This window comes from Balaenoptera acutorostrata, chromosome X (genome assembly GCF_949987535.1).
Source record: "Balaenoptera acutorostrata chromosome X, mBalAcu1.1, whole genome shotgun sequence".
Taxonomy (NCBI): domain Eukaryota; kingdom Metazoa; phylum Chordata; class Mammalia; order Artiodactyla; family Balaenopteridae; genus Balaenoptera; species Balaenoptera acutorostrata.
The window spans coordinates 9,853,632-9,925,720 of record NC_080085.1 but is presented as its reverse complement, the minus strand read 5'-3'; positions in this window follow the sequence as shown (position 1 = coordinate 9,925,720).

Genomic DNA, 72,089 nt, shown 5'->3' with positions numbered 1-72,089 from the left:
CAGACCAGAAAGGATCTGAGCTGGCAAAGGCATCTCTTGAAAAAACAGGACAGCTGCGCTGAGCTAATTACTGGAGGGAAGATTGGCCCATCCGGATGAAGAGAGGATTCCGAGTGGACACAAAGGGCATTGTACAGCCAAGCCTCTACAAAGAGAGGCTTGTGAGGTCAATCAACAAACATTCACTGAGCATGGACTCCTCTCTGCAAGGTTCTGGGGTCGGCCTTGCGTATGATGTCACAACCCTAGAGTACAGTTCTTACTCTCTGCGCTATAATGTAGTCTGAGCACTCTTTTTCTTTTCCAAGCACCAAGTGCCCTCATGACACTACATTCACTCATTCAATTAATCATTCAAAACATGTTTTTGAGGACTTTTGTGCCAGTCCTGGTGCAGAGCTAGAGCTGTGACAAGCAGATAGGAGTTGGTAACATCGATGAGGAAGGCTGGCCTCGTGGCTCACCCTGCCCAGGCATGGTCTGGACACTGGGATTTGCCCTGAGCTTTCATCGAAACTCCTCAGGTAGGAGTCCCACGTTGGGAAATTCAGGCATCAGGAAATAGGGAAGTCTTCCTTACACCTCTCTATTTAGCCCACATGGACAACCATTTCATCCATACTGACCATTAAATACATTTCCTACTTCACCTCGGGCCCGGTCTTTCGCTCTGAGCTGTAATATGGAACCCGAACACACTCTCAGGACCCAGCAAATGCATCATGTCATCGAACTGAACAGTGATTATAGGAGTAATGAAACCCAGCATTGGCTGCACCTGCCAAATGGCCTAATCTAATTTTCAAATGTGTTGTGAAAACGCTTTTGCAAACACATCATTTTGAGAGGCAGCATTCATGTTCATATTTGACTTATTTTATAGATGACTCATGACCTAATACTGCTACTCACCAAGCTCAGCCAGGTCCAACTGGCTTCCCAGGGAACATCCTCATGAACCATATACGAACAATTCAAACACTTTCTGAGTTAGCTCTCCATTGTGAAAATTATATTTGCACTGTCTGTTGGGGACATGCACATATATTCTGATCATTTTTAAATTTTTATGGATTAACATATAAAGTATGTACTCATATGGACTGTAGTTTTCTTAATCTTCTTAGTCTTGCTTAATGACTTTAGAATCCTATGTTAAAAGTGTACCTAAGAGCTATCTCTCATTCCATTAAGTTTTTTTTTTCATTCTGAGTAAGATAATTAAATATTACTTAAAAATTATCCTCAATTAGGTACCAGCAGAAATAAAAGGAAAGAGATTATAAAAGTGAAGAGAGAGAAGAAGAAAGTGCATTGACTATATATGTACCCTTTGCGAACTAAAAGTAAAAAAGAATACAGAAGAACACTGGCCTGGAAGGCATGAGAATAAGTTCTAAGTCTACCATTTATAGCAGGGATCAGCAAACATTTCCTATAAAGAATCGATAGTAAATATCTTCAGCTTCAAGGGTCATGTGGTCTCAGCGGTATTTACTCAACTCTACCGCTGGATCTTTAGTAGCCATGGACAATGTGTAAACTAATGGGCACAGCTGTGTTCCAAGAAAACGTTATTCACCCCCTGCCCACCAAAATTTGTATTTGGCTCATCGGCCAGTTTGCTGACCCCTCTTTTACAGTGGCACCTTGGAAAAGTCATTTATATTTCTGTCCCTCGAAATTCTGATCTGTAGAATGAAGGCGCTGGACTAGATGATTTCTGAGGTCCCTTCAAGCTCCAAAATGTTCACCTCCATCAACTAAACAGGTCTCTTTCTAAAAGGCCATAATCTTTAACAGGATGGAAAGAAACCCAGATACACAAATTCCGCAGAATTCCTAGTTTTCACAGCATTTGACCCAAAGGTAGAACATTATAGTTCAATCCATCACATAGTTGAGTATTTATGGCGAGTTTTAAACCTCTGAACCATTGATCTTGTCTTATAAATAGGGCCACTATCTGGATGAGTAGTGTTTCAAATATGTAATATGTAGGCAGTCTAAAACCGTAATGAAAAACTTGCTATAGTGGCTGCTTTCCAAAATTCAAATCAAGATTTTGGGGGACTTGTAGAAAGAGTATCACGAGCTGATTTTTTTTAGGGTTTTCAAATGTGATGCTATAAGAGGGTTTTAATATCAAGATGTACGATGCCTAATAATATCTACCACTGTTTTAGCCTTATTCACGTTTTTAAACCACCAAAGGCCATTCATTTTCCAAGCTAAAATGTGTCTATTTTCCATTGAAAATACGCTTGAGTTTGGTGTGCTATTTCAGTGTCTGCTGGAGACTTCCTCCTTTACTGCTGATTTATAATCCTTAAAGAACAGATGTTTAGACTACACCTGCTGACACCCTTCACACGGGAAGCCAGAGAGTTACAGCACACTCTGGCACACCTAAGCACGCTGGAATGCGAAAATGTGTTGTCTGCTCCCTTCCCCAGAGTTAGACTGCGTGTGTGATATTTTTAATGGGTTATTTATAATATCAACAAAACACATCGTCTTAGTGTGCTTTTTTTTTTTTTTTTTTTTTTGCCATGTCGCACAGCTTGTGGGATCTTAGTTCCCCAACCAGGGATGGAACCCGGGCCCTTGCCAGTGAAAGTGCAGAGTCCTAACCACTGGACCGCCAAGGAATTCCCTAGTATGCTTTATTTTTCTCTAATTCTAGGAAGATTTCTGGTGGCTTTTCATTTAGCGCTATTTCATACAGAGACGCATGGCTTTGTTCCTGCATTTACATGACCATCGCCTCGCCCTGTCACAAGTCTGAACGCATCATGCAGTTTCATGGCTTCTCTTCATTTTCCTCAGTGATTAATACAAAAGCAACAAATGTGTGTACATGATGCAAACTGCAGAAATTTAAATTTTTAAAATACTCCCTGCCCAGATATCAAAGGGGAATTCATTATTTCCCTAGATTTCTCAATATCTACATATTTTCAAGGGCATCCAAAATGTGTAACGGTGGAGAACACAAGAACCCTCATAGAGGACATGAACAGATACACTTGAAAAGATATATCTGCCACTCAGCACCACCCTACTACTGTTTTTTGGTCTTGAAACAACTGTGAAGATCCGAAGGAGAAAACATATTCTAAATGGTACCGAGTAACACTACTAGGGTTGCTTAGTTTTTGCCCAGCTTCCCCAGCTTCCATTTGGAGTTCATTCATATTTTTCATTCCCTCTGCTCCAAAGGTACGCATGTTATCACTGAAGACAGAGAAAGATCCAGAAATTCCTTGCCTAACTCAAATAATGGCCACATGTAAGCTCTGCTACATGTTTATGTCCAAACACAATCATTTTATAAAGTGGGACAAAGACCATCATGTATTTCCCAAGATGCGTCATAGAGAAGAAGTGAGCTGAAAATACTGGGCAGACAGTAAGCGCTCAGTATTTCTACATCTTGGAGTAATTATTTCCACAACAAGGAAGACATTTATTTACAAAGCATGCAGACTGGCAAGTGGGAAAGATCTATACTGTAACCATGTCGGACATGCTAAGTTTTTATGAGACAAGTCTTAAAAATCTGTTCCTCTGACAATGATAATAAATACTACAACTGTTACTATTTCCAGGAAAGAGATTTTAGCAACTAAATGATACATCTATTAGAACGGTGCTGAAAAGCCTTTTATGATGAAAAGTGCCTCTTACAAAACAGCTTCTCCAACTTGAAGATGCACACGAATTAGCTGAGCATTTTGTTACACTTCGGGTTCAGATTCAGCAAGCCTAGGGTGGGGCTCAAGAGTCTATATTTCTAATGAGCTGCCAGGGAGTACTGATGCTGCTGGTCCTAGGAGCACACTTTGAGTACTGAGCCTTAGCGTGTTTTTGAAACAGGAAGTAAACCATCTCTGTTGGAGGTTTCAACTTGGGGCTCCTAGATGGATAGCAGTTGACAGGTGTCTGTGACGCCACTGAGGTCAGTCTGGCAGGGATTTGCCAGGATGGACATCAGAACCTACTCCTTATCTGACACTGACCTTGGGAGACCCAGATCAAGGCAAAAGAGTCCATGCGAACTGGTTTGAGTGAGGAAAATATAACAAAGTATGTCCCCTGAACAAAGGTGGCACCTCACATTCAAGGTCATCTCCATTAAATGGAGCTCTAACTCTTTTCCTTTCAAAATGAGCAGAGAGCCTCCCTTACGATCTGGAATCAAAGGGCTCCCTTCTCTGGGCAGTATCCTGGGGTCAGTGTCTATCTTAGAAGCCATATCAGCAGCCACAACTCCAGACAAGGTACACAAGCCATGGCTTGGCCCTAATCTTTGCCTGAGATAGTGATTCTTTAGCAGAGCAGAGTTTGAAAGCTCTGGGAAACTTTCCTCGAAGCCTCTACCCTACTTCCCTCCAAAAGGATTTATTGAGCACATATTGTGCCTTAGAACTCACCTAAACTTTGTAAGAACACAAAACGATCACTTGGTCATGGTTCTCCAGGAACATGTACAAAAGCTGATGATAGGAAACTTATCCATAAAATAATCTGAAAGCAACCAAGAACAAACTAGATTGAAAATAGGTATCCCTATGGAAATCGTATCCATCCTGTTAGAACCGTTTCCTGTGCTGCCTCCTTCCCAAAGGAGGCTGGACTCTTCACAGCCAGCGGTGCTGTCTCCTCCCTCTATTCCCCACATCAGTGGTCAGCAAACCACAGCTCATGGGCTCGGCCCACTGCCTGTTTTGTAATTGAAATTTTAGTGGAACATGGCCATGCCCATTGATTGAAGTATTGTCTATGGCTGCTTTGGTGCGAAAACGGCAGAGTTGAATAATTTGACAGAGACTATGTGGCCTGCAAAGTCTAAAATATTTACTATCTGGATCTTTACAGAAAAAGCGTGCCAACCTCTGCTCCAGAGTAATGAGCACCTTCCGGACATCACTTCTATTGCTCCTGTATTACAGTGCACTCTAGATGGGGGATGGGGGCGTGGGGAGGCTGGGAGGGCGGTGAGAGAGAGAGAAAGAGAGAGAGATCTTCAGGGTCTCTCTGGAGACCCTACTTGTACGAAGAGTAGTACAAGTCCAGGTGATGTCATTCACTTTCTGGCATAAGTGACCCTGTATCCTACAGGGATACAGTTCTCTCGCAGGATCCAAACTTTCTTATATCCGAGTAAGTCATGGACCACCAGCATAAGGATTTGCCTAAACTTGGAGCTCAATGAACAGAGTTGAATGAAACTCAACTCTGGAGTTTTTCTAGGGCACAATTGAAGCTGTGGTATTTAGGACAGCGAAATTACCGAGAGCAATAAGCAAACATCTGATTATACCTGTAACGAAATTAGCAGAAACCAAATGGTCCTTTTGGTTTCAGCAAAAAGAAAAGTGGCTCTTACAGCCATTTTGTTTGATGGGGATTTTATAAGAGGCTCCATAATGAATTGCAGCCATAAAATACATGATATTAGCACTACCAATCCTTGGTGAATCTTTACTTCCAAGCCATAGCAGAGATAGAGAGCACAGTCCGTGCCCTTTCCAATGCAAACAACCCAGAAACACAGCCATTGGCGCGCAGGTTTATGGGCTGTGTATTTCTCCTTCTGCTCCAGCAGCCCCATTCATCTGGTATTTTACAGTCTTAGCTGGGCTCCAAGGACCCAGCAGGAAGAAGAGGCAGTAATTGCCTTTTGTAAGCAATTAACTTTTTTCTTTCTCTTAAAATTTCCTCCTTTATGTTCATCAATTTTTAAGAATGGAATAAAAATATACACCTTCTGTCATTGCCTCTGGAAAGGAGACTAAGTCAAATCCTTTCCAAACTATCATATTTGTCCACCGTAAGTTCTGACGCTCAGCATTACATTCATTTACTATCATTCTACTGGAGCAACAAATTCCATACTTTTGCAATTGTGAGTCCATACCACTCCTACTAGTTGCTAAGATCATAGCAGAAAGGAGTTTCCAAGATGCTGGTGAGTCATTGGCCCTTTCAAATAAATGTATTTAATTTTTATGGGTATAGCATGCTATTTACTCCCCCCCCCACTAAAAAAAAATCAAAAAATTGTACTTTTGCCCATAACCAGATTCTATATCAGAAGTTTATATGTAAATTTAGAGGATTTAAAAAAAAAACTTAGAAACAATTTGGGTGAAAAAGACTAATAAGTGTGATGCTTAAATTCAGTATACTTGACTTAGGCATGGACCACAAAACTACACGGTAAAAATTGTGCATTTCAGTGAATGTTCTTTCCTAAAAATTTAAAATTCACACAATTCCTCTAAAGCACAGGGGAATTGACTTTCATTTCATGAAACATGAGAATATAAGTATTCCAATAAAAGCTCTGGTATCTTACATCCAAATGCCATTCCAGCAAAACAAGGAGCCGTACTTTGTTTATGGAAGATAATGAGGTGTGAAGGAAACATACAGGCTGAATTGGTGTGCCTAAACTCGTGATGGATCTAATAATGAAGTTGGTTGTGTCTGTTCCTCTGTGTTGAATGACAAAAGCTGAGAACTCCAACTCGGTGGAACCTATACCCCATGTGGGGTACAAGGCATTGACTCTAGCCATCCTTTAAAATGCTGGTTAAATTCTCACCTCCTTCTGGAAGCTTCTGCACTCTAGTCCAGTCCACAGTGAGGTCTCTGAATTCCTTACCATCTCACACCTCCACTTGGTCGTCCACAGGCAACTCAAATTCAGCACATCCAAAACTGAACTCATGTTCATTCTCTCCAACCTACTCCTGTGCCTAACTTCTGAATCCCTATACACGGCAATCCTTGTACTCCAAGAGAGGCTGCAATGAATTCCACACATTTCCTGAAAGATATCTGCCTTCTCTTATCTTGGAGGGTTTAAGATTTTTGGCCCCTGAAGCCTAGAAGCCTTCTCCAGCTCTCCATTCATTCTCCCAGCTGACTTATTATCCTTCTGGCTTAATGGGTCATCCTCCGAGAAACAGTCTATCAACCTGCTCTGTCCAATACGGTAGCTACTCACCACATATAGCTATTGAACACTGGAAATGCGGCGAGTCTGAATTGAGGTGTGCTGTAAGTGTAAAATACACATCAGTTTTCGAACACTGAATAGGAGAAATATATAAAATGTTTCATCAATAATTTTTAAAAATTGATTACATATTGAAATGATACTACTTTGGATATATTGGGTTAAGCAGAATATACTATTAAATTTCACAATTTCTTTTTTATTTTTAAAATATGGCTATCAGGCGAACTAAAATAACATATGTAGCTCGCATTATAGTTTTTTGTTGGACTGCTCTAGACCCTTGGGACAGGGTCAGGTATTCCTCTCAGATTTCTTTATATCCCCCATTCTTTTTGTTAATTTGCCTGGTGACTTGTCTATATGTTCTGGGCTCCGTTGGCTGCCTGAAGCACGAAATTTGTGGTCTTATTCACTATTATACACATAACTGATGCCCAGTAGGTACTCACATGTTTGCTGAACAAACACAAGAACTACACTAAGAATCAAGAGGCCAGAGCTGCAGTCCCTGGGCCATGGTTACTGTGGGAATTAAACCAGGTTGTCTCTACTGGCCCTTCTACATTCACTGACTGCAAATATCTAGCATGGATATTTAAATGAGTCTCTTCCTCCTCATCAGATTTTTAGCTCTTTTGAAAAAAATGTCTTATATGTTCCTTATTATCATCCACAGGACTCAGTAAATACTATTACCTTAAAAGTCATTATCAACTCAAACAATAATAAGCTAAAAATACTTGCTTAAGAGTTTTATAGGTTGGGCCTGATGTGGGAGAGTAAGTATTCCACTAAGTTGGACTCTGCTTAAATCAGGCACAGATGCGGAACCTCTTTCCCGGGAGGGGAGAGGCTTAGGGCAAGGCCTGGGGGTGTAGGTGGGAGGGTGAGGGGAGCAGCAGACATAGCTACAGCGGGGCTGGCAAGCTCCCTAAAGCAGCCGGGCAAATTCACCACACGCCACACCACTGGGAAGCTCCCAAAGAAGCCAGTATTCAGGAATGGCTGTTTCCAGAGACACCCTCTTTTCTCTCTCACCTCCAGATAGTAAGGAGTAAGCAAGCAACACTGCCCCCAAAGTACTGGCTATTGCTACCTGAGTTGACCATCTAACTCCATAACAGTGTCTCAGGACCCCCAAATCACCCCCAAATCTGTGATCTCAAGATGCTTCTTATAGAAAAACAGAAACTTAATTTATACCCACAACAAAAAAGTGCATAAATGATCAACTGCTCAGTTTATTTAATGAAAACATCCACATCAAAACATATGTTTTGTTCATAGGCTTTTAAAAAAAATTTAACTGGAAACCCAGTTGTCCAATTCATCATCACTTGCAAGTTCAAAGTCTAAGTTAGCTTCATGCTGTGATACATGTTTCTGATGTGAACTCTTGAAGTCATTAAGATCATAGGCTTTATTCACAGAAAGGATGCCAGCCATCAATCATGACACACAAGACAACCTGACACAGGCCACTCTCATTTTAGTGAAAAGAAGGAGCGAGCTGAAAGTAGCTTTGTCTAGAGCACACATGAATGAGTTGAAAAGGAAGAGGCACTGCATACAAGAACAAGACACAACCACTGAAGCCCGTGCGCCTAGAGCCTGGGCTCCGCAACAAGAGAAGCCACCACGATGAGAAGCCCGCGCACCGCAATGAAGAGTAGCCCCTGATCGCCACAACTAGAGAAAGCCCGTGTGCAGCAACGAAGACCCAATGCAGCCAAAAATAAAAAATAATTAATTTTTTTAAAAAAAGGTTCTTCAGGGTTCTTCTTAAAAAAAGAAAAAGAAACATAATAAACTTCTTTAGTGGGCTGCAAAATCCATAATTACTATTTATATTCTATTTATGCCATTATATTGCATGTGTATTACTCTCCCATTGATATCCAATATCTTATGGCTAAAAACTCTTTTCTGGGAGATACAGTCAAAAATGCAAAGGCATATTGGGAATTTTGCTTTTCCATTTTCATTTTTTTTTTCTTTTCTTTAAATGTAGCCTGCCTAAAGCTTCTATTCTGGAACCTCTCCAATCGCCCCTGGAGAATATGCCATTCTAACTCTCAGAGGGTTTTGTTGTGTTTTTCTTCTTACCCACTGCCTGCCTTCCTCTGAGTCTGGGATTTTAGCCATGTGTCCTTGAAACCAATCTCTGTTTATATAATTGTTCTAATTTCTTTCTTGCAATTACTTTTCTTTCTCCTTCTTCTTCTTTTTTTAAAAATCTTACCCTTTGTTCCATTTCTTTTTCATCTCTTGCCCTAAGAAATTTCTCTTTCTGGCAGGCTCCTCTTGTTCTCTTTGGCAGTATTTCATAGAGGCACAAATAGTCATGATGAGGAAAATATGCACTTGCAAAGGGGGCCTCTCCCAAGGAGATAAAGCCACTCTGCAGACATAATCTCATCAATCTCCCCTAAACTCTGCAAGGAGGAACTCATTTCCTAGTAGAGACATGAGAGGGTAAAACAGCTGCATCCTGAGCCTTAAAGAACCAGGAACACCAGAACACCCAAAGCAACCTACATATTCAATGCAAGCCCGACCAAAATTACAATGGCATTTTTCATAGAACTATAGTTCTATTTAGAAAACTAGCTCTGAAGTTTGTATGGAACCACAAAAGACCCTGAATAGCCAAAGAAATCTTGAGAAAGAACAGAGCTGAAGGTATCACACTACCTAATTTCAAACTGTACTACAAAGTTATGGTACTCAAAGCAGTATGGTAGTGGTATAGAAACAAACCCATCAGTGGAACAGAACTGAGAGCACAGAAATGAACCTACACACTTGTAGACAATTAATTTACAAAAAAGGAGCCAAGAATATACAACGGAGAAAGAACAGTTTCTTCAACAAATGGTGCTGGGAAAACTGGACACCCACATGCAAATGAATGAATCTAGACCACTATCTTACACCATACACAAAAATCAACTCAAAATGGATTAAAGACTTGAATGTAAGACCTGAAACCATAAAAACTCTAGAAGAAAACACTACCTCCTTGACATCAGTCTTAGCAATGCTTTTGTGGCTCTTACTCCAAAGGCAAGGGAAACAAAGGCAAAAATAAACAAATGGGACCACATCAAACTAAAAAGCTTCCACACAGCGAAGGAAATGAAAAGGCAACCTACTAAATGGGAGAAGATATTTGCAAATCATGTGTCTGATAAGGGGCTAATATCTAAAATATACAAGGAACTCATACAACTCAACAACAAACAAACAAACAAACAAACAACCAGATTACAAAATGAGCAGAGGATCTGAAGAGACATTTTTCCAAAGACATACAGATGGCCAACAGGCACATGAAAAGATGTTCAACATCACTAATTATTAGCAAAATGCAATTTAAAGCCACAATGAGATATCACCTGACACCTGTCAGAATGGCTATTATCAAAAAGATAAGGAACAACAAGTGTTACCAAGAATGTGGAGAAAAGGGAACCCTTGTGCACTGTTGGTGGAAGAATTTTTATATTTAATGATCTAAACAACCCTATAAGATTGTTCCTATACCCATTTCACAATGGGTGAAATGAGGAAACTGCTAGATCTCTTGCCCAAAGTAATCTAGCTACTAAGTGGACAGAGCCAGCATTTCAAGCCAGGTTTGTCTAATTCATATCCTGGATCTACACTTTTTTTCTTTTAAACTGTTTCTTTCTTGACACTAAAGAAAAGGATTAGCACCTCCCCCTGCTCCCTCGCCCCCTTCACCCAGCCTGTCCCCCTGCAAGCACCTGACCTTGGAAGGCTCCCTCCATGGGAATTAAGAGCTTCGCCTACTGGAGACCTTCTTCCTGTGAGCAGGAAATGCCCGCCAAGGGACATGCCATGCACACCATTTTGCTTGAAACTTGAAATGCATGTTCCCAAGAGGCACGATGGTACTGCCAGCACATCCTCTCTGGGCCTGGTGTTGCCAAGGGCACATGGGAAGCCAAGAGCCTGGGGACATTTTCCTGCGCCACCTGTCCCTACCCTGCCACAGGCTGTTGAGTGCTTCAATTTTTCAGGAGGTTCCCTAGGGCAGGAACTCTTTTAGCATTCTACTGGGAATGCAAATGTGTAGTTCTTTAGGTTTCTGCTTGGAGACAGGAAAAACAAAACAAAGAAAACACTACAAGTCCCCAAAGACCCTTTTTGGCCCCTTTAATCTGTAAACAAGGCCCCTTATGCACACACATTAGTTCATATAAAGAAGATTAACCACTGTGCCGCTATAAATAAGAGATGGGCAATAATTATTAACAATGCAGTAAAAAGGGAAGTGTGTAAATATGAAAAGTTTTCATATAATCTTTAAGAGAGAAGGAGAAAGAAGAAATTTTGCTTCCCTACTGATCTAATTATCTCATCATCCAGCCTCCCCTGGAATTATCTACAAGGGCAGTATTCCCTGAAAGATGTAATAGCTCAATAATTAGTTATGGGCAGGTTATCTGCAAGAAAGAACTGCAGAAAATTAAGTCCTTTTAAACACACGTCCTCGGCCAGCATTCTAAGCCTGGGTGTTCATGACATTGCCAAAGGGAGCCCAGGCCCGGTATTTTAGTGGACGTTGTAACCAAGTGGATGAAACCAATCCCAACACACAACTACTACTATTTTCTAGTTTACAAATGAGGACTCTGAGATATGACCAGAAGTAGACTCAAACCTAAGAAATATGCCATATTTTCGAGATCTACGTTCTGAAGCACCATCACCACCATCTTCTAATTACCCCTTGCTGATGAGGGGAAACACGTTAAAGTGACAAGTTTAATGAGGTATTTTCATATTAAAAGTGTGCTCTGACACCTTATACATTTTATGGTTCAAGCCCCTTATTTTATCCATCACCAAGGGCTGACATACAGGACCGTTCTCCTGCTGGGCATGTTTCAGGTGTGATCGGAGTGACGGTGCCGGTCCACTTTGGTTACCACATGTGGCACATTCCATGTAGCAGGAGTTGGGTTGGATGAGACTGGGGCAACATTCTAGGACTGCCTCCTTAATTATTTTGTTTTAACCTGAAAAGACTTTACAAACTCTGTTTATTCTATAACCATGAAAGCAAAATCAAAAGGCTTTGTGGCTAAGTAATCAAATAATCGTAACGTTGAACAGGAATATCCACACCCATTGGACTATTATACCTGTAGGCGGGAGCACTGAATAAATCGCTGTCAACAGAGGACCGCAACACTGACTCATTGATTGCTAATGATGCGCTGTGCTTCTAAATCACCCCCCCCCCCCGTGTCTAACATATGGTCCCTAATCACAAGGAGCTTTCAGTAATCAGAATTTGCCTCTGTATTCAGCAAGGTAGCCGGAAACAACTCAGCTGAAAAGACTGATGCCTGCCCAGAGGGTCTTCTTACACGCCCAGCAAGGAGGGGCTTACAAATCATTTACGGCTAAAGCAGCAGCTTCTTCAGCTCTATGAAGGAAGACCCCAGGAGAAGCCTGTGCCTGGCTCTGCTCTGTGACTTGAGTTCTCAGGCTCCACGCTGACCTCATAACAGATATTTTACATGCAGCAACTCTTCTTTTAAGAGCACCTCCAAGTTATCATGATTAGGTTTGGGGAAAAAAGTTGAGTGATGGTCTTAAGAATTTTGAGTTGTACAAACTTAGCTTTCACACTGGTTTCCACGTTCTCTTTTGCACTTCTGAGTGTGGCGAAAAGTGGAAGAGAATAAAAGTTCACATAAAAATTTTCAAAACTCTTAACAATACCCTAGAGCAGCGGTTCTTAATTACGGATGGTTTTGCTTGTCCCTACCTCCACTCCCATCCGAGGGACATTTGGCAATTTCTGGAGACATTTTTGGTTGTCACAAGTGTGCGCGGGGTGCTGCCATTGGCACCTAGTGGGTAGAGAGGCCAGAGATGCCGCTAAACACCCTACAGGGCACAGGACAGCCCCCAACACAAAGAACGATCCAGCCACCCATGCCAAGTGTGCCAAGACCGAGAAGCCCTGCTCTAGAGAGAGGGTACAGAAAAGTAGACAGAGGGGAGTTGGGAGTCCAAAAGACTGGAGGTTGAGTCTGGGCTCTGTCTTTGGCATGTAACTGAGCTTCAGTTTCTCGTTGCAAAATGAAAAGTCCCTTCTCCTTTGGTTGTGGTTGAATTAAATGAGATGAACAACGCCAAGTACAGAGACAGGTGTTCTTCCCTCACTTTCAGGGTAAACCACCTTGGTAGTCAATGAAACCACAGCAATGGGTCCTCAACTATGTGCACTGCCATCTCCAACCTCCCAGGGTTCTGGTGATAGCAAATAAGGGATGAGCACGATTCCCCTGAATACAAGTCCAACAGCGAGCACCACAAACTCACCCTCCTCAGATGTCGTTGCTCCCTGGCCTATACACCAGCCAAGCAAAGCTGCTGCTCACGCGTGCTTTGGGCTTTGCTTCAATTCTCATCTGTGCTTAGGAACCGCCAAATCCAATGTGCCCTTTCCCCTACCATTCTAAACCCTGCTTGCATCACCCCTCCTGTACGGAGTCTTTTTCCATCAGCCCTGATATCCAGTCGCCTAACTTTATGACAGAACCCATCTTGTGTGCTTTACTAAAGTTCTTTAAAATTGTATTAGTTTCACTTCAGGTGTCCTTGTTGAGTATGTGTTTCTCATTGTATTTATCCTTGCTCCATTAGTTATAAACTCCTTAAAAGCAGGCTTTGTGTTTCTTAATTCTTGAGCATCTTTCCTTAGGGCGGCATGTGATTTGTTGCAGAGAGAGGCTTCTGCTCAGGCACTGACAAGCCTGCTTCTGCTAAGCTCTTTTCACAGTCAGGAAGGTCGGCTTCACTCGGGTCCTGAAATATCTTTCTACCCACAGAAACGTGGAAAGAAAAGTTGAGGAGAATGTTTGTGAGGGTCCACATGCTGAGTTAATTGGGAGACTGGCAGCTTCCTTAATGGAACACACAGGGGAGAACAGTTTCTATGAGGAAAATATGAACAAGAGAAGGAGGCCTTGAACTAGGGTCTTTGAAAGTATCTAGCAGAACACATCAGATGCTCAATAAATATTTGTTGCTTAAATGGATGGATGGATGAACACACATGAGAGGGGTAACCAATGAAGGTCTTAGAAGCCTAAAGCTAGGTTTCTGAATTTGTTCTCAGTAGTAACAGAGAGCTATGGAAACATTCTGATGAGGAAGAAGACCTATCTAACGTGACAGACGTAGAAGAGACATTTAACATCTTCAGGGAGGAATATCTGAGTGGTAGACCTTATTAACTCAGCTTCATCTTCTCATACTGGGTCTCAAGAAAATATAACGGTACTTTCCTAAAGAAATTTTGGAGAAAATTTTCTATCTCATTGGTTTTATTATATTTGAAATAAACACAAATTATTACAACAAAACTATGATTAAAGTGACATGTTTATGTTCATTCACGGATATAATTAATTCATGTTTAACATGTGTGAGCCTGGGACTTTCCTGGTGGCACAGTGGTTGAGAATCTGCCTGCCAATGCAGGGGACGCGGGTTCAAGCCCTGGTCTGGGGGGATCCCACATGCCGCGGAGTGGCTGGGCCCGTGCGCCACGGCTGCTGAGCCTGCGCGCTAGAGCCCACGAGCCACAGCTACTGAGCCCACATGCCACAACTGCTGAGGCCTGCATGCCTAGAGCCTGTGCTCCGGGACAGGAGAGGCCACCGCAATGGGAGGCCCGTGCACTGCGGCGAGGAGTGGCCCCCGCTCATTGCAACTGGAGAGGGCCGGCACGCAGCAGTGAGGACCCAACGCAGCCCAAAAATTAAATAAATAAATAAATAAATAAATAAATAAATAAATAAATAACATGTGTGAGCCTAGCCACAAAGACTTCAGGCCATTCTATCCTTTTTGCTGGAAGAAAAACATCATAGTTATTGTAGTCAGTGAACAATATTAATGAATAATTCATTTTTTTCTCTATGTAACTGCAGTTGAATGGATGGGGTAATACCGAGGTAAAAATTGGGTCTTAAGCACTCCTGAACATGGGCCCATTAATGGTTGAAACTGCACATATTTACTATTAAAAAAGGCATACTGATCACTAGTTAGATGGTTATCACATAGGGGTAAACAAATAAAGAATATATAGATGTTACCACAATTTCCAATTATGTTGAAACAGAAAGACAGAGAATTCTACCTACTCAAAGATGTTGATCTTTACTAGTCATCAAACAGCTCAGCAGGGAGGGCTTTAGTCTCACTGGTTTTAATTGTGGCTCCACTGTGACTGGCTCTTTATTGGATTTCACAATAACGGCATCTTTGTAGATAGTAAAACTATAGCACCGATATTTGTAATATTGGCATCCTGGATCACAGATTTCTCTTTAAAAAGTGTTTCATCTGCCCCTAACCATCAGGCCAAGGAGGGTAAATCAGCATTTCCATTTCAGAGATGTTGAACTGACTGGTCCCATGTTAAATGGCTGATAGTTTTTGTCTCGAAGTGCAGCAGAGTTCCCAATATTCCATGTCAACTACCTGAGAGAATGGACTCCCAATAATAGGTGAGACATTTTTGGATATTTTTACCTGATGGATGACTTTATATTTCTCTGCTTAGGGTATCCAATTATAAGGCAACTATGGATAATTTATTTGAAATAACTTCAAAGTTTTGTTTTCTTCTCCTCATTAGCTTATTTTAAGGCTGCCTTTGAAATACTCATCACCTTGCTTCATCCTGAATGTTTGCCAGTGCTTAGCTTCAAGAAGGTAATTATAAAAGCCAGTCTACCTCAACCTGAAAAATCATGACCTCTAGGAATAAGATTTTTCTCCTGGAGAGATAGTTGGCCAAGAAAATTTTTTTTAGAAAGCAAGAAAGAAAAGGAAGGATTGAAGAAGGGAAAAATAAATCTATGCTAATTCCAAATATCCAAACTATTAAGCTGTACTTTCTTTCTTCTTATTTTATAATTTATTTATTTATTTATTTATGGCTGCGTTGAGTGTTGCTGCGCACGAGCTTTCCCTAGTTGTGGCAAGTGGGGGCTATTCTTCGCTGCAGCACGCGGGCTTCTCACTGCGGTGGCTTCTCTTGTTGCGCAGCACGGGCTCTAGGCGTGTGGGCTTCAGTAGTTGTGGCACGTGGGCTCAGTAGTTGTGGCGCATGGGCTTAGTTGCTCTGCGGCATGTGGGATTCCTGGACCAGGGCTCAAACCCATGTCTCCTGCACTGGCAGGCGGATTCTTAACCAATGCACCACCAGGGAAGCACCTTAAGCTGTACTTCCTTATTTCTTGGAGATTACCAAAATTTTAGGTCTGGAACACTGTACCCAATGTCCAGGTCATTCTAAGCGAATGACACAACTCAATTTAATTTTAAAGTAGAAAAAAACATGCTTATTAAAAAATCCTTTTCAAAATTAACATTTTCTTAAGGAATCAAGGCACTGCCTTCCCCCCCAGTTTTGGTTGCAGTCTATCATCAGGGTGTATCAAATATTAAAGGACTTAGATTTGATCATGCTCACATTCTATGTTCCCTATACAGGCAGTGTGAAAGCAGCAGGGTCAAACACATATTTATAACGCACCTTTCCTTGTAAGATCAACAAGGGCTCTTAGGACATTTCCTCCTCTATGAACGTCTGTCCATAAATTTCTATACTCCTATCATGGGAGTGAAAGAGCAGATGTCTGCCTGGTCCAGGGTATTAAGGTGACTCATGCTTGGGATCCCATGGTAAGAGGGTGATAATAGGACTTCACTTGGGCCCCATTTAGGGCACATCTGTCACCTGTCAACCTCAAGTCATGCATGTGCCACAGTAGATGAGCAGTTTCTGAAAGTTAAGTAACTTCACCGAAATGAACAGTTTCCTTTCTGCAAGAACTTCCATCACGCTGATTCTACATAGAGCCTGAACACAGATACACAATATGCTCTGAGCATCAGGCGACTTAATCCTCCCTTCAGCACAGGCATAATGACGGGAGCATCATCTTACAAGATGACACCTTCCTACCAGCTCCTTTGTTACGTCTCCATTTTATGCAATCTTGATGTTAGTTTTTCCTGCCTCTGCATGCTATCTCTTTTGTGTTCTGTTCAAAAATACTTCCTTTTTAAAAGTATAATTTGTTCTAGCGCTTTGATACCATCTCAAGTAGATACAGCTGGAGCCAAACCACTTATTTATTCCTGACAAAAACAATTTACACACATTTGCTGAAAATGAAGGGAGGCAAATGCTTCTTCAATTCACTCAGTCCACTGAGATTAAATTCATACACATCCGCAAAGGCAAACATGATGTGTGGACGTAACTCTAGTAAATGGAATTTCTGACTAGTTCACCAAAATTCACTCATTCTTATGAATTCACTGATTCACATCTCCACTCATTTATTTTGACCATTCAATTTCAAATGTGATTGTCATTACACAAATGGACCTTTTCATAAAGAAATGGGAGAGTACATCAGTGCTTTTTAGTACCTTAGTGCAAAAGTAAATAGAAATTGTATCATGCAACTGTGATGAAAACAAGGGACTCACCTGTCCTAATTTTGATCTTGGTTTTTTTTTGTTTGTTTGTTTCTTTGTTTTTTGGTAGCTCAGATTTAGTGTCAGTTTAAACCATTCACTCGGTATAAAATCAGATCCCTCCATTAGACACTACCCATGGAAAGGACCTTATGTAGAATAGCATGCATGTTTTCCTTCCCCCTTGTTTGCATTACATTGGAATAGATTCACTTAATGTTGCATGAAAACCTGTGAGGTGTCAACTTAAAACATAGTAGTGCTAGACTTTTGGCTGAAACTCAACACACAGTCTCCATTTCTTAAAAGTAAACAGATAATTTTTCCCGATGGCTCATAAACTAGAATTTTATCTTAATCTATTTTGATAAGTCAGACTGGGTCCACGTGAGCTGTGGACCAGCTACTTCTCGTGTGAGAATGAAGCCCTAACATTTGGACAATTTCCCAGCACGGAGGCTGGTCCAACAGGAAAAAGCAGTTAAAATGTCAGTCGGAGTGGTCTTCTGCTACTAAAATGTGAAGGAACAATTGTCAGGAGATAAACAGTTTTTTAGGAGACACCACATAAAGCTATACAAAGCTATACAAAGCTATACAAAATGTGAGTTTCATTCGTTGAGCCCTTCAGCCTGAGATGAAATGCAGTCTTCAGCCGTAAAGGGATACCATGTTGGAAATCTGATTAACAAGCTATATTGCACGGCACAAGTTGGCCAGGGACAATGGACTGTGTGTTGGAGGTAAAACTCTCGTAGATACTTGAACTGGCCAAGGTCTGTGGGTACTGCTTTCTCTTTACCCCCCAGAACATACTGCTGGTAAGACTAGAAGTCTGCACACTGATATTTCCAACTGCCTTAGGGCTGCATCATGAATATTTCTGAGCGAGTAAGCAATCAAGCATGCATCCCTGTAGCAGGCGCACGTAAAAGTTTCCATAGCAACACACACACACAGATGCACACACATAATTCTCCCCATTTTTGGAGACAAATACAGGAAGAGAGAGAAGATGGAACTAACTAGAACCCTCCAGAAATGAGGTGGTTCAAATACATCCACACTTCTAAAAAACATTTCGATGCTCCTTAAATGGACCCTACCTTCCCCCAAATGCCAACCAAGTCATCTCTTGCTCAACTCCAGCCATTCTTTCCCATCTATTCCTTTAGGAAGAAGGCAACAGCTCTGCACATTGATTTAGCCTTCATGGTCCATTCCCCTAAGCATGGTCCTCAGGCACTCGCAAAAGTCTGTGTTCGCTGTGTCCCTCGCTAACAGGGGTTTTTGCTCTTTTCTTGCCTCCTTCCTCTGTGATATGAAGACTGCAGGGATTCAGAAATGCAAGTTCTCTTGACTCTTGTGAAGTTCTAAACAAACCAACGTGTTTTCAGAGATCACGGAAGAGGGGTGGAAGAACAGATCATAGGAAGAAAACTTTTGGGAGAGATGGAAATCAGAAAGAAAAATGGGAAGATCTCAGTTAGCCCTGCTGAGTGAAGACCAGGGCTGCATTTGGAGAGACAAAAGAGGTTCTAATCACATGCTGTAGAAGTATGATCCTTATCATTTTTTCATTTTTCATTGCAGGCACTTCTAAGGGGAACAAAAGCAATCCTGAGAAATACATTAACACTGTTTTTTTCCTGGCATAACATTTTGTTTGCCTGTTTAGTCTCACAGGCATTTCTGAGAACACAAACCCAAAAGCCTTATTCTCAGGGGAAAAAAGGGTTATATTCTCACTCCTAATTCTCCACTTGTATGAATGAGATTTATATTGATAAATCCCCAAATATTCAGCCTGGAAGTAGGCTTTTACCATTCTTGCTTCCCTGACATCCACTTCTTCCAACTGGGACCACCATCTCTTTCAGGAATAAAAAGTCAAAAAGTCCCACAGAAAATCTAATTTCAAAATGTTTTATAGATTCCTAAAACCTTTTAGGAAGAAAATGCAACTGTCTACTGGCCTTTCTCCAGGGAAAGCATGAGGGCAGGGAAGCTGATGGCTCAACCCAGGCATGGAACCCAGGGTTTCCATCTAACAGCAAAAGATATCCATACTCTGTATGCTTTTTGTCTTTTCAAATAGATGTGGCAGGAATGATTTATTGTCAGAAGTTGTTCTTTACATTAAATATCCCTGTCTTTATTTTGGCTTGTTCTCAACAGTTACACAACCCACCATAATCACGCATTCTAGGCATGCATTTATTACTCAGTCTATCCCTTCATTTAATCTTAAAGCTCACAACTCTGCCAAGCAAATGCTTATTAAAACTTAGGTCTTCAAATATCAGAAGTACAGCATCAAAGATGATTCAAGTGAACTTAGAAAACCTAACTGAAATCCAACAGAACATTTGTTTCAAGGCACAGAGGGCATTGAAAAGCTGTGTGTTGGGACATTCATTTTAGGGTTTGGGAAGGCTTCTTTCTCGAGTGCCTTACAATAAAATCCAACCTCCCCTCTGTTTTCTGTCACCAAGACTTTCAACCCTCAGTACAGCTGAGCTGGGAGCCATGTGGCCATTAGGACACTTACCCACCACGCAAAATACAATCAGGGACCATTTCACTACATCTTTCCCTTCAATCATCAATTCTAAGAGTAGAAATGCTTCCAAGCTTGGAATTACATAATTTTTCCAAATCAACCACATTTTGCTACTCCTTTGCTCATCCATTAGAGTTGGTGGATGAACGAAAGCTGGAAAACTTTAGAAAGGCAGAAAGAAAGTTAGAGTATGTGACAGAGTCCTTCTAACCCTAGATTCCTTAGGTTCTGTCTTCTGTTTTATTCAGAGGCAATCACTTAAAAGAAATGCTGTCCATATAGACTCAAAATACTAACTACTGGGAAATAGACAGTACACTTAATGACGTAAGTGGTTATGACTTACAGTTGAGGATGTGGTAAAGAGATCATTGGCGGGAGACTCTCATCTGGGGTGATGTTAGAGGAGGGAGCTCCATTTCCGGAATTTCATTTTCACTTTCCGTTTTGGCCCCATTGCTTTGCAATGACAACCTCTATTTTAGTCCCGGTACAGCACTGTGGCCCCAACCCACCTGTCATTCTTTTTTTTTTTTTAATTCTTAATTTTATTAAATCTTAAGTACACATCTTTTTTTTTTTGGCTGTGTTGGGTCTTTGTTGCTGTGCGCGGGCTTTCTCTAGTTGCGGCGAGCAGGGGCCACTCTTCGTTGCGGTGCGCAGGCTTCTCATTGCAGTGGCTTCTCCTGTTGTGGAGTACGGGTTCTAGGCAAGCGGGCTTCAGTAGTTGCAGCACGCGGGCTCAGTAGTTGTGGCTCGCGGGCTCTAGAGTGCAGACTCAGTAGTTGTGGCGCACGGGCTTAGTTGCTGTGGCATGTGGGATCTTCCTGGACCAGGGCTCGAACCCGTGTCCCCTGCATTGGCAGGAGGATTCTTAACCACTGCGCCACCAGGGAAGCCCACACCTGTCATTCTTATACAATTCAATTCTAAAATGTCTCTTAATTAGATTATGGAAATAGTTACAGTTTTGTACATAATTACTGATCAGGAACATCTAAAGTAACATCAAATGGCAAATGGTTCCCTCAGTTCAGCTCCATGGAGCTTGCCCTTGCTGCCAGGTACAGACATTATTTACAAGACATTGGCTGGAGGGAGGCCCCTGTGAGCTCTGTCCCTTTGTGTCTACTGGGGGTTCCTACTGGGTTAAATTCTCTGTCGACTGTTGGGGCACAGTTGTACACATGTACACACACACACACACACACACACACCCCTAACTTTTGAAATTGAAATGTCTGGGATAAACAGAACTTTCTGGATGATGGGAAAGGGACAATAGCAAAGCTTTCTTGTTGATCAAAGGAAAACAAATATTGGTGGGTGAGAAGAAGCTAATCCTTGCGGGGTACCAGAACTGTAGCAGCTGCTTTTGATACGTCCTCGTTGGCCAATCTGTGCTTGTGGTGTAGTTATAGCGGAGTTCGATGTCCACCAGTGGTCTCACTTCAAGGGTCCTGGTTGAGGGGTCTCCCAGTTTTCTTTCTATATCAGAGGTTTCTTTTAAGTTGCTTAGATGCAGTCCAGGTGGTGCAGGGGCAAACCCTTCACCTATAGGAAGGGGTCAGTGAATAAATATTCCAGCTTCCATCCATCAGGACAAGGTGGGGCTAAGTTCTACACCAGGCATAAGCACACTCTGTCAGTACTGAGCTAGATATTGTTAGGTACTTTTAGCTCTTTTAGGCTGTGTGGTCTCTGTCACGAATACTCAACTCTGCCCTTGTAGCACAAAAGCAGCCATAGTTAATAAGTAAACAAATAAGTGGGGCTGTGTGCCCATAAGACTTTATTTACAAAAACAGGCCAGGTCTGGCCCACAGGATATAATTTGTTGACCTCTGTTCTACAAGAAGTTTTAGAAATTCACCAGTGTGTTTGAGCCCCAGATGCCCACACTGCTAACCTAACGCTGTGTTTTGTTTGCTTTTCTCATTCTTCCCACTTCCTCCAAACACCTCCCAAATAAACGACCTGCCCTCACATCCTTATCTGATGTAGCAGGCCCAGGCACTGCTCAACATCTTTTGACAAGTCATGAAGGAAGCACGCGTGATAAAATGTGATCGTTGTACTGTGGTTGCGGTGCCTGGGAAGAAACGGGTGCTTACTGGACGATGCAATAAAGATAAGGCAGCAAGTTCAGGGCGTGTGTTTACTCTAGTATTAGAATAAATTGTATCATCTTTATATTCTGTGTCTCATCATCATCATTTATTTAAGCAAAAAAAAAAAAACCCAAAAAGGTATGGCAAAGGAACATATTTGGCTCATGAAGGGCTACAGACTAGTAAGTAGAGTGCTAGCAGGTAAATCAGTGTTGGCGAAAGAGTCCTCGAGCTGACTGCAGGCTGTGTGCTTGTCAAGCAGTCCTTCTAGAAAACTCTGCTAAGAGCTGGTCTATACACACTCTCAGGATTTAGTGAGCAGTAATGAGAGGGGGCTGAAAACAAGGAAGTCAGGACACAGCAGCCTCAGGAGGCCTCTTAATGGCTTCTCTGATCTTTTTCTCAGTTCATCAAATTCTTAGAATTCATTTTTTTTTTGCCTGTTGATTATGGATGGAGGGTGCTTTGGGGTTTGGCACTACCTAACCTCTTTTGGCTTACAATAATAGCAAAAGAGAAAATACACTACTCTTCCTTTGAGAACTGTTAGATATGATCTCAATTTCAATTTGATTTTCTAATACATGTATACTTAAGTAAAATGTTTCACTCACTGAAACCTAGATATGACAGTGCACTGAGCAAAGAGAGTGCCTTTGTCTATTTAGGTTTATTGAATGATAGGAATATGGAAAGTGGGCAAACATTTGACTATGTTCCCAAACGGCATTAAAGGATCTGTAACTGTAGCAAGTTGGTCATGATGAGTTTAATCCTATGGTCAAATATAAGGATCTCGACCAGAGCAAGGTCCATAAATTCCCTAAAGGTTCAGTATTTCAGTTTCTGCATGAAACAATAAAAAAAATATGATATCCATTCTCATCGCTTCTTCTCTATGAAAAGAACCACCTGGTTCAAATTTGATGGCTGATAGGCCTATATTGCTTTGAATTTACTTCTAATTCTTCCTGTTTCTTCCTTGCATTTATTCATTCATTCTTAAACAGATTATCTATTATCTACGAAATATGGGGGAGTGGTTTGGAACATTGTATTCCTTATCCTTCTCTATGGGCAGATTTATCTCCTTGCCCCAGTGGAGTCAGGCTTGGACAAATGACTTGCTCTGGTCAATGAAATATAAGTGCAAGTGACAAAACACTTCCTAGTAAAAATGTGTAACCATCATCAGGTGGTTCTACCTTCCTTCTGTTTTCTTTTAGCTGATTCCCAAAATGAAGGTAGCACGGTAGAAAGCCAGAGATGATCCACAATGGCTTGGATGTGAGTGAGAAACAATCTTTGTTTTTATAAGTCAATGAGACTTTGGGTTTTTTTTGTTACCATGGCATAATTTCACAAAAGATGACAGTTACAGGGTTTCAAAGATGAAAGAGACATGCATCTTATATACAAAATGGTTTAGTAAAAGTTATACAATAAAGAGATCTCTTGTATGTGGTGAGAGTTAAGGGCACAAGTTTTGGAGTCAGACAGCCCAGGTTGGAAATATACCTCTCCCATACAAGTTGGGCTAACTTCCACGAGTTATTTCACCTCTCGCAGCCTCAAAAATGTAGTTCTTAATTTGCTGGGTTGTATGAGGAAGGGCTGAGATAATATACCACATGTACAGCACAAGACACAATAGTTTGCACAGGGGAAGTGCTCCATCCAAGTTATGAACCATTCAAAGCTATTTAAGGGAACCCATCATGGTCTTGCGTCCTTTCATGAGATAAATTTTACCGCTTATTACTTTCAGTAAATGACCTTGTATTAAGTGTTAATCAAATAATAAGACAATGTGTAGAATGTTACAGAGTTTATAAATACTTTTCACTTCACAAACTTCTCCTGTGGCCTTGCATCAACCCAGTGAGATGGGTAGGTTAATGATACTTCACTGAAAAGATAGGGGAATTGTGGCTTCTTGAAGTTTGGTCCAATAGGCAGAGCTGACAGGAAAACCTGACATCTTAACTCCAAATCCTATGCTTTCTTTCATCTCACTGAATCTTACTGTCTCTGAAAAAGGAGGTCTCCCATTATACTGGATGGATCAACTCAGAGTGAGGGATAAGAATGTATCCCCCATAATCAGCAGCAAAGCTCAACATCTAACTTCTATTAGAAACCCTCACTGATGTGTCTAAAAAATAACTCCTCATGTGGGCTTGCTTCTCTCTTTTTTGTTGTAAACCTATGTTGGCAGAACTGGTCTTGATAATCAAAAGGTCATTTTCCTTTGCAAAATCTCCCTCCAGCCATTCTTTGACATTTAGTTTGCTGTAGTCCATGATCATGTGATTATTCTTAATTGCAATGTGGAATCTTACAGTATTGTGGAGTTTGTCCAGAAATCTCATTGTTTTCAATACACACATGACTTTTAGAAGAGATTAGAGCAAGAAATGTCTTCTTAAGCTTAGAAAATAGGAATTTGTCATGCAGGTGTTTTTCTCTAAAAATATATTATCCTAACTCTCCAAGGTCTTACTGGGTTCTGAAAAATCAAAGCTTACAGATACATCACTGAAATCGTAGAGACAAGAGAAGCTTGTTGATGGATTCACATCTGTAAGCACAACTTGTCTAGAATGTTAGTATTCACACAGAAATGTATGCATCTAAAACCGAACTTTTATTGGGTTGGCCAAAAAGTTCCTTCAGTTTTTAAAAAAATATTATTTATTTATATTTATTTATTTATTTTGGCTGTGCCAGGTCTTAGTTGCGGCACGCGGGATCTTCACTGCGGCATGCATGCGGGATCTAGTTCCCCAACCAGGGATTGAACCTGGGCCCCCTGCATTGGGAGCACGGAGTCTTACCCACTGGAAAACCAGAGAAGTCCCTCCTTCGGTTTTTAAATAAAAATAAAAGATACGTTTTTCATTTTCACCAAGAACTTTATAGAACAACGTTTCACCGTTTTGTTCTACTATCTTCTGCCATTTTCCAGGCAACTTCATAATTCCATCTTCCCAAAACTTTTTATCTTTTTGAGCAATGAACTGTTCCAGGTGCATTTTACAGTCTTCCAGGGAATTGAAATTATTTCCATAAAGAGAATTTTGTAAAGACCGAAATAAATTGAAATCTGAAGGTGCAATGTCTAGTGAAGATGGCGGATGAATCAGACCTTCCCAGCCGAGCTGTAACAGTTTTTGCCTGGTCATCAAAGAAACATGCGGTCTTGCGTTATCCTGATGGGAAATTATGCGTTTTCTGTTGACTAATTCGAGATGCTTTTCGTCGAGTGCCGCTTTCAGTTGGTCTAAGTGGGAACAGTACTTGTTAGAATTAATCGTTTGGTTTTCCGGAAGGAGGTCATAATAGAGGACAACCTTCTAATCCCCCCATATACACAACATCACCTTCTTCAGATGAAGACCCGACTTTGGTGTGGTTGGCGGTGGTTCATTTCACTTGCCCCACGATCTCTTCCGTTCCACATTGTTGTACAGTATCCTTTTTTCACTGCCCGTCACAATTTGTTTTTAAAATGGAACATTTTCATTACGTTTAAGTAGAGAATTGCATGCGGAAATATGTTCAAGGTTTTTTTCGCTTAACTTATGTGGAACCCAGACATCAAAGTGATGAACATAACCAAGCTGGTTCAAATGATTTTCAAAGCTTGATTTGGATATTTTGAGTATGTCGGCTATCTTCTGCGTGGTATAACGCTGATTGTTCTCAATTAATGTCTCAATTTGATCGCTATCAGCTTCAACTGGTCTATCTGACCGTGGAGCATCATCCAGTGAGAAATCTCCAGCACAAAACTTTGCAAACCACTTTGGACACGTTCTGTCAGTCATAGCACCTTCTCTATACACTGCACAAATCTTTTTTTTTTTTTTTTTTTGCGTTTCAGTTGCATTTTAACCTTCCTTGAAATAATACAGCATGATATGCCAAAAATGTTGCTTTGTTTCTACCACCTTCAATATTAAAATGACTACACAAAAATTCACCAATTTTGATAAATTTTTTTTAAAATGCATGCTGATATGACAGCTGTCACAATACAATCTAACAAAATTGTTTCGAATGAAGTTAAAGACAACTAAGCGCTACTGGAGCCATCTTACAGAAAAAACCGAACAAACCTTTTGGCCAACCCAATAGCTAAGCCAATACTAATGTATATTTTGAACTTAAGATATAATTAATTACTTTTCTTTTGCTTTTTTGAAAACAACTTTCCTGAACAAGTACAAATTGGTTCACAACCAAAGCATTCCTATGCCATATTTATTTCAGCTGTATTTTCGAAGTAGAATATGCATCAATAAAAATCCTTCATGATAATACTGAAGAATAAAATTTGAACAGCAATTTAATGGTTTAGTATGTTAATATGCTGGCCTGAGGAACTGTGCAACATTCAGGTAAAAGTCAGAGGTTCACTGTTGGACAATAAAACCATAATCCACGTGGATCAGTGAAGCGCTTGTTCTATATGAGAAACCACAATTCTGCTGAATTTGCAGACGCTGTTATCCCTAAGCTTCAAAAGTAACAACGTAACCAAAAAATGGGCAGAAGACCTAAATAGACATTTCTCTAAAGAAGACATACAGATGGCCAACAGGCACATGAAAAAATACTCAACATCGTTAACTAGTAGAGAAATGCAAATCAGAACTATGAGATTTCACCTCACACCAGTCAGAATGGCCATCAACAAAAAGTCTACAAACAATAAATGCTAGAGAGGGTGTGGAGAAAAGGGAGCCCTCCTACACTGTCAGTGGGAATGTAAATTGGTACAGCCATTATGGAGGACAGTATGGAGGTTCCTTAAGAAACTAAAAATAGAGCTACCATACGATCCAGCAATCCCACTCCTGGGCATATATGTGGAGAAAACCATGGTTTGAAAGGATATATGCACCCCTATGTTCACTGCAGCGCTGTTTACAACAGCCAAGAGATGGAAGGAACCTAAATGTCCATCGACAGATGAATGAATAAAGAAGATGTGGTACATACATACAATGCAATATTACACAGCCATTAAAAAGAATGAAATAACACCATTTTCAGCAACGTGGATGGCCCTGGAGATTATATTAAGTGAAGTAAGTCAGAGAGAGAAAGACAAATGTCATATGATATGGCTTATATGCAGAATCTTAAAAAATGATACAAATGAACTTATTTACAAAACAGAAGCAGACTCACAGACTTAGAAAACAAACTTATGGCTACCAAAGGGGGAAGGTGGCAGGAAGGGATAAATTGGGAGTTTGAGATCGACATATACACACTACTATACTTAAAATAGGTAACCAACAAGGACCCACTGTATAGTACAGGGAACTCTACTCAATTTCTGTAATAACCTAAATGGGAAAAGAATTTGAAAAAGAATAGATATGTATATATGTATAACTGAATCACTTTGTTGTACAACTGAAACTAACACAACATTATAAATCAACTATAGTCCAATATAAAATAAAAATTTTTTAAAAAGTAGTGTACAAAACATTAGAAAAAATAAAATGAATCAAATCAAAAAAAAAAAGATCTTGTGTTCTCACCACACATACACACACACACACACACACACACGCCCACAGGTAACCATGGGAGGTGGTGGATATGTTAAGTAGCTTGATTGCAGTAATCATTCCACAATGTATACATGTATCAAATCATCACATTGTACATGTTAAATATATACAATTTTTAATGGTCAATTATACCTAAATAAAGCCGGAAAAATTTTAAAAACAGAAAAAAAAAAAGAACTAATTCTGAGGCCCTATTGTTACCTTTTTGCTCCCACCAACAAAATCAATGAAAACTTCCTCAGAATTACTAGGGAAGATGTTGCTGCTTTTAAGAAGACATCAAAAGGGGCATTTTTTTCTCATTAAATACCTTAAGTAAATTATTAACTTCAAAAGTAAACAAAAACAAAAACAAATCCAAAACCAAACCAAAACAAAAAACAACCTTGCCATTCTATCATGAACACAGACCTTCTATTGCTACTTTGTTTTACAAGTATATCTCCTTCTCAAGAAATAGAACATCTTACTGGTTTGGACGTTTGCCAAGGCCTAATTCTCTCTATTATTTGCTTAGTTTGTTTTATCCACTGTAGGGAGTTTTAAAAAAAGGCATGGGAGGTATACACAAGATCTTATAATGGGCAAGAAAACTCAACATCACCATTGACCTGTTTCTCTCTGACTCGACTCGAAGCAACGACAAATTCGTGTTTGGGTTTTTTAAAGAAAATGAGAGGCACATTATACAATTACATTTTTTGAACATTCTACTCCACTTTCTGTACTCCAAATCAAAAGCAGTGATAATTATGTCCATACTGGGCTGGAAGCCTAGCCTTGCCACTCAGAGCTCCAGGATCGCGACCATCAAGCATTCATCATGTCTGACCAGACAGTCTGGGCAACTCGCAAGGCAGTTTTTTTTTTTTTTTTTTTAAATTTTTATTTATTTATTTATTTATTTATGGCTGTGTTGGGTCTTCATTTCTGTGCGAGGGCTTTCTCTAGTTGCGGCGAGCGGGGGCCACTCTTCATCGCGGTGCGCCGGCCTCTCACTATCGCGGCCTCTCTTGTTGCGGAGCACAGGCTCCAGACGCGCAGGCTCAGTAATTGTGGCTCACGGGCCCAGCTGCTCCGCGGCATGTGGGATCCTCCCAGACCAGGGCTCGAACCCGTGTCCCCTGCACCGGCAGGCAGACTCTCACCCACTGCGCCACCAGGGAAGCCCCGCAAGGCAGTTTTGAGGTGGTAATTCACTGAACTACAGGAAGCCGTCACAGCAGTGCGTTTCTAGAACTCTCAATTTTAGCCTTATCATTGGTAATTTACAAGTGATTTAATGGTGCTGAATCATGGGCCTGCTTCAACATTTATGAGTAGACATAAAAAGTTATGACAATTTCACAGCAGAAAATGAATATTAATATTAAAAATAGGCTTGACTTTTAACTGATATTCCATTTCTCAGATGGTGGGGTTTTTTTTTTTTTTTTTGGGCATACTTCCTTAAAAGCCAGGCATGAGGGAGAGAGATGAGAATGGCAGACACAGAACAGTTCAGGGCACTGACAACAAAGACCAGTGCCCTGTTGGGAAATGGGTGTTTTCCAGTTAAAACAGCTGTTTCTGCCAATTACGGCAAAGTTTCTTAATCACTTGTCCTTTTTCTCTTCATCTAATAGTTAAAAAAAAAAAATATGTCAAGAGGGGTGGGATAGGAAGGGTGGGAGGGAGACACAAGAGGGAGGGGATATGGGGATATATGTATACATATAGCTGATTTACTTTGTTATAAAGCAGAAACTAACACAATATTGTAAAGCAATTATACTCCAATAAAGTTGTTAAAAAAAAAAGTCAAGATAGTACTTATGGCCGTGAATATGTTGCAGGTATTGAACAAAAGCTATCTCACAAATTATAATGCAGTGCATGACAAAGTAGATATATATCTAACTCCATCTGTATATCATGTTAAAGTTATATAAAATTATTTTTGAAAAAACTGTTAAAATTGCCACTCACTGAGGAACAATAATTTAAATGGGAGGTTTAAAGTCAGAAATAAGCTATTTGTATTTGTTCTGTAAAGATAAAGACCTTCTCTGGTTTAGGGTAGCTCTTGTTGGTCTTGGTTTTGCAATTTGGGTGCTGGCTTTGCTTGACCTAATTATCTCTGTAGACGAGGTAAGAGGACTCAGCAGAGAAGAGAACACTCTACTGAGAGAATTATGTGACATCAGTTTGATAGAGTTCACATAGTGTCTCATGATATAATGGTTGGAGGATGGTAGAGGCTACTGAGAAAAGAGAAGAAAAATAATGTCTTGACAAAAGAATGTCAAGGATGGTATGGGAAATGGATCCAGAAAAAATAAGACATTAACTAGTAAAGGCCAAACACTGAAAAAAAGAGGGAGAAGTTACTCAATTATGGCAAGAGTTGTTATTCAGATAAGAATGGAAAAGAGGAAAATAAATTCCTACACACACACACACACACCACTGAGGGTATTTATAGTGGGAAGCTACAAGGAATACAGAATCTGAAAAAAGGATTTTACAACGAAAACTAAGAACTGACTGTGAGAACAATCTGAAACTTTAAGGAGAAATACAAATATGTTACATATTTAAATACACATTTTCCTGGTTTTTGTCCTGTGAGCATATTTTTATATACACGGTAATAGGTCATCAGTCAAAATGTACAATACTTGCCTTCAAGGCCACACCCTGTGAAAATCCCCTTTGCCTCCTTTCACAATTCAACAGGTGGAAAAAGTGTCTCATGGAAAGATAAAATGAGAGAACCAAGGAAAGATCAAAGGAAGTTCTTCAACCATTTACAAACACAATCTGAAAAAGTGGAAAGTGCCATTAGTTATTTATTTTTTGATGGGTGGAGGTTCTACTGTTCTCAACACTATGAAGGAAAGGTGGCAAAACTCCTAGTCACTCTGGATCAGGGTGGACTAATGACTCTGACACTCAATTCCAATATGGGGGCGGAGTTCCTCTCCAACAAGCAATCCTCTGGACACCAGCTGGGAGTTCTACAATTCAACTCAATTCTGACACTATCGACCCAAAGACAGCATTACATCCCACAGTTTAAGGCTCCGTCCCACCAGCCTGCTCGCCCTCTCCCCATTTCAGACTCCAGACACAAGTCCAGGTTGACACCTGGGCTTCTGACGGACTAGCTGGAGATTGGAAGTTCCAATGACCCTGTCTTTAGGTTTGACTAATTTGTTAGAGTGGCTTACAGAACTCAGAGAAATACTTTACTTACCAAATCACCAGTTCATTATAAAAGGATATAACTCAGGAACAGACAGACAGAAGAGGTGCGGAGGGCAAGGCCTGGGGAAAGGGCGTGGAGCTTCAATGCTCTCCTGAGCACCCCACTCTCAGAGCAACTCCATGTGTTCACCAGCCTGGAAGCTCTCCGAACCCTGTCTGTTTGGGTTTTTGTGGAGGCTTCATTGATCACAAGCATGACTGTTCACCTCATTCTCACTGGCCATTGGCAATCGATTCAACCTCCAGCCCCTCTCCTCTCCCTGGTGGGGGGGCTGGAGGTGGGACTGAAAGTTCCAACCCTCTAATCACAGGTCAGTTCCCCTGGCATCCAGCCCCCAGCCCTAGGAGCCTCACCTACATTCACCTTATAAACTTAACAAGAGACATCTTTATCACTCTCATCCTCAAGGGTTTTAGGAGCTCCCTGCCAGAAACTGGGACTAAGACCCAATCTGTCTTTCTTATTATCCACCACAGTATCATAGTAGGTTTTCCTGAAAAGAGTAAATGTGAGCAAAGGCTTGAGGAGAAGGAAGGAGCAGAAGCCATTCAGGCCCAGTGGAGCAGCCAGGGCATAGATCCTTGCCTGCTGAGCAAGTTCAAGGTTCGTGTGTCTGAAATGAACTGAGCAGTAGCTGATGGAACAGGCCAGCTTCCGCAGGGCCCTGTCGATTATTCAATGTAAGGACTTTACCTTTGCTGCGAGTGAGGTGGGGAGCCACTGGCTGAATGTGCTCTTTTGATTTTACACCTCTCCTTTACTTGGATAAATTTCACAGCAAACCAAACCAAAAGTAGATAAACCAAAAGTCCAAAAGGTAGATATTTTCACTGATTTTGTGGTAATTACTCGGGGCAAAGAAAGCCTCCCTCAAACATCCTATCTCAATTTCACGGAGTGTTACTTATTTGGGGGAAAGTACAGCAGATTCTGCTAGCTGCTCCCCAACTGCTTCCTTCTCTTCGACCTCAGTAAACCGATCCCTCTTTCATGCAGCGTCAGTGTGTGCAGCTAGAAGACTACCTTTCCAGTTGTAGAACTTGGTGAGGCCATGTGATTCAGTTTTGGTTAATGGGATTGCAGTGAAAGAACTGAGTGGGACTTTATGAAAATTGCTTAAAGCTGGGAGATGCAGCCCTTTTGTTCTTCTTTACTCCTTTCTCCATCCTCCTTTTCCTACTCTCTGGAATGCAGAGGTCAATGCTGTGGGTTCACAGGCCATCTTAGAACATAAGGTGACCTTGAGATTGGAAACACTTCAATACAATGGCAGAATGAAAAGTAGAAGGAGCAGAGGGAACTTTGGTGACTGCAGCGTCTATCCAACCCTTTCCTCCCAAACTTCAGACTTCTTTTACAGGAGGTATAAACTTCTATGTTTTGACACTACTATTTTAAAATTATTACTATTATGATTGTGATCATCATTTTCTATTACATGTAATGGAACCTAACCTTAACAGAGACAGTTAGGGTGTTTTAGTCATAGGTCTTTTCCTCCAATAGCTTTTTAAATATACATATAATTTTTAACATCTTTATTGGAGTATAATTGCTTTACAATGGTGTGTTAGTTTCTGCTTTATAACAAAGTGAATCAGTTATACATAAACATATGTCCCCATATCTCTTCCCTCTTGCGTCTCCCTCCCTCCCTCCCTATCCCACCCCTCTAGGTGGTCACAAAGCACCGAGCTGATCTCCCTGTGCTATGCAGCTGCTTCCCACTAGCTATCTATTTTACATTTGGTAGTGTATATGTGTCCATGCCACTCTCTCACTTTGTCCCAGCTTACCCGTCCCCCTCCCCGTATCCTCAAGTCCATTCTCTAGTAGGTCTGCATCTTTATTCCCATCTTGCCCCTAGGTTCTTCATGACCTTTTTTTTTTTTTTTAGATTCCATATATATGTGTTAGCACACGGTATTTGTTTTTCTCTTTCTGACTTACTTCACTCTGTATGACAGACTCTAGGTCCATCCACCTCACTACAAATAACTCAGTTTTGTTCCTTTTTATGGCTGAGTAATATTCCATTGTATATATGTGCCACGTCTTCTTTATCCATTCATCTGTCGATGGACACTTAGGTTGCTTCCATGTCCTGGCTATTGTAAATAGAGCTGCAATGAACATTTTGGTACATGACTGTTTTTGAATTATGGTTTTCTCAGGGTATATGCCCAGTAGTGGGATTGCTGGGTCGTATGGTAGTTCTATTTTTAGTTTTTTAAGGAACCTCCATACTGTTCTCCATAGTGGCTGTATCAATTTACATTCCCACCAATAGTGCAAGAGGGTTCCCTTTTAAAGCATCACTCTTTGGCTTTTAAATAATACATCCCTCTCCCCTCCCCACAAATAAGCACCATGCCAACTACAAATTGGCACTCGCCATCTACCTCTACAAGGAGTAAATCAAGAGCCGCTGCAGCTGCTGACCTTCAATACCCCCTGAAAGGAGTTCACAGTGGAAATCAGGAATGAGGCATTCTGCGCTCTGGGAAAAACTGGCAGAACCGGTCTTCAGAGAGTTAGATATTTTCAGGAGAAGATTTTATGGGCCCAATTCTTGCATTTCCTTGTATCTAGAAAAGCACTAAAATCCTTCATGGTGATGTCTGCTCCTTGTGACGAGCAGTAACCTTCACGAGACTCGCAGCAACCTTTGGCAAAAAATATGTGCTTGATTGCACGTACTCCCCCTTCATCAAAATCACATATATACTGACCTTCCCCCTGGGCTATAGTCCTCATTGTACCCCAAATAAAGCTTAACTCACAACTCTCACATTGCACTGTTTTTTTTCAGTCAACAACCACAAATTTAGAAAATCTCTTCACAGGGAAAAAGAGAGTCAGTTCAAACAAACAGCACTGCTTATAATTAAGGACATCTCGAGTAGTGGACCACGGAAGTAGGGTCCAAGACAAAGACTGGAGACTAATTAGCTGAAAAGACCATAGAGAGAGTGGTCCTCTCTGTCTGCTGTACAGTATGCCTGCAGGATGGCTATAAAGATGGCTGGCTGAAATGAATGCACTAAGCAGAATCACAAATTCCAATTGGAGGGACTTCCCTGGCGGTCCAGTAGTTAAGACTTCACCTTCCAATGCAGGGGGTGCGGGTTCATCCCTGGTCAGGGAGATAAGATCTCACATGCCTCGCAGCCAAAAAGCAAAACATAAAACTGAAGCAATACTGTAACAAATTCAGGAAAGACTTTAAAAGTGGTCCACAGCAAAATCCTTTAAAAAAAATTCCAATCGGAGAAAAACACTATGTATTTCACCAAGTTACGGGAGAATTACACAATGTAACATTCTTCTTTTTCCTCCTCTTAAGACATATGCAAATGGGTTCAAGTTTTAGAATAATAGTAAATATATTATTGTGACGAGGATTAACTATGATGTAATATAAAGGACAAACTTATCTTCAGTTCACCCATGACACAAACTAGGTGCTTAATAAATGTTCATTTGAGATTTCACCATTGTAGCCCCAATTCATGTCATCTGCGTCCCTTTTATTTCATTCGTCAAAATAGATCAAATACAATCTCCTGATATTTTCACAGGGCTGTGAGAATCAGAGCGAATAACAGGTATGGAAGCCCTCTAAATAAATGAAAAGGCTTTTTAATAGTAGTAGCATGATTTGTGTCAGTGTTATATTTTGCTGCATTAAGACAAATATGAATGTTCATTCTCCAGGTCTAGCCATTCTGATACTATGATTTCAACTACTAAGAAATGACAACATTATCTTTTATTTTGAAGGCACTTAGCTTCCAAAATCATTTCAGATATATTACTGTCTGAGATACTTACAACAATATTGAAATGTAGAGCAGCAAAATGGTCACTGCCACTGAGCACTTAAGGAAAGTGAGGATCAAAAAGTTGGAGCAACTTGTCCAGTTCCCCAGCTGGGAAGCGAGGAGGGAAGTTTCAGACCTGATTCTTCTGATGGCAAAATCCCGTATTAGTTTAATCCCATGGTTTTTCTCTCCAAACGATTTCTCCGAGAGCAGATGGATGGCCCACAATCAGTTTGGCTAAAAGAGGTTCTGTGAAAATCCTTTCACTCAGAATTTCAAATAGCACAGTCCACCCAGGGATCTCTGCATGTCTGAATAGCTCAGCCAGGTATGAAATAGTCAGAGAATTAATTCCTTTAAGTCTTGTAGTCAGGGTGCCTGGCCAACAGAGAGACAGCTTTCTGAAGCAGAGGTGGGATGTCCAAGCAGAGGGGAGCCTGGCTCTAAACGGGTTCACCGTGGAGGGGTCAGTGGGGTGCACACTGGACCAGTAGAACTACTCAATGGGAAAAGGCTGCTGCAAGATCAGATCTGGCTTCCCACACTCATTTTAATTTATTATTTTCTAAAATTTATTTTATTTTTGGCTGCGTTGGGTCTTTGCTGCTGCACGTGGGCTTTCTCTAGTTGCGGCAAGTGGGGCTACTCTTTGTTGCGGCACATGGGCTTCTCATCGTGGTGGCTTCTCTTGTTGCGGAGCACGGGTTCTAGGTGCGCGGGCTCAGTAGTTGTGGTGCACGGGCCTAGTTGCTCCGCGGCATGTGGGATCTTCCCGGACCAGGGCTGGAACCCGTGTCCCCTGCATTGGCAGGCGGATTCTTAACCACTGTGCCACCAGGGAAGCCCCTTCCCACACTCATTTTAAAAGGAGATGTTTAATCTTCAACGCATCACTTAACTTGAAATCAAATATATAAACGTTGAGCACATAAAATAGAAGCACCTTCATTTCACTACGTGCAACCTATGATCCCTGTATTTCCATGAAGACAGCAATGATTCTTATTAGTCTTTCTTGCATGAAAAACAAGCAAACCCATTTGCCTGGATAATTTAATATTTCCTAGGCATATGCCAGGAATATTATTTTCTTTCCAGCCAAAGATTTCTTAGCTCAATCAATGGCATAAATAATAAAATTCATAAGGACCAAAACTGTACTTCTTGGTTAAATTTGCCTAAGTCCATATTGCACATTTTAGCAATGTTTATCTTTTAAAAAGGAGCTCATTTTATTTATTGAAGTGCCTCTCAGCCAAAAATTAGGTACTATTTTTTTTTCCTTGTTTTCATACAAATCCTGTGATCTTCTCATTGGCCAACAACATGAATTCCAAAGAATAAATTTCTATTCTTCTCAGCTCTAAATGTACTTACACTTAAAACAGAGAACAAAGTTCTCAGAAATGCACAGATCATTTCATTTATCAGGAGCAGTTACTCTCAATTAATAAATTTTAAGAGAAGTCGGTTTTATTTGGAAACAACAAGACGTTTCCACTTTGATTAACTGAGTACACAAATACTCCATCACTCCCTAGACATGCACTGTCATGGATTTAGTGGATTCTAAAGAAATTCAAGCACTATTTGCTGCATGCAGTTAATTGCCATTCTATAAATACCACCTTTGTAAAACAAGGGCAGTTACCACCCATGACACCTAAATACAAATGATGTTTCCCAGAAAAGGTGAAAATAGAATTCTTGTTGAAAGGAGAGTTGTATAATGTGAAAGCAGACATTTGATAGCTATATTACATTTAGTTTGATGAAATAAAATAGAAAAGAAACAGAGTGAAAATTAAGGGAACTCAGCGGACGGATGACGCTTATTTCTGTAGGTTGTTGTGATAACTGCAAACGTGCAACAGCCCCACGTGGCACACACTGTCTTTGTTCCTCACACAACATTTGACCAGGAAACTGTGCAGACTACAGTTCACATATTACCCCGCATGTCAGTTAACAGAACAGGGCCTTGGACCCATGATGGAATTAGGCTGTAAATGTTAGCTGATCGCTCGAGACCCAGAGAAATATGAAAAGTATAAGAAGCATTACCTCATCACACTGGAAAACACCATAAAACCTTGATACATTGGTTTCCCCCTTGACTCAGAAAAGTTGCAGGAGGGGACATGCTACAACATGAAACAGACTCAGAGACATAAAGAGCAGATTTGTGGTGGCCAAGGGGGAGGGGGGTGGAGGAGGGATGGATTGGGAGTTGGGATTAGCAGATGCAAACTATTATATATAGCATGGATTAAACAACAAGGTCCTACTGTAGAGCACAGGGAACTATATTCAATATCCTGTAATAAACCATAATGGAAAAGAATATGAAAAAGAATGTATATACCTATGTATAACTGAGTCACTTTGCTGTACAACAGAAATGAACACAACATTGTAAATCAACTATAGGTCAATAAAATAAATTTTAAAAAAATAAAAATATAGAACTGGGGTGTTAATTAGTCATTTTAAACCACAGGCGCCTACTCCAGAGACTCCCTCAGATCTAGTCTTTGGCTGTTTCCCCAGTGTCACAGGCCCCAAGGGACCAGGCTGGCTTGGTGGCATTTCTCTGTTGGAGCGCTAGGTCACGTTAGGAAGGAAAACTTCACAGGGCAGGACTGCCCACGCCGCTCGCCACGCTTAGTATTCCTGCCCTCTCGCCACCAAACGCCGCTAGCGCTCGATGACACGGCGGCCGCCACTCACGCCCACAGACACTTCCAAACGCCCCCACCTGGGGCAGAGCCACCCATGGGCAAGAACCACCTGAGCGCCTTCTTAACACCTACCACTGTGAGGTTCCGAAGCCAAAACTAAGGGCTTAGGGAGCCGGAACCCACTCTCTCCTATCAGTTTGAGCCTTGTTAATTATCTTCGTCCCACGTGAGGAATATTTACTCCCTACTCCAGGCACTCAATTCCAGATTCCCCCAAAATGTGCGCCATGGACAATGTTTTGCAACATTTCAATATTTTCCACATTGCACGTTGCTACTGATAAGTGAAATGCAAAATCACTAACTACAGTGGGTGGTGGCTAGCATTCAAAAAATAGAACAAAATAGCAAATAGAGTCCATCACACATACTAACGACAAATACCGTTTTGTTCAATTTCGATTGTTTTATAAAGATACAATGAAATGTATTGTAAAATGTATTTCTGACTGTGGGTCTTGATCAAAAACGACTAAAGCTACTGGTCTAGATAACCATCTCCTTTCTTATCTTATGATTTATCTCTCTCTCACTCTCTCATCGTTGAGCTCACAGACCCAAGTCACATTAGCAGTAAGAAGCCCAATCCATTGAAGAAGGCTTGTGATAGAGCATTTTCATTTTTTCAGACGAGATGCCATCAAACACAAGAACACACGAGATCGGTACATGCTTACCCTATGTGCTACAGTTTGAAAATCCTTTAGGCAAACCCTATATATACTGCTAGAAAAGAGAACAGGAAATGCTCTGCCACTCATCAAACACTTATAGATACATATCATAGAATTTTTGGAGTTGTTGTCTAAAAAAGACTAGAGAGATTGTATGTAAATGATGCTGGAAGGTATCTTACACATCACAGGCATTCAACCAACGATGTGACTGTTATTCGCATACGTAGATTTGCATATCTTTTCTCTATTTCTGCCCTTGGAACTTTTTTCTTACGTATTTTTTAAATCCCTCAAGTGGAGCAGGAGATAATCTCTATAGTATCAAATGCTCTACATCAGCATTCTCCAACCCTAGCATGCATTACAATCACCTGGAGGGCTTGCTGAAACACATTTTCGGATTCAATAGATCTGGAGAGCGCCCCCCAATTTTTCGTTGCCACCAGCTTCCCAGGTGACGCTGATGATACCCATCCAGGGACCAACCTTAGGGAGCTACCGCTCTACATGGACTTCTATGATAGCTAATGCAGTGGCCATTGCAAGAGGACCAGCCAACCCCATGTCATCCACCAGGAGAGCACTGGAAACAGCTGACCCAGGTTGGAAGACGTGGATAAACAGAAGCTCCTGAGGATAGAAAATAGGGGCCCTATTGTCATAACTTCCCTGAATCAAACTCAGGTCAGAACATTGCTCCTAACATGAGTGAAATATTCACTGCAGAGAGGGGAACAGGATTAAAGCCCTGTCCTCGACTCCCAAGAACGCCACTGTCTAGTAGGAAAACAAAAACAAACACTGGATCTCCATTTTGGGACTAAGTAGCAAAGGTCAGTCTCTTCTCACCCTCGTGAGAAAATGTCCTTACAGCTGGTGCTTACGGTCCTCTCTGCGCAGAGTTTACCACCCCCTTTATTCCCACTTGTCAGCATGAACACAGGCTCACCAAAATTCATGAAGGGCATAATTCTGCTTTTGCTTGGGCAAGACATTTCTGTTCGGAACTTTCTCATTTTCCCTGTCCTTAGGAAACCTCAGTTTTAGGAAAGAGACCAGCTTATTCCTGACAGGTTATTTCCCCCCTGCCCTTTCTTCGCTTCACAAATAACCCCCAAGTACGCCCACAGGTTAATGACAATCCTGTGTCTCTGAAATTAGGGGATGGACAGAATAATCTAGAGGGAGTTAAGGTGTACTCTGTGCCATGCTGTTGAGATATGAGGGCATCAAAACCACCAGGCGGAGAAGAAATTAGAACCTGAAAAATCAGAGGTGGCCAAGCTGAGTTAGAAGTACCAATTTTTAGAAAATGGAGAAATGATGCAAATGATATTTAAGTTAAAGTTCTTCAAAGAAAGCTCATTCATCATATGGCTGGGACACACTTATCTGGGAGACCAAAATATGAATGTGAATGGGTTCAGTCAGTAGCTCTGGGTTTGCTCTTTTCCTCAAAAAGCAAAAACATCTGCATCCCACGTTTACTTTGGAGGCACAACCGATAGTGCAAGAAAGGGACAAATAAGCTGGCCCGGAGAAGCATCAAAACCCAATTGAGCAGGCTTTCGTTGGCCTCCACTTCTATTAAGCTCCCTCAAAAGCTGGGGTTATTTGAACCTTCGGTTGTAACCTTCTTATAGTAAACCCACAAAACCCAGAAGTAATAAAATCATACAATTTTTGGTCTTTTGCAATTAGTGGACATTTTCACGAGGAAGCCTTGCCTGACTTCAAACTTAATACTATATCAAAATCTCAACTCATCATGTTCCCATCTCACCCTGTCTTCCCATTTCCTTACGGCATCATCATTCTCTGTTAGGGGGATAAAACTTGCAGTCGTCTTTGACTACCTTCCACACACTTATACAACGATTCACCATAATGTATCTCCTGTTCCTTTAGGGGGTCTTTCACACCCCATCCTTTCCAGGCCCACTACTACAGTAACAATGACAATAATAAAAACTATAACCGTTAACGTGGAAGCTCATTACACTGTACTGGGAAACATGCCAACTGTCCACATTCTTACAGCAAAGGCGCTAAGGAGCTTTGTGTTCCCAAACAATTTTGATGAGAAATGCTACCTATTGGTCAGTCTCAAAATCTGTGGTTCCACTAAAATAATCATCTTCTTAGACAGAAATTCTTAGAGGGAGGGTCTTACCAATGAAAGGCATGTCATCATCACTGTGACAGCCTTAGCACCTGGGAGCTGACAGAACTAGTTCTCCATTGAGTTGAGAGACCTTGTTCTATAGTTTATTCCTACAGAGTTCATTTTTTTCCACACACTCAATTCTCAAAAATAAATCTCCTGTGTGCCTTGCCAAAGACTCTTTTCCTCCTCCCCTAGCTTCTCAGTTTGCCCCTTTTCGCCTCCAAATAATGCGCAAGGCAGGGGCAACACGCCCTGCCCCATCAGCCTACCATTTTGCATCCGGGGAGTCTCCTGCTCGAGGGACGGGGAGCGAGTATGATGCTGGAGGTATTATTTGAAGGAGAGAGAAGGGGCAAAAAGCAAACTAGCAAACAAGGTAAACGATGATTTCAATAGACACGTTCTTCCTCACTTGTGTGTTTTGTGTACTTACCTATTTTTAATTTTAATATTTAGAGTTTTATAGGCCAAGCAGAGTCTACAGCCTCCTGGGGAGACTTCCTCTAAATTACAGGGTTTTTTAATGTGCAATTTGGGTTTAAGGCCTTTCAACTTCTCTGGACGATTTTTCAAACAAAGCCAAGTAGCACTTCATGGACTTCCAAATTACGCCCTGTAGCATTCCCACGAGGTGCCCTTCAAAGGCTGGCCAGTGTATGTTTCCAGCTGTTTCCAGCTGGGCTTCCGAAAGCACGGTATGGCGGAGGCGGCTCTGAAGGGGATGCTTTCTCTCTGGATTCAAGGAAAGCTCTTTTGTTCTTCTTTTTAAACAGATACACGCAAATAAAATGGAGAGGAGACCCTACCCAAGGTCCTACATGAGTCGCAGGATCTAGAAAGGGACTATGAGAACTATTAAGAGAATTATAACACAACTTTTGGGGGAGTAGGGTCCTCAATCTCTTTGGTTTCTATTAGGGACTGAATGTTTTTCCCCCCTTCCTCCCCACTCCAATTCATAGGTTGAAATCCTAAAGTGATGGTATTGGTGGGTGGGTGGGGCCTTTGGGAGGTGATTTAAGTCATGAAGGTGGAGCCCTCATGAATGGGATGAGTGCCCTTATAAAAGGGACTCCAGAGAGCTCTCCCGCTTTCCTCCATGGGAGGACACAGAGAGAAGATGGCTATGTACGAACTGCGAAGGGGATTCTCACCAGGCACCGAATCTGTCTTCCAGCCTCCGGAACTGTGAGAAATCAATTTCTGTTGGCTACAAGCCACCCAGTCTGTGGTATTCTGCCGTGACAGCCGAATGGATTAGGTTTCTTAGGTGAGAGTCTTGCGTCCCATTGCCCTTCAATCTGTTGTTATTGACCATTCAGAGCACTGTGTAGTTTGGAGAGCACTGGGGTAGGCGCTGCGGGCACTCTTCCCAGGTTCCCTTACCTCCCTTCCTTACGGCTTCTGTTGGCTCCTCCCCGCTGCCCTCCCTCCACCCATGTGCTTTCTTATTCAATGATCTGCAGCTGCAGATCTTCCATGAGGGGCTGGCTATCCTAGGGCCCTCGGATCTGCTTTGTCCAGTACCGCAGAGAGCCAGAAGTACCCCTTAACCAATGAGAGGTACAGGGAAGGTCGAGGCCCAGCTTCCCCACCACTGGTTGAGACCCACCTGCACTGTTCCTCACACTCCAGAGCCGCCCGCAGGATCAGGCTGGAGCCCCCTGCAGGACAGGGCCTGCAATTGCCCAGCTGCCTGTCTCACTCCTCCCCTCCTGTGTCCCCTCTCCAGACTCCCAGAGCCAACTCTGGGCACAATTCCTTAATAAATCATCAGAATACAAGTCCTCAAGTCAGGATCACTTCAGTATAGATTATATCTCTGTAGGGTTGCAAATAAAATATAGGACACCTAGTTAAATTTGAATTACAGATTCTGGGGGCAGGGGTGTAAATTAAGAATTTCGGATTAACGTATACACACTCCTATATATAAAATACACAGCCAACAAGGACCTACCATATAGCACAGGGAACTCTATTCAGTATTTTGTAATAACCTACAAGGGAAAAGAATCTGAAAAAATAGATTTTATATATATATATATACACACACACACACACATATACATATATATATATAACTGAATCACTTTGCTGTACACCTGAAACTAACACGTTATAAATCAACTATACTTCATTTAAAAAAAAAAGAAAAAAAATGAATTTCAGATACACAACAGATTATTTAGTATAAATATGTCATATGTAATATTTGGGACATACATACTAAATAATCGTCTGAAATAAAAATATAGCTGGCAACTGTATTTTTATTTTATAAATCTGGCAACATTATCTACTGGACCCTCAAAGCAACCCATTGAGATCATTATTTCCATTTTAGAGATGAAAAAACTAAAGTTTGGTGAAGTCTAGTGACTTTTCAAAGGTCATACAGGGGTTGGCAGTTTTCTGACTCACACGTGGGAACTTTTTCCTATTTTGGTTTTGTTTTTTGTTCAGTCTCATTCTCTCAGAGCTCTGCACTTTTCAACCTCCCTGTTGGAAAAGCAAAGTTACCAAAATAATTCAAAGGAAGGTTCCAATGGCCAAAAACCATATGGTGTGCTGAACCAACTCAGAATATGACATATTAACCGATGATGCCTTACTGGGGAAATGGGAACTGCTCGCAGTGGAAACATCTCATCTGCTGACAGGTAACCTTCTCCCGACCCTCATACAGTACAAGTGACCCATTTTCTTTGCCTTTGAATAAGGTAGGATATAATTTCAAGGGCTATGATAGAGAAGAAAATGAAATCAGCTCTGTACTTCATTAGTTCAGAACATAAAAAGAAAACAGTTCTAGTAACACCATGGCTCTTGCTGAGATTATACACGTCTGTTTCTGTGGGAAGCAGTGCAGAGTGGAGGTTGGAAGCTCTGGCTCTGAGTTCCGTGACACATGGGTCCAAGCCCCATGACTTCTCAGCTAGATGGCTTTAAGCCTTGTTAACTTTCAAGAACTGTGAAAGGTCTGAGATTTTACTCTATTTTCAAGCTACCATGTTAGTCTGCTATAGTGTCATGTTTGCTTGGCAAAGACATGAGATTCCTGGGTCGGAGAAAAAAGAATTTCTTACTTACAGCAACCAGAGTATCAGCATTTGTGCCAGTTCCAGAGCTTAAATCCCCACTGACACAAAGAGGGTCAGGTGACATCTGTACACACTGGGTTACACGACAGGGATCCTGAATTTAGGGAACCCGAATCTTTCCTAGTGGACGGTAAAGCCTGCCTGCACTTTGTCCTGGAGGGAGCGATTATCTTTATTATACTGGACAAGAAGCAAACCTGCATTTGCTCTGGATGGAGTCACTGTGACTGTCATCCAAGTTTGGTCACTATACCAACATCTTTGTAAAGATAGTTGGGAGAAAGGTAGTCAGTGTCTTTGCTCTCAAGACAATGTGGAAAGGTGAGACACTCAGGGAGAATCGTCTCCCACCGCTCAGTCATGGTTTCCTCATCTATAAACTAGGAAAAAGTGTTTCTAGCTCACAGAGTTCCTCTTCACCTTCTGTTTAGAAAAATTCCTTTCTGCTGACTATTTCTGTTTCTTGCCTCCTCCACAATGGTTGTATAATTCCATGTAGCTAAAAGCAGCTGTGGAAGTAGAAAGTGCCTTGAGGGTGGCCACAGAATCCCAGATTTTGTCACCCACTCATTAAGCAAATATGTATTGAGCACCTACCACCTAACGAGGTTCCGTGTGACATGCTGGATTAAGCCCCGACTGTCTGGCATAATCTAACTTCTCTTATTTGAGAGATATCCTAAATCTCTGAAGATTTTTCTCTCTGAAAAAACAAAAGCTATACATTCTCCATATTGTTATTAGGACTGATGAGATAACAAATGAGAAACTACTTTTAAAATTATAAAGTGACGTATATGTTTACTTTTCCCCCAACACCCTTTTCAGCAAGAGCCTGGCATATAACCTTTTGAAATTAGTATTGCCCAAATTTCATTAATTGACCAGCAGAATTTATAATGACCAATGAGGTAGAACAATTTTATAACCAACACCAAACTGCACAAAAAACATAAAAAGAAAAAGGATACAAGAAATAAGTCCAAATATTTTAACAGCCCTAATACATATGAATTAGTTAAACTCACCTACTAAAAGACAGATATTCAGATTTTTTAAAAAAATCATCTATGCATTAGGACAAAATGATTCTTTCTTAATTTTAAAAATCTGATCTCCTACCCTCTATAATGAATCATCACAATGCGATACAAACAGAAATAAAAGACTTCAAGTCCCAAATATTTAAAAACTAAAATATTTGTCTAAATAATTCATGATTAGTGCAGAAAGAAAAAAGTATTATACAATATTTAGAACTGAATTGTAATGAAAAGCCTAGTCCATACCAAAATTAGTGGGATGAGCTAAAGAAGTACTTAAATGTTTTAATTATTTTAAAAAAGAGAAAGGAAATAAACATAAATTAAGTGATCAACTCACAAAACTAGAAAATGCCAAATGAAGCAAGAGGAAGAAAATGAAAGATAAAAAGAGAAGTTAAAATGGAAAAAAACCCAACCAAACAAACCCCTACAGGGTTGTTCAATGAAGCTAATGATGGTTCTATGAAAGTTTAATGAAATAAATGAACCTCTAGAGATAAGGAAAAAAGAGAGAGAAGGCAAAAATAATAATATTAAAAATGAAGGGCATAACTATAGATGCTGTAGTGATTTCAGAAATCATAAGAGAAAACCATACACAGTTTTAAGCCAATAAATTCAAAACCTAGGAAATAAATCTCTACAAAGAAATGAATAACTGGAAGCTTCAACAGACCAGTGAATATAAAAACAATTGAACCAGTGGTCCAAGTTCCCACAGAATACCCACCAGGTCTCGTGATTTTACTGGAGACTTTAAACTTCTACTCAAATGATTCCTATCTTACAGTAACTGTTTTATATTGTTTCAAAAGATGTCCAGGCTGCCAACTTGACTCAAAAGGCTAGCATAACTATGAAACCAAAATCAAAGAAAAGTAACTTAAGAAAAAAAGACCAAACTTATTTACGAATTCAGACGTAAAAATAATCCTAATCAAGGCAGAAAGAGCATTTACTATAATTTAACACCAAATCATAATTAAATTTATAGCGAACTAGGAAAGAAGGAAAATTCCTAAGGCAATAAAAGGGTACCTACTAAAAATGTACAGAAAATAACCTACTTAGCAGTTACATTTAAGATGTCTTCCAGGGAAAATCCAGAAATAGCTAAAAATAACTGCGGTCAGCATATATTCAACACATATGCAAAGCAACACTATACTAGAGATTACAGCAAACAATGTGATTTTACAAATTGGTAAAAGGTTTTAGGATTATAAAATAAGGGACAATATTTTCATTATTTGATGATAATATACTAGTTAAGATAATAATTAGAACTTATATGAGAATTCAGCATGTGGCTAATGACAAGATTAACACACAAGATCCCAAATGCCACATTCTAACCAGTTCAAATATGTAAAATAGAAAAATAGATTCCCTTTTCAATAGTAAGAAAAACTATTAAACACCTTGGCATGAATCTAATAAAAAATGTATGTTATTAAGGGCTTCCCTGGTGGTGCAGTGGTTAAGAATCCACCTGTCAATGCAGGGGACAAGGGCTTCAGCCCTGGTCTGGGAAGATCCCACGTGCCGCGGAGAAACTAAGTCCGTGCGTCACAACTACTGAGCCTGTACTCTAGAGCCCACGAGCCACAACTACTGAAGCCTGCGCGCCTAGAGCCTGTGCTCCGCAACAAGAGAAGCGACCGCAATGAGAAGCCCGTGCACGGCAACAGAGTAGCCCCCACTCGCCGCAACTAGAGAAAGCCTGCGCGCAGCAATGAAGACCCGACGCAGCCAAAAATAAATAATAATAAATAAAATAAATATTTTAAAAAATCTTATCTATAAAAAAATGTATGTTATGAAGAAAGCATTCATGAGGAACCATATATGAAGATAACGTAAAATGTTAACAGAAATAAAAGGAACTTAGCAGCATACTATGTTCAAGGATGAGGACAATCACCTCTGTGAAAGGGACAATTCTCAGTTAATTTTACTCAAATCCCAACCAAAATCTGAAAGACTTTTGCTGACACTTGGCTAAAATAAATTAAAATTATCATGGGCTAGTAAATACACAAGAATAACAATGGTGGTTTTTAAAAAGCGAACTTTGTATATAAAATTCCACATCAGTACCACAATTAAAGCATGAATGCCTGGACCTTGAGGCTTTCCCCAACATTTATGCTGTCCCTCCTCCACTGAGTAGCTGCCCTGTGCTTTGGGGATTCACCCAGCACCAGGAGTGGCCCTGATTGGTCTAGACCTGTCAAGTCCCGCATGTGGTTTCATAAGTCAAGCCTCAGCAAATCAGGATATGGCCAACCGAGGCTGGTTCAGCAAAAGTTATATGACTTAATTCAGGCCCAGGAGACTGGAGAAGAAATTTCCCGGGTGCTTCTAGAAGCACTTCGCTACCTAGAGAGTTAAAGGCAGGGATGTGTTCTCTTGCTTTGATATTTTCTAGCAGGCACATATGGACAGAACTGAGCCACCATCTTGATAGCAGAGTGAGATGAGGCCTATGTTGAGAGGACAGCAGAGCAGAGACGATCACAGGGAAACAGAATCACAACCACTGGGTTAAGTCAACCCTAAGACCCTTGATAACAATTTCTGAAATTTGTAACTTGACAAAATTATCCTCCTGGATACAATCCGAGTTAAGTATTCATCGCAGGGTGTCCCTAAACAGCAATTTCTCATGGAACCTTTAAAACACAATACAATTTATATAAATTAAAGCACATGCATTGGAGGAACACACCCAAGTATAGAAGAAGTGAAGTAATACCAGTGTAAAGAAGGGCCTGGAGAGCAGAGGTCTACCATGAACCTTGGCGCTTCGCTACACGTCAGGCCCTTCAACTACTGACCTACATTATTTCTCTCCTCCACATCTGAAGCTTCTCTGCTCCTGAACACACTCTGCATTTTGTCACCTCCAAACTTTCAATAAATTTATACTATTCTATTGACTGGGAAGGCCTCCACCCCCTCTTCTCTCCACCTGTCAAGTCATCCTCATCTTGAAAACCCCGCTGAGATTTTACCTGGTTTCCCTGATTTCCCCAGGCTACCCATCTCTTTCCTTTCTCCTCCTTCAGGATGACATCACAAAGTTGGCAATTGAAGATGTACTGCCAGGTGGTCTCTTCTGCTGTTGCTGAGACCTTTTATTTCTGCTTAACTTTTCAAATATTTGTCTTCTTTCCAAATAGATTTTAAGGTATTTGGGGACAGGAAGTAAGTCATACCTTTATGGTCCCTTGCATTTTGACATAGTAAGCCATCAGAAAATATTGTTCATTGAATTGGATTTTTGGGATCATGCTTTTTGAACCATTTGCATTCTGACCAGATTTTTCTTGCTGTTTAATATCTTCAGCCCCGATTCCACTCGTGGCTACCTTTAACTTGCCTTCAAATTGTAAAATCTGCTTACTCCCCTTGGGTCAGGTAACTCAGAAGATGCAGCTGTGAATTTTGGCCAACCCCTGGAGAGCATTATCTCCCCAGCAGCAAGAGGCCGATTCACTCTCCATGTTTTCAGATCCTAGGAAATCATCCGTACCCCAGGCACTGTTATGTCCATGGAGGAGAGGAGATGACAATCTCTAGGCTGTCTTTATAGCTTAATCCTATTCGTCTCCTTTCCATGTCAGCAGAAATGGATTGCTTTTTGCTCTGTACTGTTCTGTTCTGCCCATAACTTCGTTTATGAAAACAAGCTCCAACATAATAAACCCCTTCCTCGCTCCTAAAACCTTACCTAGCTGTTCAACGCTGGTTTTAATACCAACAACTATGAGAGCTCTAAAGCTAACCCACGAAACTTTAAAAGACTATTTAGGATACCAAAGTATATTAATAACTCAGCTATTTACCTTGAAATCTCCCTTTTTGAAATATTGTTTACACCACCCTCTGTGGCTACTTCTCACATCACAAAGCAGAAAAACGCAGTTCATATTCTATATGTAAAACTGTAGCTACCAGTAGTTAGGAATTAACTTAAACCAGAGCTTAAAAAGACGAAAAGCTAGATTTAAGGAACCCTACTTAATCACAACATACTCATAAACAACCAAGCCATTCAAAGTGTGATCAAGTGATTTACAAGACTACTGTAAAGATTCGTTCACAAAACCTCTCTATTGCACATTAAAATGTGCTTTACTGAGTATGCAGATATTTGCTTATATTTTTATCAGAGGTTCACAAACTTTCTATCATAAGGAGCAAAAGAAATGAGCATGAGGCCTCATATTTCAAAAAGAAAAAAAAAAGCTCTTATTTAGAGAGAAAATATTCATTAGAAACATTAAAACTTGTGTCTCCTTTCATTTACACTAGATAGAATTCCTTTCTACCTCCATTTTACCCCGTTCTTCCCTGCCTCTCTACTATTTATACAACCTATTGCTCTAAAACAGTGGTTCTCAGCTGGGAGCTATTCCAGTGCCCCAGCCCTGCCCCCCACCCTGGCATTTATCAATATCTGGAGGCAATTTTGATTGTCAGGATGGGAAGAAGAGGCTGCTAACTGGCATCTATTGGGTAAAGGCTAAAGGTGTCACTAAACATTTTACAACACATAGGACAGCCCCCTCACCACCACCCCCACCACCCCCACCACACACACACACACACACACACACAAAGAAAAAGAATTATCCAGTCCAAATGTCAATAGTGCCGAGGTTGAGAAACCCTACCTGACACCTAAGAATAAAGAAAAGCCCACTTAATATAAAGCACTGAAGTTTAAATATATGTTCAAGATTAAGACCTAAGTATATAAACAGGAGAAGATATTAAAATGGAAAGATCGATACATTTGTCTATATGAAAATTATAAGTAGCCTTTGTATCATAATACCCTTAAATGACATGTGACAAATGGAGATAATCTATTTGTAACAAATGTTGGCAATACTGAATTGATTCCACCAAATACAAAGAGTGCTTACAAATCAATACGAAAAAGACTAACACCCCCCCAAATAAAAAGGATGAGGAAATGAACAGTTGATTCACAAAACAAAGAAATGCAAATAGCTGATAAACATATTACAACAAGTCAATCTCAATAGGAATCTAATAGCTATGAGTGTTTTTCATTTAGCAAACTGGAAAATCCTATAAAGATGATATTACTTAATGCTGGCTAGGGAATCATAAATGAGATAGATGGTACGATATCAAGTAGATACAATTTTTCTACATAGCAATTTGCCAGTAGGTCTCAAGAACTTTAAAAATGTGCAAAGCCTTTCACTCTGAAGTATCATTTCAAAGAACCTATTATGAAAGAATATTCAAAGATATGGTAAAGACTTCTAATAATTGATATTTATAATAAATAATTGAAAACAATCAATATGCCCAAAAAAGTCAGCTAAAGAAATTATGCTACTACTTATAATAACATAAGGGAACAAGAGATGTTAGATGGGAACAAGAAAAAGGAATGGTATCCAGGAAAGGCTAGTTGAATTAATATCTTTATATTATGAAGTCCATATACTATGAAGAAATACTGTTTGTGAAACAAGAAGCAAAGGATTAAGCATATTATTTAAAGTTCCAAAGATAACCAATAGAGGAATCAAGGATGGGCCTCTAACTATGTTGGGAAGAAGAGAATTTTAGAAAAGAGGGACCAGCATTTATGAAGACGAAGGAATGAAATGGTGGCACAATGGAGGAACTGAAGTAAGTTCCACATGACCAAAGCTTGGAATGAAAAAGAGGATATTATGAGAAAAAAAAAACCAACAGAGGTCATGCAATTTTCTAGGGTGGACATCAGGGAAGTTTATATTGACATTGATTTCAAAAGCTCCTTCGTTTTAGGAAATGCAAACATTTGACAAACATCTATTGGATGTCAACTACATTTTAGGCACCAAGGAGCTTCAGCAGTGAACAAAACAGGCAAAAATCCCAGTTTTCCTCGAGTTTATATTTTGGTTCGTGGAAAGGAAGATGGAAAAATAAACCAGTACATATATGGTATGTAGTAAGCAGCCTTCTAGGATGACTCCCAATGATTTCTACCTCTGCAGAACAACAATCCATGTCTTTGTACAATCTACAAACCCTGAGTGTGGACTGGACTTAGTGACTTGCTTCTAACAGCAGACTTCGACAAAAGTGATCGAATTCCACTTCTGAGATTCCATTTTAGAAGACCGTGGCTCCCATCTTGGAACTCTCTCACTCTATCTTGCTTGCTCACTTTGATGACACCAGTGGCCATGTGGGCTGTCCTATGCAGAGGCTGACATAGCAAGGAACTGAAGGCAGCCTCTGGCCTACAGCCAGAGGAACTGAGGCTGTCAGTCCAACAACCTCTAGGAATTGATTCTGCCACCAGCCATGTGAACGATCCTGGAAGCAGAACCTGCTCCAATTTAACCTTGAGAGACTATGGCCCCGCCAACACCTTGACTGCTGCCTTATGAGAGACCCTGAGCCAGGGAGCCAAGCCAAGCTGTGCCCAGACTCCTGACCCACAGAAATCTTGCAATAATAAATGTTTGTTTTAAGTAGCTACGTTTCAGGGTAATTTGTAACACAACAGTGGACTTCCCTGGTGGTCCAGTGGGTAAGACTCTGCGCTCCCAATGCAGGGGGCCCACGTTCGATCCCTGATCAGGGAACTAGATCCCACATGCACGTCGGAACTAAGAGTTCACATGCCGCAACTAAAAAGATCCCACGTGCCGCAACTAAAAGATCCTGCATGCCACAACTAAGACCTGGCACAGCCAAATAAATAAATAAATATTTTTAAAAAAACAAAAAACAGTGGACAACTAAGACAATGTTCTGGATGTGAAGTATTGTGGATAAGATAAGGATAAGGAGTTCAGCGGTTGCTGGATTGGGAGTGGGGCTTCTATTCTATAAAGAGTGATCAGCGGAGGCCTCGCTGAGAAGCAGACAACTACGGGTAGGACTGAAGACAGTGTGGGTAGAGGCTACGCTTGTATCTGAAGGAAGTGCTTTCCAAGAAGAGGGAACAGTAAGTGCAGAGGCCTGAGCCAGACACAAGCTTGAAATGGGCAGTTGTGCCACCAGTTGGTCTAAGACAAATCCGGAGCCCAAGTCACGGAGGGCAGGGAGGGGCCTTTCAGCTCTGCTCCGCCTGGTTCTCCCTGTGAGTGGACCGTGGGCCTGGCTTGTCTCATTGAGCTCGAGGTAAACGGTCTCTCCCTGGCAGAACTGGCATCCTCAAGAAAGTGAAAGCGTCAGACCAGATAAGGCACAAAAGACATATTCTAAAGGTATTGGTTTTTTGTGTTTAAAATGATCTGATAGGGACATGGGTAAGTAAAAATTGCTTCTTACCAGGAAACAAATTTAGCAGATAAGGCAAAATTAGTGTAGAGTCAAAATGATCAACCGGGCAGTTTATTATAGATGATTTTGGGTATCACAACCATGTACAGTCATTCTTAAATACACTAAAACCTAAGAACCACTGAGTAAGGAAAAAAGGGTGTCTGTACTCCAAAGTCAGGGCAGGCCTTTTGAGATAACCACCAAATCCCACGGACAATGGAAATAAATGGAAAATTCTCAACTGTTCCGATTTACCTATTCGATTTACTCTGTTCTGTTTTAGTTAAATATTAGTGCAAACTGAAGGCACGTTAGTTTCATGAGATATGTGTTCAACGTTGGGTACTGCACCTCACCTCACATATAATAGGTAGTCAATAAATGTTTCATGGGTTTGAATCTAAATCTTGCTTGAACAGACTCACATTCATATTGTTATTCAAAAAGTTGTTGAGAAGAGCAAGACCACCTTCTTCCTCTCATGCCATCAGATGTCATACTCACGTCCTTTGACACTGGTCTCAGGAACCATTATCTATTCGTATGGGATGCATTGTATTTGGTTTGTAATCTATGTCTTTTTCCCTCCCAGACTCCTTGGAGCAGAGAACATACTTATATATGCATTTCTAAAGCCCTCCAAATTGCTTGGCACATAATAGGATTTCATTAAATAGTTGCATAAATGAATGAATAAATTGATGGAAGATATGTTCCTAAAAGCCAAAATTGAGGGTCATGTCTCTCTTAAATATAATGTTTAAGATGCAATTTGATTTGTAGCTCAAGGATAAGACTGAATTTCTCTTTGCAATTTGGATATAAATACTCCTCTGAACCCTGAGTGTTACGGAAATATTTTTCTAGGAATGTAAATAGCAGCAGTCAAATGCTTCAGAGAATGGTTTCCATCTAAAAAAGACTTCAATAACGTCATCTGTTCCTAAAGATGAAGAGATGTTTGAAAATAACACTTAACAAATTTAAAGATGAAAATAAAGACTGAGGGTAAATGAACTGGCCATAAAATAAAAATGTGAAACTCAAAAGGGTAATTCATTAATCAGAAAGAGGGTACAGAAACAACTTACCATCTACCCTGTCATTCAGAACATCAATTTCCAGCTGCTGGTGAAGCTGGCCTTGGCATGAGAAGAAGAGGCAAAACCAGGAATTAAGATAAGCATTGTCCTTGTCTTTTAGAGGGCTATCATTCAAATAAAAAAAATCATCCATCCATTCACTGAACATATATTAATTGAGCACCCACTATAAGCAAGGAACTCCGCTGTCATTGAGGAGTCAGAGGTAAATAAATAAGATGATGTCTTTTCCTCCAGACTTTCCCATCTGGATTGGGAGACTCGTGTGTAAAAAATAAACAATGGGATTAAAGAGAAGGCAGGGCTAACTGCCAAGAGTTAACGAACTCAAAGCATGAAACTTGGAAGATGTACACATTTTCCTGAAAGTCACATTCAGTACAAGTTTTCGTTGAGCTGTCAAAGTGCAAGGCAAGTGTTGAGATTTGTGAATGTCTTGATATGGAAAGAATACAGAATTAATTATCATAGAATTATGGGAAGTGAGGCTGTAAGAAGAACAACCCTTGGTTTTGTTGCATTTCATTCGACTCCACTAATTTACCCCATGAGGCAGGTACAAGACAACTATTATCAACTGAGAGTCACAGTACAGAAAAGGGCATCAGAGTCATACTTTCAAGATGGCAGAGGAAAGACATTACACCCTGTACTTTTGAAAATTAGTTAAAAACAATACTAAGAAACAGAGCACAACCTCCATCAACTTTGGAACATCTATACTCCAAGCTACAGAAATCAAGTGGAGGAAAGCCAAATGCACTTAGCAGAGAAGAAAAAGGTTGAAGCTAGGTGCTTTGGTTGAGGAGGTGGGGTGCTAATGGTAGAAGCAAGCATTTAAGGTCGTCAGAGCCCCCAAAAGCTTTAGGATTCAGAGGCACCATTTACAATGGAAGGAAGGGTGAGCCAGCAGTCTGGAAAGAGGGTACTTGATTGGCATCAGTAGAAAGTTCTTTTTTAAGCTGGCTTGCAATCCCCACTGAGTGTAGCCAAATGACAATTCTTCCTCAACCAGTGGAGAAGCCAGGAGGTTTTCCCATAGAAGAAACAGAAACTGAAACAGCATTTAATTTATAACTAAATCCTCAGAGAGCTGAGAGAAGATACGATAGCCATGTACTCTTCCTTAGGAAAGTACTGGAGGATGTGCTCCATCAAAACGAGAGAGTAAACCTACGCAGAAAGAACATGGGATTCAGGAGAAACAGAGGTCCCAGCATCAGAGAAGGAAACGAAGAAAATTATTAGGATGATGACACAATGAGAGCTACCTGAAAATAAGCGCTTCAGAGTGGGCCTAAAGAAAAGCCGCCCAAGATTGACAGAGGTGTGAGGGATACTCAGGAAAACAACAGAAACTGACCTGCTGGGCTCTGGGGGAAATTGTGTTGAAAGGTGTTTTAAGGAATTATGGGGGTTGCATGAAGACTTCTCCAGATGGTCAACAAACAAACAAGCAAAAAACTAAAGCAATCGTAAAAACAAATCAATTATTCAAGAAAGGAAATGTAATCATAATGTGAAACCTAGGCTAGCAAGGAATGATATTTACACCATCATCATAATAAAAAACACTCAAAAAAAAAAAACACTCTATATGGATTTAACAAAGTTAAAATGTGATTAAAATCTGTCATAATAAAAAGTCCACAGATAATGTCTAAAATTAGACACATAAAAAATTAGCAATTTATGATTATTTTTAAAAATATATTTCTAAATAACAGAAGAAATAAGCCAAATTAAATGTATTTGGCTCCAGGGAGCAGGCAAGGCAGGGGAAAGGAGGTAACAGACTTTGGTTTTTATGTCATAAGCTTTTTAGCACCATCAGGCTTTTAAAATGATTTGTAAGTAAAATTGTGGTTAAAAGTAGAATCAATAGCATCTTTTTCCAGACAAAGACTCACATAAACCCCTCTTTCTGGCATGTGCAACCTCCACTGGTGATTAGAGACGGCACCTGGATACACAGTGGCTTCACCACTGGAGGTTGGCAAGCCCTTGGCAATATCCCAGGAGACTAGCACCATCACTCTGCCTCCCCCCTTGGAGCCCCAAGGAGACCAACCGGCTTCTTGATTCCGTTTACTCCTGCACGGTTGTGTTCTACTCCAGGCTTTTCTCCATCCCTAGATTTTCATCATCACTCATCTACTCATCTTGTACCATTAGCTTGAAGTGATTGCACAGCACTGGTCTCCTTGTGTACAAACTGGCCTGTGTCTTGATTTCAGCCAGCAAAATTCTGATTGTTTGATTGTTTGTTTGTTTTTACCAGACAGATATAAAGATGAGGATAGAACTGGGAGAGAAAAAGGGCTCATTATGAATATGAAATTTTGTATTAAGGAGATACAATATTTTATGCAATGATAAACCACTAGAAGTGACCTTTCAGCAACCAATTAATTGTCCTTTGCATCAAAACAAAATTAAGTTCTAAGGTGTTTACATATCAGTGATTTCAATGTATACACATCATGATAGCTAATGCTTATATGATGCTTATAATGTGCCAGACATTGTCTTAAGCATTTTACGTATATTAATTTAACTAATCCTCACCTTCCCATCTACAATATAAGGACTGGTATTATACCCATTTTCAGAGAGATTAGACACAGAGGAGTTATGTAACTTGCCTGAGATCACATAGCTAGTGACAGCCAGGATTCTAATCCAGGCAAAAAACACTGAACTCTATAGCTAGGAACCCCAAGGAGTAGAGATGGGATTGAAGACGTTTTATTTCCAAGACTGAAATGTATGCCAGAAGAGCAGAATCTGAGAGATGGTTTCCAGAGGAGGTGAAATGAACGGTCAGACTGACATGAGTGCTCTCCATGAGCAGGCATCAATCTGTCATTATGGAAGGGCTATCACCCCTTTTATTTTTCTCACTTTCTGGTATTTTTGTTTCTTTGTTTTTGTTTTGCTTGGGGTGGGCTGGGGTCAGTTTACTTTTCTCCAGTGCTTTCTCCTAAGGCCGATTAAAGGCAGAGAAAGGAGGGTGGCCCACAGAGGTCCTTCTTAGGGTAAGCAGCTCTGATGACAAAGAAAAAAAAGCCCTAACACGAGAAACAAGGCTGTCCAGACTGGCTCCAATTAGGTCACGGATTTCAGGACTCAGCCTTCTCTTTGTATAAAGAGCCCCTTTGCCGTGGCTAATCAATGGTCAACTGGCAATACTTGTCTCTAAGGTGAAGGGCTGGTCCCAACCATCTCTCAGGCCCACTCAGCCCAGGGTCAAAGATTCTGGAACCACTGGCAGGGTGGTAGGCCATATTATCCAGAGCACTCAGGATCAACGTGACTCAAGAGGAGTTATCTTGTTTCTATAATGTATTCCTCCCAATGCCACATGAGAATACTCTGACAGAAAACCTAACTCCGTATTCCTTCCAGATACAGGGACTAATCCCTCTAGCCTGGGGACCACAGTCTATCTCAAGAGATAGTTATTGCCAAAATGTGTTTTTAAATAAATGTGCTCAAATGACAGAGTCGTGAGGTATTTATGATTTGAAAAATAACTTGCTATAATTTTTAATGACTTACTATATACAGAAAATCACTTGCTGTTGAGAACATCAAAAATTACGCATTACAAAATGTCAAATCTTCAAAAAAAAAATCAGATTTCATTGACAAAGAGTATATACACAATTCTCATGACTCTAATGGAATTACATGGCTAGCACCCTCACACATCAAAATAAAATAAAGTCCAATGGAACTTGAGAGTAAAACAACCACACCAAGGGGGCAAGACTGTATCCAGGAACATTAGACCAGGACTTCTCACACTTGTCACTCTTGACATTTGGGGCTGGACAATTCTTTCCTGTGGGGAGTTGCGCTATACACAGTATGAAGTGTTTAGCAACGTCCCTGACCTTGACCCACAGGACTCCCCATCCACCCACCTTCAGCCCGGACAACCAAAATGTCTTCAGGCACTGCCAAGCCTCCCCTTGGGGGCAAAACTGACCCTGGTCGCAAACCATTGCTGGAGACATAAAGAATGCATCAGCTGTTATCAGGAAATTCTTAAATACCAATTCTAATTTTATAGAACAAATTTACTCTATAATGTGATGATGACAGATTCATTCAGTAGTGAACAGGAAATAGGGTTTAGGCGGACCAGAGCTCTGAGAAAACCTAAGATCGAGCGCCTATTTACATGTAATTTTTACTTGTTTTGCTTTTTTTTTTCTTCACTGAAGGTGACAAGAAGGAACAGGAAATATGACTTCGGTTGACTGGCAATTTCTTGTAACTTTCAAAATTGCTCTGACACGTTGATAGAAGAACATCGTGGAATACAAAGCAAAAAAGATTAAACAGGAGGAAGGTGGCATTGCTTTGAGGAATGTGGTCTGTCTAAACAAGTAAAGGCATAAAGAAACCCAACTAAGCATAAATACCAGCTCAGTAGATCCGTCTGTCTAGCAAAGAAGGCAAGGCTCTAGTTGATTTTTCTTTATTCTGTCTTCCTGAATCATGGCAGAACAAGTGCCTAATTAGCTACAAAGGGAGGATCTCATTAAAGCGGTCTAGGAATTTTCTTTTAAAGAGAGACTTCACATATTCAGCCTATAAAAACATCCTTTGGCATCTTAGTCAGCTGGGGCTGCTGTAACAAAATACCATAGACTGAGGGACTTAAACAACAGACAATTTCTCATAGTTCTAGAGGCTGGAAGTCCAAGATTAAGTTGTTGGCAGATTTGGTTCACCTTAAGAAGCCTCTTCCTGGCTTCCAGAAGGCCACTTTCTCACTGTGTGAGTTTGAGAAGTTTGAGAAGCACTGCTCTAGAGAGTCCAACTTTATCATTTAAGACTACATTGTACAGACTCTTTTGTGGTAACAATGAGAAACATTTTCTTGAAAATATTCTTTTTAGAGCTTCTTGGAAAATATGAAAAAATATCCTTAAAAATGAACTCCTGATATTCCAGGAAAAGCAGATTGTATACAAAAAGCAACAGCAGGAAACAAGATAAATAGAACTGGTATAACAACGACTAAGTTAAGCCTTCACTGTAAATGTTCTTCAAAGGAAGATATTTCTGGTTGGATATTTCACACTGGGCAGAACTCTACGGAAAAGAAATGACAAGGGCCATACCTCAAGCTCAAAGTAAAACTGCTCTCTGACCAGTTATTGTACCCAAGGTGGACACTGCCCATCATTTTTTCATGGTGATGCATTTCAAATCTTCCACACAAACATTCAAAATGCTATGTTAGCATTAACAAGTAATTAACACATAATTAATAAGTAATTAAAAACCTGAGTGGGCTTGCATTCTTCCTTTCCTTTCCTCCCTCTCTCTCTCCCTTCCTTCCCTCCTTCCTTCTGCCTACTGACAAGCCTATGTGGTCTGAGAATTTGTGATTTGAGACTACTGGGACAGAAGCTGAAAGCAGCTCTTTGTCCCTTTCCTGTTTGCCCATTTCTGTTCCGCTCTAACCTTGAAAGAACCTAATTATAGGAACGAGATCACTAGGCAATTTAACCTAACTCCTGACTTAGGTACTCCTGAATGCACACCATGTCTAACCTGTTGATTCCTTTCCTAGATTAAAAGAAGTAAGAATGAAGAACTAAGTAAATGACTAGCCCTCTACCCCCATAACACCCTTAGCAATCCTGCAGGCAGATCACGCGGGCAAGAGAACATCTGAAGAAAGAGTCAGCCCGTCTGCACGCAATGGAGAACGAAGCAGAATCCAACCTCCTGCCTTGATGATTCACTAAGGCCCACCTCTCCCCCGGCCACCCCGCTCCACCTTTTTCCCTTTAAAAACTGTCCTAGCTGAGCAGAATCTTAGAAGCTGATCTCAGGACATGAGTCCACCTTCTCCCCAGATTGCTGGCTTTTCTGAATAAAGCAACTTTCCCTTCTACTGACACTTGCCTCTCAAATTACTGGCTTTTGAGTGGTGAGCAGTGGAACGTGAGTTCAGTAAGAAAGCTTCGTCGGGCCTCGTTGGCTGTCCTCGCACACCAACACCATGGGTTGCGATTTCTCTTATTTGAAAATAATGAGTCAAAGTTCAATGCACAAGGTTAAAGGGCATCAATAATTAGTAGGCAGTGAGCTCTACAAATGAAAAACAATGTCATGTAATTAGAAGGCAATTGTAAAAATCTTTTAAAAAGTATAATAAAAATAAAGCCAGTCACACTGAATTGCAGAGAAAGACATTTCAGTTTTATTGATGGGATTCTTTGCACTCTGCAGCCTTTTTTTCCCCTACTCAGGCCACAATAATACAGTAACAGGAAATATATGAAGAAGGTGGAAAATTAGAAGCTTAAAGCCCAGAATCCCTGCGGTGGCAGGCAAAAACATAATTAAGGAAAAACACTCATTTAAGTTTCCCTTCCCTTCAAAACCTAATCTCATATTAGTTTTAAAACCTTGCGGAGGAACAACAATTTGGGGTCACCTTCGGAACAATGTTAGATGACTGCTAACTGGACCCTGTGACCTGAGTTAGAATGGAATTATGTGCCAACAGATTTTAGGAGTAGGAATTTTTAAAAAGGTGTTATGCTCTCCCAAAGCCCCAAAATAATCCTTTCACATAAGAACGCCAGGAACACTAGCTTATTGCCTCTAAACTTGCTTTTAGAAATCTACTGAGTTTCCACAGGCAGGATATGAAACACTCAGTTGTCAAGAAAACCCTTTTCCCTCAAAACCTCAGTTCACTTTGAACAAACGCAATATACACGGTCTATCGCCCTCCCCCTCCTCCTGTAAGCATCAGCTCTAACAAAAAAGACACATCTTCCCCATTTCTGGACCTATTCTGCCTTTTTAAAGGTGCAAGCATAAAGAAACCCCCACCCAAAAAAAAAAAAAAGAAAAACCTGTCAAAGTGGTTGGTCAAGTATCTGGTCAGTTAACGACCTTCATCAATAACCAGTCAAACCAAATAGCAAGAGTGCTACTTTCAGAGTGAGATCGGCAAAACTACTTCCCACTTTTATGAAAATGTATCTCCTTATGTGTCTCTCAGTTAGCTATATATTTCACTTCTTACAAAAATGCAAGACCTCTTTCTAGCTCACTTTGAAATCGTGGGGAATCTTTCCCGATCTTTTGAATCTTGCTCTCATAGTTCACAAAGCCATTATTTACTGAGGGCCTCCTGGGTGCCAGGCACTGAGCCACGTACTCTATTTGCTTTATCTCATTTATTTCTTCAAACAGTTCTGGAAAAGAGGTAGTATTTTTCCCATTTTTCAGGTTTGAGGGATTGAGGGAAGGGAAGAGAATTAGAAGAAAAGGCTCCCTACTCAGGTTTTATACCCCAATTGCCAAAGCCTGAGATCTACCCCTGCCAGTGTCTTTCTAGAAGACAGCCGATAAGTATTTGTTGAACTGAACTGATTTGTAGACCAGGGTCTCCTTTAGCCAGGTAGCGACCCGTGTCCTTTGAGGGAAATGCACCACATGACAGAAACAGGACCCAGTAGTCAAGTGCCCTTTTCTTTTCAAAAGAAGCAAACCTGGGGCTTCCCTGGTGGCGCAGTGGTTGAGAATCTGCCTGCTAATGCAGGGGACACGGGTTCGAGCCCTGGTCTGGGAAGATCCCACATGCCACGGAGCAGCTGGGCCCGTGAGCCACAATTGCTGAGCCTGCGCGTCTGGAGCCTGTGCCCCGCGATGGGAGGGGCCGCGATAGAGAAAGGCCCGCGCACCGCGATGAAGAGCGGTCCCCGCACCGCGATGAAGAGTGGCCCCCGCTTGCCGCAACTGGAGAAAGCCCTCGCACGAACCGAAGACCCAACACAGCCAAAAATAGATAAATAAATAAATAAATAAATAAATAAATAAAAAAGAAAAGAAAATCCTTTAAAAAAAAAAAAAAAAAAAAAGAAGCAAACCTCAAAGCCATAATCATTTATAAATTCCCTGATCAATCACCTTAAATGATAACACTGGGAAGGAGATGCCTACAAACACAACCTTGATTTCAAGGACTCAGAAACATTAGACCTTAACTTCCTAAGTGTTTATGATTTTCAGGAGGTGAAGGTCTGGTGAGCCGTCCACAGCAGTGGGAAGCAGAATGGAAGTGGGGAGAAAGCAAAGGGAGGAAGAACAAACAGCAAGAAGCTGTGTGAAGCAGGAACCCAGATCCTCAGGCTACACGGATCCCATTAGTCTTCTTATGTGGTTTACTAGAAATTCCACGTTGTATCAAAGGATAGGAAAAAAACCCTTTTACTTCCATTGCAAATATTTTACTTTCTGAGAAACACAAAGTTATCATGGGAGCCTTTTCCCCTCATACTGCCTAACGTACCAGATAATATTTGATTAGAACTCGTATCCTATGATAAATTCTGTGGTTTTATTTTTTCACTTAGGTGACAAAACCGTTAAGTAAAAGGACCATTTTTAGAGTTAGGGTTTTTATAATTAAAGATCGCTTTTGGAAAGAAAAAAAACAACAGAATTATTTTTGATGACACACTTCATAGGATAATGTTTTTATCAGAACTCCATTCCCCATATTCCACCCTCCTTATATTTTGATAAAAGTTTTTAACCTGGTCAACATATTGCCAACTCTCACTGTTACCCCACCACAAAGGTGTTCTTTCTTATGTGTTTCTTGCGGGTGGTAGATGAAATTATACCCAGGTCTTAGGCAAACTATGAAGGCTGGATTTTGTAAGCAATGATATCACTGCTTTTCTGTGCTCAAGCCACCCTGTGATTGCTTGACAAAGTTAAAATCAGTGAACTCTGTCTGTCTTAAAAGAAAAAGATAAGTTTAAAAATATGAACTTCCGTATTCAACAAAGAGTTACCACGAGATTCTGGGGAATGAGGGAGCTGCAGGTGCTACGAGGACTTGTGGCAAGTAAGAAAGACGAGGCCGCTGTCCTCCTGAAGATCACGTCAAACAGGCAGTTACATGTGTGGATTGACAAATGCCACCACAGAGCACACATGGGCTATGGAAGCTCAGACGTGGGGCAGGAGGTGGGTGAGATGGGGGCAGGTGGTTCGGAAAGGATTCCCTGGGGAAGGGGAGTCTCATCTGGAAAATTAGCAACCAGTGCCAGTTAGCCAGCACGGCCTGTGCTTGAGGTGGGAAGATGCAGATGCGGAGGGGGTAAGGATGAAGGCCCAGCATGAAAAGTCAGTACGCGAGGGGATGCAGCCAAGAGAGCATGACCGCATGGAAGCTCTAGTGGCTGACACAAGACGGTCAGGAGGGGATGAGAGATGAAGCAGATAAGGTGAGTGGGGGCCAGGTGATCGAGGACCTTGAAGACATAATAAAATGATGAGATTTGCACCTTGGAAGGCAGCATTGTGGAGACCAGATGAGTCATCCAGAGAAGAGCCGATGGAACTTGGGTGGGGCAGTGTTAGAAGTCAGAGAAGAGGGGATTACTGTGAGAATTTAGGAGGTGAGTGACACGGGGCTTGGAGATTGCTTGGATATATCATGAGGGACACCGAGGTCTGAAGAAAAAGGAAAGAATTGTTTCCAGACTTTTGGCTTGAACAACTAGAGAGAAGATGGGCTGGGCCAAGGGGATACAGATGAAGGAGCAGGTGACCAGCTAAGTCCAGTCCAGGATGTATTAAATTGTGGATGCTGGTGGAATATCCAAGTACAGGTGTCCAAACAAGCTGTTCAATACTCAGGTCCAAAGCTTGGGGTCAGGGGAGATCTGGGCTGAAGACAAAGCCTTCATTAACCTAGAGGTGGTGAATGAAGATAAAGAAGCAGTGAGATCACCCAGGGAGGGTGGGAGGAGGCGAGGTCCCTGAGGGACACTGAACTTCAAGAGTGGGCAGAGGAAAAAAGGCCCACGAAGGAGATGGAGGAGAAGGAACCGTGCGACTGGGAATGGCGCTCCTCTCTCGACTTCCCTAAGTCAACAGAGAAGCACTTGCAGGAGAATGGTCAAGAACAGTGTGGTATGATTTCCAGAAGCCTAGTAAGGACTTTCCCATTGAATCTGGTGACTTTGGAACAAACAGGTTCAGTGCACTGATGAGGGCAGAAGCCAAATTTGATTGGATGGAGGAGTGGAAGGGAGGTGAAGAAGTAGATTCAGGAAGTGTAGACCAGCACTTTGCAAACTTTTTGGCCCGAGGACTCCTTTATACTCTCAAACATTATTGAGGACCTTCAAAAACTTTGGTTTATGTTGGCTATATCTGTCAATATCTAATGTGTTGTAAATTACAACTGAGAAATTATCAATATATTTATTAATTCATTTAAGAACAATAACTTTATTATATATATAACATATTCTTATAAAACATAATTGTATTTTCCAAAAGAATGTGGTGAGAAGAATAGCGTCTTTTTACATTTTTGCAGGTAGATCTCTTTAATATACACTTTACTAGGTGACACTGGGTCTCTCCTATCTGCTCTTGGATGCAATACAAAGAGTGTGCCGTTGCCAGAGACAGGAAAAGGAACGACTTTTCCACTGTAACAAGGGCAAGCAGGTGGTGCTGGGCATAGATATGAGTAAATGAATAGGTCTGGAGGCAGGAGGTTGAGAGACTTTTCATCCAGTAGGTTCTACTTCCCTGCAAAATCAGATCCTGAGGCAGGAGGAGGGAGGGATCAGAAATTTTAAAAGCATAGGGAATATTTGAGCAGAAATAATCAAGTCATCCTTTTTAAATTAAGAAATCCAAGGAATGAAGTCTCGTCTGATAAATACACATGAAGTATCAAGAAAGGTATCTGTGGTTATTAGAAAAATTGTGAGGCCTTCTGGAAAACTGAAATACACACTGAAAGGTTTCAGAAGGAATAACAGGAGAAATGCAACATCTTTGGCCTTTCTAGAGAAAAGTCAAAGAAGTAGTGGCTATTTTCAACTATTTGGAAGCCAGCACTAATGGTATTATTGGAGGATGCAGCAGGAGACTAATATGATTATGTCTGGTTCAACAGCAGCGTTCTCCACATGTCTCAACCTTGTCACATGGAAACAAATACTGTTTACAAAGAGAAACTCTGATGGATGCCTGAGTCGTCAGCTGGCGCTGGAATAGCCCACAGTCACCCAGTCTTTGCTCTTCCCTGTGTCAGCCAGAAGTCCACAAGCTTTCTCCACGGCGACGATAAGGGCACTTGAAACCAACCTCTCAACCTCCCTGAAGTGTCTCTGAACTGTGCAACGTGTTACTCCAGCAGAGGCTTTTAACCTTTTCCATGCCATGAGCCCCTCCGACAGCCTAATGAAGCCTGTGGACTCCTTCTCAGAGCAACGTTTTTAAAGCCATAAAGCAAAATACATAGAAGTACAAAGGAAACCAATTACACTGCAATATAGCTATCAACTTATTTTAAAAACCAAATTTCTAATATACAAATATGTGTGCTTCCTAGTTAATGCATGAAATAGAAAGATCTAGCACTATTTTGAAGTCCTACTACTGTTACATATGTCCACGATAGTGGTGACTACCGGCAATAGTTTACAGGCTAATGGGAAGACAGACCTATAATGAAATCAGTTGAATAGGTTGAAGAAACATTAAATATTGAGTATGCACTCATACTATGGGATACAGAGGAGGGTCTCTTAGCATAGAAACAGCTTCCTGGAGGAGATGTTATCTGAGCTGAGGCTTCAAGACGTGAAGATGTTATCCTTATCTACAAATTAAGAAAAAATTTTCAGTTAAGTAGGCATAGTCTCTGGATGACTAAGGAAAGAGATTATACAAAAATGGCAAATATTTTTCTGAAAAACCATTTTCTGGTGTTCCTAAAACAAAGGATTTAATGTATGATGTTAGCAACCTACTTTGTAAAGTAGCTAAAGGAGAAGTCCAACATAACAAGAATATAGAGAAAATATCTCTCATTTTAAACAAGCCAGATAACGTTTTATTTCTTCTTTGCCCACAAGGGAGACAAACCAACTTTTATCGTCTGTTCCATCTCCAAAGGGGCAAAAAGTGTAAATAGAAGAGAGCCATAAGACCCCAACTAAAATATCCTCTGACCATATAGATCCTTTTTTGAAAATCAGAACTCAGAATTGAGTCCCATGAAAAAAAGGCAGAAAGAGACAGAAAAGGAGAAAGAGAGAAAGGAAGGGGAGGGGAGGGGAGGGGAGGGGAGGGGAGGGGAGGGAAGGAGAGAGGGAGAAAGACATTCAGAACAGAATAGATGCTCAGTAAATGTTATCACCTCCTGATAGCCTGCTCCTGGCATTTCAGCATTCTACAGAAGATAGACTAGTTCTTCCCCTTTAAAATTATTATTTTAAATTACTAAAACTATTTAAAATCCAAAGGTCTGTAAGTTTCCTTATATTTTTATGAAGACCTATAGATAATCAGCAAACTTCCTGAAAGCTCAGCCTCTGAGGGCAATTGTGAATGCTAACATACCATGAAACAATCAGTAAACAGGAATGTTAGAAAACATCCTTCAAAGTGAAAGACCAAACTATTTTCAGGAGATAATGACCAACATTCCTCTAAATCCTGACCATTGTAAACAGCAGGTTTTGCTACCTGAGCAACAAACCAGGAAGACTCTGAATACATCCACACACAACACTAGGTGTTAGAATCAAACACAATGTAGGAAAAAGTTAATCTCAAATACTGAATAATATTTATAATCATAATATGTAAATGGCAGCTGGATGCTAGTCATAAAATTTTAGTAATGGTAGGAGCCTTAGTAATCAACCTTATCTCCCTTATAATTGTAGTCAAAACTAAAAACAGGAAATAGAAAATTCTAAAGTCACATTTCACCTAGTTCATAATTTTTCTCCTTAATAGCCCAGCTAGTTGATTTTATTTAGTTCCCAAAGAGAAAATCTTGAGCTACTATTGTCTGGTAGCCAATTACTCCCTCTGAGGCCACCATACATATCATATCACTCCTTTTGCCTAAATTCCAGCATTGGTAGTGTCTGCTGAGTGGGGAAGATTAAGTGCAAAACTGTCTTGTTAAAATACCACCTGAAAATATCATAAAAAATATCATTCAGGTTAAATTAAAAAATCGAGCTGGGAGGGGTCAAAGGGGTGTTAGAGGAATTCTGGTACAAAATCCTTTAAGCAGATTTTCTCCAAATACATTAATTTAATCAGATTGTTTTGTTCACACTGAGAACTAAAGAAATGAGAGTTTTCAATTGGGGAGGAGAGAATGGATGGAGAAGGTGAAGGTTGCAGGGCTCAGAACTATCTCTATGAAACTGACATATAGTATCCAGCAATATTACTTATCCAGAGCAACTCTGGCCATCCCTAAATGCTCAGTAGGGCTGTACTCGTACTGAAGATTCCCTTATTCTCAGGATTCATGTCTGTCCACAATAATGCCAATGGGAGTCACACCACCTCAGCATCAGTCTGCTGTTTAAATAGAACATGGGTAAACCCAAGGTCAGATGTGTCATCTAGAATGGCTCATGTGGAAAACTGGGGATGACCAATGCATTCAGAATGCTTTTCCCAGTCCCTCAACACCCTCCTTACCTTTGGAGTGCTCACTACCTAAATAAAGTGACTAGTAGCACCCTGATATTTAGACAATTTCCTTCATGATGTCATCTAAGGGACCACCAGAAGGACTACACAATCCCACTCTTCCAGAGAAGACAAACTCTACCACTTAGCACAGAGGCTTTCAATACAATCTGCTACCCATGTATGGAAACAGAACTATGAAGTCAGGTAGACCTGTGTTTGAAGAACTCAAAAGTCTCTCTAGTTTTTTCACCAATTGGGAAAATGACTTCATCTCTGCGGTTTGGGGAAAGATGTAGTGATATGTAAAGCAACACCACAAAGATCAGAACAGAGTGAGTTCTCAACACATGTTAGGTCTTCTCCCTGTACTGAAGTTTCTCCTCCATTATTTTTGGGTTCCCGCTTCCCTAAAGACCCACCCTGTGATGAAGGTTTTCATGGCCTCTACATACTGATGGCTCTCCAACACCTGACATAAACAGAACCTTAGGTTCCAGAATTCCCAAGTCCTCTCTTTATCAGGAAAATATAAATATATATCCCATGGATTTCCATGCTGACATAAAGTATTTTCAGGATGACATCATTATTAAATTGAGAGGGATCAAGGAAAAAAACAAATGAATCATTTGAGGTTAAGAAACAACATTTTCACTTCATAAAAGGCTTTTTAAATAATTCACATAAGTCTTTGTCACAAATAAAATTGAGTTTCACGCTGAATCAGTGATATACCTTTTGGCCGGTAATCTGCCAAAAGTAGACAACTGAAAACTCGAGAACAGTCAGATGAAAGTTACATCGATAGGAATCTGTTAATAGATCACGGTGTGTTGTTTGGGTAGGACTAGTGAGGACCTCTCTGATTTACCGAGTGGGGACATTAAGGTGGAAGGTAAAAGCAACACATATTAAATTATGACTGTTTTTGGGGCTTCCCTGGTGGCGCAGTGGTTGAGAATCTGCCTGCCAATGCAGGGGACACGGGTTCGAGCCCTGGTCTAGGAAGATCCCACATGCTGTGTAGCAACTGGGCCCGTGAGCCACAATTACTGAGCCTGCGCGTCGCAACAAGAGAGGCCGCAACAGTGAGAGGCCTGCGCACCGCGATGAAAAGTGGCCCCCGCTTGCCACAACTAGAGAAAGCCCTCGCATAGAAACAAAAGCCCAACACAGCCAAAAATAAATAAATAAATAAATTTAAAAATGGTCCACATCAAAAAAAATCTTTAAAAAAAAATTATGACTGTTTTTGAAACAAGTCTTTGTGGCAATAACTTCTTAATTTCTTTTCACTTAGCCAAGATATATGCATATAAAACTACTGAAACCCTTATTTATAGTCAAACAGACCAATGTTGGTTTAACAGAGAACGTCACCATCTCACAAACAGTAAATCCATAGCCCTGTAGGCTTTAATTAAAAGACATTTATCATCCAGACACTAAATGAATTTGAAGGAAATAGAAGACAAAAATATCACGTTTAGATTGCTGATGATTCTGGAGCGCTGTGGCTGGGAGAGCTGAACATCCCCCCAAATAGCACCAGATTTAGAAAAACAACCCTCCAAGTGGTTTAATTAGTGGGCACACCAGGTCCTCAAAAATAAGAGATTGTACATTTAAAAGCTGGCATGCAGTGTTCCAGGGGCCAAGTCATAACTGCAATCGTCTGTATAACACACTCCCCACATTTGACCAGACATTTTTGTTTCGGAAAAGTAACTAAATCTACAGACGACTAGGTAACCTTTTCTCTATCAGATCAGAGTCTCCACTTGATATGAAAAATCTGTACACTCCTTTGCTTAGCTCATGTGGCTTTTATGTGGTGTAGCTAGAGTGTGAGCTCTGAAACCAGACTCACTATGTAGGTTGGAACCCCACCTCTGCTACTTCCTTTACTTTTCTGTTTCAATTTCCTTGTCTATAAAATAAATATAGTAATAGTATCTAGCTCATAGGGTTGATATTAGTACTTGCCTTAGTTTGGGTTTACCCAGGAGCTGACTGCAAGGGAAAGATTTTAGTGCGGGGGTGCGGAAACTACATAGGGAGGAGAAAGCAGCCAATAAAGAATGTATTATCCAGCCACCACAGTGGAGTGGAGCTTAATCCTGCCAGGAAACTCTGGGAATGGTGTAAAACTCACATCTCTGAAACAACCCATATGAGGGGCAAGGGAGCTGGGGTATTTATACACCAACACTTGTCAGTTATTTTTAAAGTGCTCCCAGACAAAAGTACAGTGGCAAAAACAATACCAGAAAAATTCCTCAGCCACAAAGATGTAGATACTGCCTGCTGGAAGTCTTCTAGTGCACAATGATGTGGGTGGGGCTGAATGAAATAATCTACATAAAGTGCGGAGAGCAGTGCACAGCACATGGAAAGACTTAAATAAGTGTTATTTACTATTACTATCAGTACTATTACTATTACTATGCATGGAGGCATCAGCCAATGCCACCCATGTTTATGTCAACAGCCTGTTACCAGGATACTTGTTGATGCACCCAGCAGAGTAGCTATTCCATAACATTTGATGATCATCATTATGATGATACAGACAACCAAAAAGGCTCAGAATGAGAAATCAGGGATTATTTGCATTTGCATGCTATATTCCTATGAAATGAAGTGCAAACCAACGACAACCCTAAACACAAATTCCTCTCCCAGGAACCGCTGAGTCTTTACCCTCATAAAATCCACCGCCTCTCCCTTGGCTGCCATTATTAGGCATGACCTTAGAATCTTACAACAGGTTGTAGCTGAGTTTATTGAATCTGAATGTTATAGAAATGCCTGACCCAGAACTGATGCCCACCAGAACATGGCTTAAAAGTTTCCCAAAGGAGAGAAGCAAACTCTAAAACTTTCCTCTTCTCAAGCTGCTGCATTTATGAAATTCTTCATGGACTCAAAGAGGGAGCATCAGACAACAAATCAGCTGGAAGCGGCAATCACTCATCGAGGCCACAGAAACCAGATGACATCGAATCCATGTATGGAGCATTCGTTGTGTGGAAGCTAATTCAGACAGCTGGCAGTGGGGTGGGTGATGGGGTGGGAGAAGTGACTAAGATGTAGAAGACAGATCTGCCTCAAGGGACCTGGAGACTCGTTAGGGAGCAGTGGCTTAGCCACATTAAATACCAATTATTACAGACCTGTGCTTACTTTTGAATCACATATAATGACAAGAACAAAGTGTTAGGATTTGTCACAAAGCATGGCACGTTGAATTGTCATATGATTGTAATTAGGCTGAAGTGGGATGTGAATCAGGTTGCATGGGAATTGAGCCTTTCAAAAGGATGTGGTGAAGAGACCCTTAGCTGATTACTCAGCATCCATTCTCTCCTTCTTCCCCAATATGAACAGCCCAATTTGCTCCCGGGAAACAAACCTGCCCAGGTAAAAGACTACAGTTCCTAGCCGGCCTCTCTTCAAGTTAGGGGTGTCCAATGAGTTGCAGATCCTTTGCCTTCTTGGCCTTTTTGACTTCCTCCCTTTCTGATGAACTTCCAGCTCATCTTGGCCCCTCTAGGGGCCTTGACAATGGAAGCCATGTGCTAAGGATGCAGTGGCAAATAGGCAAAGGAGCTCAGGTCTCTGATGGTCTACAGAGCCACCGTATTGAATCTTGAGTACCTACCTCTGGAATCATCTTATGCAAGATGCACATTTTCTATACTTTAACATCTTTAAAATCGGGATGAGATTTACAACCGATGGTGTTTTAAACTGCTACCAAGCAACAGTTGTTTGCTTCAAGATGTGTGGACAATATACTCATTGCTATTTATAAATAGGGCTTCAACTGAATTATGTCGTGTTGATACCACTCATGTTAAGCTTAAATCCCATTTAAAATGTCTTCCAAAAGATTATACTATGATTCAATAGTTAAATGGAAAGTTACTGGTACATAGAAAGGCATGGAAACAGAGTGGCAAACAATGAATTTGATATTAGAAAAGCAAATATTAATTATTGAAGAAGTGAACACACGTTCACGTTTTCTAGCAAAATGACAAATGCTTTCAGTGCAGGCAAATACCTACACAAGGAGACAAAGCTGTGTTCTAGCGTGCTACTAAGATACATAGAAAACTATTACCTATACCAGGCCAAGCAAGGAAAACTCAAGGATCAAAATGCACAGAGTGGGTGTTAGGAATTTGGAAGAAAATCCCAGAGTCGTAAGTGAGGATTCCTAAGAAATGCCGCATCACCAACACTATTGATGTCACAATACAATGTTGTATGAACAAGTGTGGGCATCAGTGATTCTGAGTCAGAAAAAGGCATTCAGAAGGAGCTATGAATGTTAGGTTCAGGAATGTCCTAACCAATTTATTTCGCTTATATATTTCTCTTTATGTATGTTCAAGAGTGATACATGATAAAACTCTAAGCCTAGAAGAGACAAGGAGACAGAGAGGACAATTCAGAGACCATTTCTGTAAGTCAGTAGTAAGATGAAAAGGGCCTGATAAAGGTAATAAGGAAAGAAAGGCAACTACTGAAACCTTTGCATTTAAAGTGGTATTTGCTAGAGGTAACTGCCTCGGCGAAATTACAAGCTAAATAGCCTTTAGCAAGAGTTGGGGGTTAAGAAAGGAATTTCTTCTTTCACCAGGGTTAAAAGTAAGAGCATTTTAGGGGATTGTGGGCAGGATCAGTTTCGAGGGACCTGAAATTGACATTTTAGCTGCTATTCACAGCTAGCGGCTTTTTCTTTCATTACACTTTTATAACTCCATCATAAAAGGGGCAAAGGCAGAACTGTAAGTTTCTGGTGTAAAGTGGTTACATCTTGAAAACCAAGTTTGCTGCACACCAAGGAGCATTATGTGGCAATTAAAAAAGAAAACAGATTAGAAGTACACAGAGCAACATGGATGGATCTTAAAATCCCAGGGCTCAGAAGAAACACACACAATGATACATAACACTCGATAAAATTTATGCACATTGAAATGAATGTATATAAAACAATAATACTCATTTGTGAAAACAAATGCGTACAAAAAGATCCACACTAAACTCAGTAGAATAATCACCTCAGTATGTAAATAGGAGGAGCATAAGGGAAAAGGAAATGAACAAGTTATTCATCCAGGCAGTGATGATAATGGGTCAGAAACTGAAAAATAATGAACTCAATCTGATGTCCCCTCCCATGGAAAAAGTTTCAGGATAAGTTGGAAGTTTATATAAGCTTCAATAAATAGACACTTTAAAGCCCTGTTATTCTAAAATTCAGGACAGAAAAGGGGTACTACTCACTTATTGTACAACTATTACATATTTAAGAAAAAAAGAGATAAATGGTTAGTGAACACCAAGGAACTTAATAAGCACCTTTTAGAATTAATAAAAATGTACCACTATTCAAAGGTGATACTAATCTGCACGTTTCCCCCCCAAAAAACTAACTGAAATATCATTATATTGAGTGATTTTTGC